We start from the raw sequence: 72,089 nt of genomic DNA on the forward strand, positions 1-72,089 counted from the left end.
TGTTACTGTCAAAAATTGGCACAAAATACGAAGGAGACCAATGGAAGTACTACTAGCAACCCATGATTTGACTACTCGCATGCGAGTAGTAATGTCTTTCTTCCGCCCTCACGTCCACTCAATTTGCATGCGCTGTATTAATTGACCATCAATGAAGTGAAGGACTTTACACGCGTCAAATTATCACATGGGGTGGATCTTGGTCCGCCCGTGTACCCGCGTGTGCGTGCGAGGGAATGAGTGCATGCGTGGCGTGCGTACACATCTTCGCTTCGTGCATGTACCGCCAGTGCGGCTCAGGGAGGACGAGTACATTCTTCTGGAACCAGCAACACGTCACTGTGATCAATCCACACAAGGATGTCGCGACAACGCCTCCACATGTGCCACGTGGCTTCATGAACTGTAAGAGAGACATTGTGTAGCGTGCCATTGTGTTTTGGACATACTCGAAGTACTAGTAAGATACACGTGCATTGCACGCGTCAGATTTTGCAACCAAATTATGAATAAATACCACACTGTAGCATGTAAGCTCTGAGTCATATATGCCTGATGTAGACCTTCGTTTAATTCTTATAGTTCATCTCATTCAAAATCAATTAGTTTTTCTAAAAAACCGAGGGCCTCTTTGATTCCTAGGATTTCCAAAACGCGGGAATAGGAAGAACATGGGATTAGAGTGGAATGTCGTTTTGAATCCTACAGGATGGTACAAGTGTTTGATTGTGCATAGAAAAAAGCAGAATTCTTTCAAAGAGGTTTGAGTGGATGGGATGTTTCCTATGAAATCTAGTGCAAATGAATCATATGGAAAAATTTCTATGGTTTACAATCCTACGAATCAAACAACCAAGATAGGAAAAATTCCTAAGGATTAGAATCCTCCAAAATTCCTTCGAGAATCCTTTGAATCAAAGAAGCCCTTAATCTATTTTATGATTCATGGAATTATGCGTTGTAAAGCATAAAGTAAAAAACAAATAATGGCAATTCAACTAGAAAAAAGTTTGGGCAGTTATGATACGGAAGATTCTAGAACAAAGGAGAACCACTGTTGTTTTGAGATTTGTGCATTATGCTTAAGTTCAACCATGGAGTCTGCTAGATTGTACATGTGGCAAACTCCGGTGGGGGGCTAGAAGATGGTGCGAGGGGCCGAGTGGAGGGAGACTATGAAGGAGTGCACAACTGCAAGATCGATATTTAGAGAGAGGGGCGAGAACGTGCGCTGTTGCGCGTAGTGGCGGAGCCATGAAAAATGTCCCATGAGCTAGGGGACCAAGCAGTGCTAATCCTTTACGAGGAGGCCCAATTCATCAACTTAAACCATTTTTACCAGCAATTGTCTAATGATCACATTCATATTAGCCTCGATATATAGTGATGTTAGGGGGGCAGGGCCCTTGCTGCCCCCTGTCTTTGCCATTGTGCGCGCGTCTGAGAGATGAAGCGGAAGGCATGGATGATGAGAGGGGGGCGTTGGATATATAATTAATGTGGGTGTATTAGCTATATATGTAATCCTATATAGAGTGGTATAGATTGATCGATGTGGACGTGGGAAAGAGGGTGAGACCTCACTAGATATATAGATTGATTGGTTTATGTGGAAAACTATGAAAGACCTAGCTATATACACACACACATACAGGAACATTGATCGTTGCGCATGCACGTGAGAGATGAAGAATGCCCGATATGATGGAGAGGGGGGGTGTGTGTGTGTGCCTTCATGGGAGACCGACCTAAAGAAAAAGATTGCATGTGTGCGATGGATAATGCCGACTGGTAGTGTGTGTGCATGCATGCACGAGAGAAAGTTAGTGGTACAATTATAAAGAGAAGACCAATGTGTGGGTGTAAAAGACTAGGTGAGGTCATAATCAATGTAAATTTGAATTCAAATATTTGAATAAGAGATCATGATGTTTGAAACCCATGCATGCATGAATATAACGGAGATCTGCGTGGTGTGGTTTGGAAACGAGCGTGTTGTAATGTATACACATTGAACAAGGTCAGACTGGTTTGAATTTGAGATACAGATGGCAGACATTGTTTGGCCACATTGCATCCGTGCATGGACACACTATTCTAATTGGAGATGATGCGTGGCTTTCGCATCACATATCTATATATATACCCCTATATATACTATATTTTATATTTTTTATATAGTGTGCGGACAACTTTAACTTTGAAAGATGGTCGTTGGATGAGGCCAATCCGATGGTGCAGAGCTGGCAAATTTGAGCACTATTGGCCGTTGGATATCATCTAGATGCCACCAGATTTCTCCACATGTACAATCTAGAAGACTCTATGGTTGAACTTAAGCATAATGCACAAACCTCAGAACACAAGGACTTCTTCTTTGTTCTAGAATCTTCTCTATCAGAATTGCCCAAATGTTTTTCTACATGATTTGTTTTTACTTTATGCCTTACAACGCACAATTCCATGAATCTTAAAATAGATTAGCTTTCTTATAAAAACTAGCTGATTTTGAATGAAATGAACTATAAGAATTAAACGAACATCTACATCATGCATATATGACTCAAAGCTTACATGCTATAATGTGGTATTTATTCATATTTTGGTTGCCAAATCTCATGCGTGCAATGCACGTGTACCTTACTAGTCTAAATGGTGTCTGTGTGTGTGTTGTGCGTGTTAAACACATTGTACGTAGTATATCATACTAGTCTAAATTGTCTTTTTTTCTTTTGGGTACACATTAAGCTTGTTCTCCTGAAATTTCAACTGGCGCCTTGTTATGCCGAAATTTCAAGCTAGCGTCTTTGTCTATCGTGCTGCGAAACTCCCGCCTCTTCAACCCGCGCCTTGTTACCCCAAAATATTTAAGATAAATCTTTGTCTCGTTGTGCTCCGACAACTCCCTCCATCTCAACCCACGCCTTGCTATTCCAAAATTACAACGCGCGCGAAAACTCCCACCTCTTGTGAAATCCCGACACGTGAAATGCCCGTGATACCCCTGAACCGAAAGAACCGCCTCAAATAGGTGGGGGTACTTTCGTAACTTACCCCACATTTTTGACAAGCGCATCCCTAAGCCATGGTTCCCCACTCCCATCCCATCCGCCCACCCATTCGTACACCGAGGCCGGGAAAACCGGCGAAGCCCCACACCCTCCTCCGCCCGCCACCCAGCCGGAGCCTCTTCCCCGACGACGTCGTCCACAGCAATACCTCGACGTCCCTCATCCACGTACCAGATGAGATCGGTCATCGATCTGGTCGTTTGCCGGTTCAGCCACCCCGTCCTCCACCTCAAAGGAGCTGCCCCAACGTTCCCCTCGTCTTTCGCGCCACCTCCATTCCCACACCGCCGTCTTCACCTGCACCACAGGAAGAGCATCATCATCACCGTTTCCTCGGATGAAGTTGCGGCCTAATCAGCGCCACCAAAGAGGTTGTACACTAATCGCCGCATTTTCTTCTTGATTCGATCTCACGGTGCTGCCGGCGCTCGGTCCCGAGCCGACACGGCGCGGCTCCATCCACGGCGGCGTCGTCGGCCAATTGCTCCACGGCTTCGCTCCCTCGGCGGCGATGTCCACATCAGTAGGAGATGATGCTGCTTTAGCTCTCGCTCGCGCTGCTGCTCTGCTCTTGCTCTCAGTCCCTTGCCTGGTCTGCTCTTGCTCGCGCTGCTGCTCTTGCTCTTGCTTGCGATGCTGCTCCGATCTAGCTACACTTCAGTCGACTTAATCGACTTTTGGGTCAGTCGATTTTCAGGGGGTGGGGGGGCTCGCCGGAGTTAAGGAAGAACCAGCCGTAGCGGGGAGGGGGGCTCCCCGGAGAGGTACCCCACTATCTATCTTAAGGTTCAGGGTGGGGGCGGTGGTCGCCGGTGGTGGTGGGGCGGTGCCGTGGGGATCGCCGGAGAAAAAGCTCGGCACGGGGGGCCTAGAGGGATGGCCGGGGCGGCGGCTGTCGGTGTCAAAACCGGTGGATCTCGGGTAGGGGGGCCCGAACTGTGCATCTAGGATCGATGGTAACAGGAGACGGGGGACACGATGTTTACCCAGGTTTGGGCCCTCTCTATGGAGGTAATACCCTCCTTCCTGCTTGATTGATCTTGATGAATATGAGTATTACAAGAGTTGATCTACCACGAGATCGTAATGGCTAAACCCTAGAAGTCTAGCCTGTATGACTACGGTAATGAATGTATCCTTTCCGGACTACCCCCTCTAGTTTATATAGGCACCGGGGGGTCTAGGGTTTACATAGGGTCGGTTACGTAAGAAGGAATCTTCATAATCGGTCGCCAAGCTTGCCTTCCACGCCAAGGAGAGTCCAATCCGGACAAGGGTAGAGTCTTCGGCCTTCATGTCTTCACAGCCCATCAGTCCGACCATGGATAACAGGACGGACGCCCAAGGACCCCTTAGTCCAGGACTCCCTCAGTAGCCCCTGAACCATGCTTCAATGACAAGGAGTCCGGCGCACAGATTGTCTTCGGCATTGCAAGGCGGGTTCCCCTTTTTCCGAACTCCAAGATAGTCTTCGGATGCGATGATAGTATCCGGACCTATTACACACACCATACACAACCGCAGAGAGAACATATGTTTACATGAGTTCTATCCACTGACAACTTTTTACAACATGACATTACGTCTGCCCGGTCATAATTCCGAACCGTTTTTGTGTTTGACGCCCCACGTCCCGAGACGCGGTTGCCATTGGCATGTCTTGTCAAGGCAGAGATTGTGTCCCCTTATTGCGGGATTCTCATCAATGCGGGCATGGGTAACCCAACCGTGCCGTCTATACAGCCCTTGGGAATAGGCAAATGTTAAGGCGAGTGAGGAGGCGTTTAATATTCGATGCCTTTATAAGGGGATAAGGATTCCCTCTTCCTCTCTCACGCCCTCTCTCTGTCTCCATCTTTCCAATCTCGGGCTCCAGCGCCCAAGTTCTTATCTCCTTTTGACTCAAGCAACCATGTCCGGAACTGGAGGTCAGGGCAAGTGGATGGTCTCCTCCATCAAAGAGGAGGACATTACTGAGCTTCGGGCGGCCAGATATATGGCGAAGGAGATCGCCCACCGTCTGCCGGCCGAGGGATAGGTCGTCCCCACGCCGAAGCCCACCAAGAGGATAGTGTTCATCCCCCATTTCTTCCGCAGGCTAGGGTTTCCACTCCACCCTTTCGTCCGCGGGCTGATGTATTATTACGGGATAGATTTCCATGATCTGTCTCCGAATTCCTTCCTCAACATCTTGGCATTTATCGTCGTGCATGAGGCCTTCCTCCGCATCCAACCCCATTTTGGGCTGTGGCCCAAAGTCTTCAACGTGAAGCCAAAGGTGGTGGATGGCCAGCACACGGAGTGCGGAGGAGCCATGGTGAGCAAGCTACCCAACGTCTCCTGGCCAAAAGGTACTTTCCTGGAGACAGTAAAGGATTGGCAGAGACAATGGTTCTACATCACTGAACCCCGCGGCACTACCTGGGCCGCGGCTGCCGAATTCCGCTCCGGTGCTCCCATACAACTCACCTCCTGGGTCGAGAAGAGTCCGGACTGGTGTTCACCTGATGAGCTGATAGCGTTGCAGACGTGCATCCAGAGCATGATAGCCAAGGACATCAAGCTCGTCGATGTAATCCAGGTGATGCTAGTTCGTCGGATTCTCCCATGCCAGCACAGAAGTCGCCCTCTGTGGGATTTTAATCCGAAGAAGCATCAAACCTTGGTGAGGCTCTTCGAGACCACCCACGAAGATGCCTGGAAGTTGCTCTTTAAGAGCAACGAGAAACCGCCGGCCACAGATTCAGACCGTGGTCACGATTGTAAACACCCCGCCAGTGAGGTATGTCATTTTTTATGTATCCCCAACTTAATTGTTTCGAGGATGATGTCTGAGCTTTCATTATTGCTTTTTCAGGACTGGATGGAGAGGGCCAAGCGGATCCAGTGTCCGGCTCCACTGCCTGAAGAACCAGTCATCCCGCGTCTAGCGAAGATGTTGGTGCCGGCGCCGTATAAGGCGCCGGAGAAGAAGGCCAAGGGAGCCAAAAGTGGGCCCCATCGCAAGGGCACTTCGGACGTGACGTCCGAAGACAACGAGGCCCATTCCTCTGTCCCCGAGGACAATGAAGAGGAAGAGGAGGAGGAGGAGGAGGAGAACAACCCTCCCCCCGAGGAGAGAAATAAGAAGAGGGCGGCTTCCTCGCATCCAGAGGCGGAAACGCCCAAGAAGGGGAAGGGCGTCCCAGCGGTCAACACCGCGTGGGACGTTGACAGTAGTCCGGAACAACGCCTCCGCACTAAGACCCAGGCCGCATCGTAAGTGAGATAGCTCGCTCATGCGCACATCCGTCCCTTTCTGTTCATTATCTCGACATAGTTAACTGTACTATTGCAGTCCGGCCCGCGACGTCATCCAGCGATCCTCATCTAGAGGTTCGTTGGCTCCATCGGAGATGGCGAGCATGTCGCCACCGCCTGCTTATTCCCCCGGTGCCAGGGATGACACCGAAGTGTTGTCCCGGAGGACCGCTCTGAACCGAGGAGGAGCACAGGACGCTGTCCGGGAGGCGCCACAAGGCAATACCTCCACTGCCGGACACATGGGGGAGCCGATCCCCATGGAGACTGGCAAAGAGGGCCGCATCCAGTTCGGCCCTCAGCCGAATACGATTCCGGAGACTCATCTGGCTCCGGAGTCGAGCGAGCAACCCTCTTTGAAGGAGGGGGGTGCGCCGCTTCCACCGGTGGCCCCTGTCCATCCAGGGGCGTCGAATAACCTGATGGAGGCGCTACAAGGCGCCTCCGTCGTGGACGAGCACCGTGTCCTTATGAGTGCGGTGATCGAGAAGGTTCAGTCTGCCAAGAGTGGACTGAACGAAGCCTGCAGCAGCCTGTTGATAGGTTTCGAGGTACGTGACATAGAAAGAGAAAAACCCCAAGTAGACAGTAGCCCCTGAGACACTGTCCGGTGTTTGGTGAGAAAAATCGGACAGAGGATCAATCCTTTGTTATAGGTGACTAACTTAATATGCATCAATGGGCAGGCGTCACTGTTGGCCGCAACCTCGCATGCTACCGAAGTCTCTGAACTAAAGTAGAGACTAGAGCGGACCGAGAACGAGCTCGGCGAGGTTAATATTTGGCTTTAGGAGAAGCAAGGTGAGTAACGACTTGCTATGTGTTCAGAAAGAATAAGCGTTGTATATTGACCGCAGCGTCATAATGTGTCCAGGAGCCGCGACCGAGGTCGAGGCTCTGAGGAAGGCCCTAGGCGAGGCCGAGGAGAAGGCTGTCCAGCAGCAAGCCGCCCATAAGAAGCTCAAGGCCCGGGTCAAAGAAGTCTAGCAGGAGCTCCAGGATGCGATTAAGAAATGCGAGACCTGGGAGCATAATGCGTCGGTCCAAGGGACCGAACTTGCCAAGGCTCGTCAAAGCGTGGAGACCGCACGGAATGAGGCCTAGGGCACCCTCCAGGAGATCCAGGAGGCCAAGAAGATCACGGCGGGTAAGGCATTTAAGATGCAAAGCAAGTATGCGGAGAAGCAGTACCTTTTACTAACCCGGGTTCAGAGTTCCCTAGGGGCTTTTGCGGATTTACCACGCAGTGTAGCGGACGCCGTGGAGTTCTACCAAGCCGAAGGAGGGGGTTCTACGGAGAAGCTATTCTGGTCGCAATATGCGGCGCCAGAGCTTCCCGTGTCCTTCACCGATCAGCTGAAACAGCTGGTGGAGCTGCATAGGGTGGCCGAACTAGCCATGAAGGATTTGATGATCCGGCTATGGCCAGCCGAAGCTATGCCTATCAGCTACTTCGGACTCGTGAGGCATATGGTGAACGCCTGTCCTTGGCTGGACATCGTCAAGCGCTCGGCATGTATTGAAGGTGCCCACATGGCCTCCGCCCGTTGCAAGATGTGGTGGGCGAAGATGAACGCCGTTGAAGTGGCCAGAGGGCCGCCGGAGGGCAAGGAGCACCGCACACCCGAGCGATATTTCGCGGATGTCATAGAAGGGTCTCGACTTGCCGCAGCGTAGTGCGGGCAGGACATTATTTTCGAATGAAAACATTCGTGTTGTCTTTGCCTTGTATTATGAAAACAAAGCCTGTTTTGTAATGTAATTTTGTTTATGCTTTAATTGTTTCCTCCTGTGTGACCGTGTTGTGTGTAATCTGAGGGTTGGCCAGTCGTCGGCTTCTGCCCTCACGAAGGTAGTACGGAGGTGTTCGGGATGGAATCTAAACAATCTTGATCCAATTATACGGTCCTTGAAGGAGTTATTTAGCGCAACGAACAAGGCAATCAGACTATATGGCTTAAACGCCCTCACTTAGCCATAGGAGTTTTATAATAAAGCATGGGCGCAGCCCCTGGTTCAACCCAGAGTGCTGTCAATATCTGATCGGGAAATTCCGATCCTTCGCATAATGCAGGAAAAATCTCCAACGATTTGTAACCCTCGAACAGCTGACCGGCTCTCGCTGCATCATGACAATCAGTTTTCGGCTTTCTCTACTGAGGTGCTCATCTGGTCAAGGCCAGGGCACAATCGCAATAGTTCTCCCTTTACTACCCTAGCCGATTTAGTGGAACGTAGGGTAGCTAGCACAGGAGCCGGGCAACCCAACTATTGACCAAAGACATGATTCGGAGCCAATGCATATAATGCTAAATTCGGGGTGCCGAACTTATCTTTAAGGATTTTTCGGACTTTGTTGCCGTGTTATGGGGCGACGAGGAGCCCCTGGCAAATATGAAACGCACCAGAGTGTACAGTTGCTAGGAAATAAGTAATTGAAAGGAAAACGGAAGGAGAACAGAGATGGTATCTGGGGCCCTTGAACTTGGGCCATGAACTGTTTCCATTATAGTTGGATTAATGCGTCAAAGCGCATTGGTACAAAATAATGCCATAAGCAACCGGCTATTTGACATGCCCCAACTAAAGGCGAGCTGCGTGTGGGTCCTAAAAACAGATAGAGTAATCGTTGGATTGGCCTCTAGGGCTGCCCCTGTACGGCTGTGCTCCATGTCGATCCGGTGTATTTGTCCTTTGACAGGATCATAAATCAGGCCGTCAGAAGAGGCCCGCATAAGAGAAACCTGAAAAAAAGGAAAAAGGAAATAGTAAAGTTATATGTGTGTCCGGGATCGGTCTAACCGAACTGTAGATCCCGGGTTGGCTTGTGCCTCCGTCGATGTCCATGGTATTTTGAGTGCGTAATTATGTATGCGTGGTACGAATGCCACTACTTTAGCGGGACTGGGACGGAGGCCGGATTGCTAATCAAGCTCTTGACGAGACGCGCTTTCCTGTTGCAGTGTAGTCCAGAACCTCTTAATGATGTCCAGGGGCTCGGCAGCCGTACTATGGTGCTACTTGAGAAGGCCGCTCTGTACCTCTGCTGCTAGGGCGGCGGTGTGCTCCTCTGTTCGGAGGGAGCATTCAGTATTGCCATTGACTGTTATGACGCCGCGTGGACCAGGCATCTTGAGCTTGAGATAAGCATAGTGCGGCACTACGTTGAATCTAGCAAACGCGGTTCGTCCGAGCAGTGCGTGATAGCCGCTGCGGAAGGGGACGATGTCGAAGATTAACTCTTCGCTCCGGAAGTTGTCCGGAGAGCCGAAGACCACCTCCAGCGTGATTGAGCCCGTACAGCGGGCCTCTACACCTGGTTTGACTCCTTTAAAGGTAGTCTTTGTTGGTTTGATTTGTGAGGGGTTAATGCCCATCTTCCGCATTGTGTCCTGATAAAGCAGGTTGAGGCTGCTCCCACCGTCCATCAGGACTCGTGTTAGGTGAAACACGTCGATAATTGGGTCGAGGACTAGTGCGGCCGAACCGCCATGGCGGATACTAGTTGGGTGATCTCGACGATTGAAGGTGATCGGGAATGACGACCACGGATTGAATTTTGGGGCGACTGGCTCTACCGCGTGGGCGTCCCGAAGTGCTCGCTTGCACTCCCTTTTGGGGATGTGTGTAGCGTATATCATGTTCACCGTTTTGACTTGAGGGGGAAATTTCTTCTGTCCCCCAGTGTTCGGCTGCCGGGGCTCTTCGTCCTCGTCCTCACTTTGTGATCCCTTTCCTTTGTTTTTGGCATTTAATTTGCCAGCCTATTTGAAAACCCAACAGTCTCTGTTGGTGTGATTTGCTTGTTTGTCTGGGGTGCCGTGTATCTGGCATGGACGGTTGAGTATGCGGTCCAGGCTAGAAGGTCCTTCATTGTTTCTTTTGTAGGGCTTCTTCCGTTGGCCGGACTTGGAGCCACTGAATCCAGCGTTAACTATGGTGTCATCGGTGTTGTCGCCATTGCTTCGGCATTTGTGTCTATTGCGCCGGAGCTTGCCGGTGCTGGTCTTGGCCTCAGTGGGGCCTACCTCACCGGCTGTATTTTTACTAGGAGCCAGCCAGCTGTCCTCACCCGCGCAAAAGCGGGTCATGAGTGCCGTAAGGGCTGCCATGGACTTCGGCTTTTCTTGGCCAAGGTGGCGTGCTAGCCATTCGTCACGGATGCTATGCTTAAAGGCAGCTAGGGCTTCGGCATCCGGACAGGCAACGATCTGGTTCTTTTTGGTTAGGAACCTAGTCCACAATTTTCTGGCTGATTCTCCAGGTTGTTGAATTATGTGGCTTAAGTCATCGGCGTCGGGTGGCCGGACATATGTACCTTGGAAGTTGTCAAGGAAGGCTTCTTCGAAGTCCTCCCAGCTGCCGATGGAGTTTTCAAGTAGGCTATTTAGCCAGTGTCGAGCTGGCCCTTTGAGCTTTAGTGGGAGGTATTTGATGGCGTGGAGGTCATCTCCACGGGCCATGTGGATGTGGAGAATAAAGTCCTCAATCCATACTGCGGGATCGGTTGTTCCGTCGTATGATTCAATGTTGACGGGCTTGAACCCCTCAGGGAATTCGTGATTCAGTACCTCATCTGTGAAACAGAGAGGGTGTGTGGCGCCTCTATATCGGGCCGCATCACGGCGCACTTCTGATGAAGTCCGTCTGCGGTCCTCGGCCCGGGCGTGACTAGGTTTGTCGCGTCCGAATAGGTAGCCGTCGTCTCGAGTAGGGAAGCGTTCTCGCAATCCGTAGATCGATCTGGTGTGTCCTGCTCTGTTGTCCAATTCTTGCCGAAGATCGTATGTATGGTGCCGAGCTGGTCTGTCCATGTGTTTATGAGGCGGTGGGGCGGGCTGTTGTTCGGCATGAGTTATCGTTTTATCCCGACCGCGGGGTGGTCGGCCCGCCGCACTGTCCCGACCTCGTGGTGGTCGTTCCGCATTACGCGGGGGATCTGGTGCCTCTTCGTTGAACTGAGGTAGTAGTCTGCGCTTTGGGTAACTCTTGGTTGGGCGCTTGAGGTCGTATTCTTTGGCTACCAGGACATCAGTCCACCTGTCAATGAGCAGGTCTTGATCAGCTTGGAGCTGCTGCTGCTTCTTCTTCAGGCTTCTTGCAGTGGCTGTTAGCTGGCGCTTGAAGCGCTCCTCCTCGAGGGGTGCCTCAGGAACGATGAAGTCCTCATTGCCGAGGCTTTCATCATCCTCAGAGACTGGACGATAACTATCATCATCCGGGTCATTGGGCATGGCCTGTTTATCAGGGTCATCTTGCCCGTTGTCTTGTTCCTCCTGTTCGGATGCGGCTCCAACAGGGTCTTCATTGTTTTCGCTGTGGCTCGGAATACTATTTTCTCCGGTGCCAATGTTGCCGTCTTTTGAGCGACGTGGCTTAGAGCGGCGTTTAGGGCGCCGGCGCCTGGACTGCGTCTCAGACGGTTTATTCGCGTCTGGCTCTTCTTTGTCGTCGCCAGATCCTTTAGGTGTATCAACCATGTACACGTCGTACGAAGATGTGGCCATCCAACGTCCAGTGAATGGTGGGTCTTGGCCTTGCTCCTTGTCGGCATCGTCGTCCATACCGTCGATGTCTTCGGAGCCATAATCAAGCTCGTCGGTTAAGTCCTCGACGGTAGCTATGAAGTGGGTGGCAGGTGGGAAGCAAAATTCCCCATCATCAGCCTCCAACTCGAACCGAACATAGTTCGGCTGCGAGTCCGTCTCCAAGGACAAATTCTTTAAAGAGTTCAGCACATCGCCCAAAGGTGAGTGCTGGAAGACGTTTGCAACGCCGAATTCGAAGATCGATAACCGATCTAGCTCGGTGTCCGCAGGCGTACACGGTCCGGAACTTATAGCCGGAGACGAGTCCGAAGTTCCGTTGACGCAAATATTGCAGGGTGTTGAGTCCTTGTGCGGCTCCAACGCCGCGGACTCTATAGCTTTCGATGGCACGATCTGCTCTGGTTCTAAGGCCGTTGCAGCAACAGGAACCATTTCCCGTTCACATAGTCATCATATTTTGAATTATGTCATTCTATCCGTGAATTATATCATGCCATCATGTTTCCATCTACGGCATGTTTGTGATTTATGGCATGCCAACCACTTTAATAGACACATCGTACAGTTATATCATGTCATCCTGTTTACATAGTCATCATATTTTGAAGTATGTCGTTCTATCCTGTTAAGTTAGCCATCATACATGTGAAATTGTGTCATGCTATCCTGTTTAATTAGCCATCATAGATGTGAAATTATGTCCTTGTAGGATCGAAAGTATGTCTAGAGGGGGGTGATTAGACTACTTGACCAAATAAAAATCTAGCCTTTTCCCAATTTTAGTTCTTGGCAGATTTTAGCAACTTTGCACAAGTCAAGCAATCAACCTACACATGCAATTCTAAGAGTATAGCAGCGGAATGTAAGACAATTGCATATGAAGGTAAAGGGAGGAGTTTAAGGGAGCAAACACAATGTTGACACGGAGATTTTTTATCCGTGGTTCCGATAGGTGGTGCTATCGTACATCCACGTTGATGGACACTTCAACCCACGAAGGGTAACGGTTGCACGAGTCCATGGAGGTCTCCACCCACGAAGGGTCCACGAAGAAGCAACCTTGTCTATCCCACCATGGCCGTCGCCCACGAAGGACTTGCCTCACTCGGGTTGATCTTCACGAAGTAGGCGATCTCCTTGCCCTTACAAACTCCTTGGTTCAACTCCACAATCTTGACGGAGGCTCCCAAGTGACACCTAGCCAATCTAGGAGACACCACTCTCCAAGAAGTAGCAAATGGTTTGTTGATGATGAACTCCTTGCTCTTGTGCTTCAAATGATAGTCTCCCCAACACTCAACTCTCTCTCATAGGATAGGATTTGGTGGAAAGATGATTTGAGTGGAAAGCAACTTGGGGAAGGCTAGAGATCAAGATTTATGTGGTTGAAATGGGATATCTTGACCTCAACACGAGTGTAGGTGGTTCTCTCTCAGAAAATATGTGTTGGAAGTGTAGGCATGTTCTGATGGCTCTCTCCATGAATGAAGAGTGGGTGGAGGGGTATATATAGCCTCCACACAAAATCTAACCGTTACACACAAATCACCAAACTTGGTGGGACCGATTCAGAGAACTCGGTCAGACCGATTTGGTTCATAATGAGACCGTTAGGCATTTTGGTGGGACCGACATGTCAACTCGGTGGGACCGATTTCATTAGGGTTAGGGCATAACGTAATCTCGGTGAGACCGATTACACAAACTCGGTGAGACCGATTTTGGTAATAGACAAACAGAGAGTTGGTCAGGCAAACTCGGACCGGTTCGCTCGTCTCGGTTGGACCGAAACGTTACGAAAAGGAAACAGAGAGTTTGCATTGCAATCTCGGTGGGACCGATCGCTCATCTCGGTTTGACCGAAACGTTATGCAGGGAAACAAAGAGATTACAATCCCATCTCGGTGAGACCGAGATCCCTATCGGTGAGACCGAAAAGACTAGGGTTTCTGGCAGTGGCTATGTCAATTGAACTCGGTGGCTCCGGATATGAAATTTCAGTGGGGCCGAGTTGGACTTTTTGGTTTGGGACATATGTGGATATGAGAAAGTAGTGGAGGGTTTATGGAGCATATCACTAAGCATTTTGAGCAAGAACCTCATTAAGCAACACCTCATCCCTTCTTAATAGTATCGGCTTTTCCTATAGACTCAATGTGATCTTGGATCACTAAAATAGAAAATGTAGAGTCTTGTGCTTTGAGCTTGAGCCACTCTTTTGTCCTTAGCATTTTGAAGGGTCCACTTTCTGATCCATGCCATGCCAATCATTGAGCTTTCCTGAAATATGTATCTTGAAATAGAATTAGCTCAATGAGTTATATGTTGTTAGGAGTTACCAAAACCACCCAGGGATAGTTGCACTTTCAATCCTGCTATTCTGTTTGGTTAGACAACATAAATGTGAATTATTTCATGCCATGCTTTCTTCCCTACTATCCATTGCACCTATCTATCTTACAATGTCTGTACATTCAATTACTTTTCTTGTTTATCAGCCATTTCAATTGGAGGGGTGATGGCAGTATCTGTGGGAGTAAAAACACGGTCTTCAGAAAAGATCGTGCACCCTGTCGACGGAGATAGAACCACGGTTGTACTTGCCCAAGAACCAGCCCCACCACACATAACCCAAACTCACGCAGATTGTACCCCTACCCACTTGGACAGAGAACCAGCTACACCCCTTCTAATCCCAACCCCAGCAGACAGTAACCCAGTTCCCATTGACACAGCACCGTCTCCACCACAGATCACCCAAACACGAGCAGTTAGTAAGGCAACTGGAGTGCCCAAAGCACGAGGACCACCACCCCGAACCCCAAGTCAACGCCTAAAGCAGAAGAAGAATTGTTCTCAGGTCAGGTTTCGTAGCTATGGTTCATACTACTTTGCTCTTGCATCACTGTATTTACTCATACCAACTAATTTCAAATTTGAAGGATGCAATTGAAACTCCAATGGCGCAACAAGTATGTTTTAGGGATAATTAGATTTATGCCCCTAGTTGTGTCCCACTCGTCTATTTTACCCCTAATTCCCAAAAGTCACTGGTTCTGTCCAAGTCACTTTGCTCCTATTATGCTTTTGCCCTTTGACCGTTTGACCATCAGTTTGAAAACTTCGTAACTAATTCATACGAAGTCAGAAAAATGCAAATAAGATACCAAAATGTTCACCAAAACATCACCTATACGTCAGTGTCATTTGCATTCATGAAAAAAGTGTTGGAAAGCGCCCATCTGAGTTTTAGCTCTTATGCTACCACCATGAATAGTAAAATAAAAAAAGTTCAAAAAAATTAAAAAAAATTGGTGGCAAAGAATGACAAATGTTTTAAGTGCCCGCCAAGTTTCATCAGGGAATAACATTCGTGGGTGCCGCGGCAAAAAAAACAATCAACACTCCAAAATAGATTATTTTTTTGCCACGACTTCCATGAATGTCGTTCCCTAATGAAACATGGCAAGCACTTAGAACATTTGTTGTTCTTCGCCACCATATTTTTTTTTGAATTTTTTTTGAATTTTTTTAGAGTTCACTATTCATGGTGGTATCAAAAGAGCTATAACTCGGATGTGCACTTCCAACACTTTTTTCATGAATGCAAGTGACACTAACATATAGGTGATGTTTTTCTGAACATTTTGGTATCTTATTTGCATTTTTTCTGATTCAGTATGAATTAGTTATGAAGTTTTCAAACTGACGGTCAAACGGTCAAAGGGCAAAAGCATAAGAGGAGCAAAGTGACTTGGACAAAACTGGTGACTTTTGGGAATTAGGGGTAAAACAGACGAGTGGGACACAACTAGGGGCATAAATCTAATTATCCCTATGTTTTAAACCTGTTTCTTTAACGTGTTTGCTGTTGTAACTTGCTCTATGTTGATTTCAGTTTCAATTGAATAAACAGTTATATTCTCATGCCATGCACCTTACAAGTGTTGTTATTGTTGTGTAGTTTACCACACTTATATTCTGTCTAAGCTGCTTTGTCTTAAATAGATATGATTCGAACTGTATCTATCTTGATTTGGCAACATAAACTAGAATGATATAGACCATACAGTGACCATACTACATATATATATGTTTGTTTCAAGTTGTTATCCTGTCCACCTTACTACTGAACTGGTTTACCAAAATGAGTTTCATATACTACATTATAAACCTGTGATGTGTTTGTTTGTTTGTTTCTCTTTTAGAATGCGGATAAAATATTGGAGAAGAGTACCCCGTTATGCAATGGTACAGGAAGTAATGCAGATAAGGTTCAAGATAGTGAGACATCCCTGTTGGTCTCCAAGAAAGCTCATAAAAACTATATTGAAGACACTGAGACAACCCCAAAGTCATGTCTTGATGTAGTGTTCGAGTTACTGGCTACTACTGCTGGCACCAGCTCTTCGAACTCACTGCCTGAATCAGTTCGGCTTCTTGAGTCTCAACTTCAAGTTGAAAGACATCGATCAGATGTTATGCGACAGGAAGCCGAAGGACTGAGGAAGTCCTTGCAGAATTCAGATGCATACTTTCTGGTGCAATAGCAAGTGGTGGAGGATTTAAGCGCCAAACAAGAGAAAGTTAATAAGCTTGCTAAGCATCTTGCCAGCATTATGGGTACCCAGGATATTGTTTCTTGAGCTCTTTTGAAGTGGTTTCAGTTCTGGACTTGTTTTGCCGCAGCGTTTATATGTTGCTTTGTTCCCTATATTTGCACTGGTGGCGAACTTTGATGCCCAGTGGATGTAATATGTGTAATAGCCGTGATAGCCTAGCGTAAGTTGCTTGCCTATTTATTTCCTTATTGTCTTGTTTATTTATTTTCTTGTAGTCAGTGCAGTTCTTTTTTCGTGATTTGCTAGTGGCCGTAATAACCTATTTTTTAAAACTAGGCCACATTAACCATGGGCTACATATTTACTGTAGTTAACATGGGCCTCCTACGGGCCGTAGAAACAATGGGCCTTCTAAGGGCCGTAGAAACAATGGGCCTTCTACGAGACGTAGAAACCATGGGCCTTATATGGGCCGTTGACACAATGGGCCTTCTACGGGCCGTATCATCAATGGGCCTTCTACGGGCCGTATGATCGGTTGGCCAAACATGGGCCCATAACAGACCACATTATGGCCGTAAATGGGCTAGAGTTGAAATCGTCCGTTCATGGGCCGACCATAACGGGCCATCGTTAATCGGCCGTATTTGATGATGTTATGAAAACGGCCCAACGTATTAACGGGCCACAAACGGGCCGACTGTAACCACGGGCTGAATTTGGCCCACAAGCAGAAAATGATAGTAACGGGCCGAAAGTAAACGAATGCTGGAAATGAGCCCAAGAATAAATGGGCCCTGAGAAGGCCGAAAGATAACATGGGCTGGAAACGGCCCAACGGAATAATGGGCCGTTAATGGGTATAAAGTGATACACTGTTCATTACGGGCCAGTTTTACCACGGGCCGTTAATGGGCCGAGGGTTACTAAGGGCCTCATATGGGCCGAAAGACGTCATGGTCCATACATGGGCCAGAAGTTAAAACGGGCTGGAATTATATTGGACGGCCCAGATGACGCTACTAGGCCTAATTCGGATAGGCCGTAAACGGGCCCTGGGTTAGCGGGCTGTAAATGGGCTATATGCGAACAGGCCGTTAACAGACTTCCCTAGGCCGGCCCGCCACCTTTTGACCAAGTCAAACGGGCCGGCCTTTTCACAGGAATGGGCCTCTGTTGGGTCGTGCCACGTGTCGACGTACCATAGGCGCTTTGGGTCCAATGAGTGGATGACATCTGTCCCAACGGCGAGCCGACACGTGTTCCCTCCAGCCAATGATGATTTTACACGTGGAAAATCCCCATTGGTCGGGGCTGTTAACGGGTTATCGGATCCAAAGCCGGACCCGATAGCTTAACGGTTTTCCGTTACGGTGGATGCCACGTGTCGGTCACCCTTGACGAAAGCACTTCTGTGGCGCGCGATCTATCGTCATGGAAGTGGACACTTCCGTGATGATAATTTTGGTAATGTCATGGAACACTTCTACGACAGCACAGGTATGACTATCTTGATTCTGTCATAAACTTGTCATGGATGTACATGCATGACAGAAAACGTGACCTACTGTGACGAACATGTATCATCACGGAAGTGTATTTTTTTTGTAGTGAAGGGCCTGTGGAAAAGAAACCTGAAAAGGATGAAAAAGAAAATGTGAAAGTATGTGTGTCCAGGGGAGGTCGAGTCGTATTATGGACCACAATCTAGTTATGCCTCCGTCTATGCCCATGGTATTTTGAGTGCGTAGTTATGTACGCGCGGTATGAACACCGTCGTTTGGTCGGAACTGGGACGGAGGCAAAATTGCTAGTCGAGCTCTTGACGAGCTGGACTGTCCTGCTGCGGAGTAGTCCAGACTCGTTTGACAGTGTCCGGGAGCTTGGTCGCCGAATTAAGGTTCTGCTTGAAAAGGCCGCTCTATACTTCTGCTGCTCGGGCAGCGGTGTGCTCCTCGATACGGAGGGAGTGCTCCGTGTTTCCATTAACTGTTATGACACCGCGTGGTCCGGGCATCTTGAGCTTGAGATAAGCATAGTGTGGCACCGCATTGAATCGAGCAAATGCGGTTCGTCCGAGCAGTGCATGATAGCCGCTGTGGAAGGGGGCGATATCGAAGATCAAGTCTTTGCTTCGGAAGTTGTCCAGGGATCCGAAGACAACCTCCAGTGTGATTGAGCCTGTACAGCGGGCCTCTACACCTGGTATGACTCCTTTAAAGGTAGTTTTTGTGGGCTTGATCCTGGAGGGGTCGATGCCCATTTTGTGTACTGTATCCTGATAGACCAGGTTCAGGCTGCTGCCACCATCCATGAGGACTCGTGTGAGGTGGAATCCATCGATGATTGGGTCGAGGACCAGTGCAGCTGAACCGCCATGACGGATACTGGTCGGATGGTCCCTGCGATCGAAGGTGATCGGGCAGGATGACCATGGGTTGAACTTTGGGGCGACTGGCTCCATGGCGTAGACGTCCCTGAGCGCGCGTTTGCGCTCCCTCTTGGGGGTATGGGTAGCGTATATCATGTTCACCGTTTTGACTTGGGGGGGGGGGGGACTTCTTCTGTCCTCCCGTGTTTGGCGGATGGGACTCCTCGTCATCATCCTCGCTTTGCGACCCCTTCTCGTTGTTCTCGGCATTTAACTTGCCAGCCTATTTAAAAACCCAACAATCTCTGTTGGTATGATTGGCTGGTTTATCAGGGGTGCCGTGGATCTGACATGGACGATCGAGTATGCGGTCCAAGCTGGATGAGCCCGGATTGTTTCTTTTATATGGCTTCTTCCGCTGGCCGGACTTGGAGCCGCTAAATCCGGCGTTGATCGTCGTGTCATCGGTATTGTCACCGTTGCCTCGACGCTTGTGCGTGTTGCATTGGGGCTTGCCGTTGCTATTTTTGGCTTGAAAGGTGCCAGCATCGCTTGTAGTGTTGTTGTTATGGGCTAGCCAGCTATCTTCGCCCGCGCAAAAGCGGGTCATAAGCGTCGTGAGGGCTGCCATGGACTTCGGCTTTTCTTGGCCGAGGTGTCGGGCGAGCCATTCGTCGCGGATGCTATGTTTAAAGGCTGCTAGGGCTTCGGCATCCGGGCAGTCGACAATTTGGTTCTTTTTAGTTAGGAACCTACTCTAGAATTTCCTGGCTGACTCTCCGGGCTATTGAACTATGTGACTTAAGTCATCGGCATCCGGAGGTCGTACGTATGTACCTTGGAAGTTGTCGAGGAAAGCGTCTTCCAAGTTCTCCCAGCTGCAAATGGAGTTTTGGGGCAGACTGTTCAACCAGTGCTGAGCTGGTCCCTTGAGTTTTAGTGGGAGGTATTTGATGGCATGAAGATCATCACCGCCGGCCATATGAATATGGAGAAGAAAATCCTTGATCCATACCGCAAGGTCTGTTGTCCCATCATATGATTCGATGTTCACGGGTTTAAACCCTTCTGGGAATTCGTGTTCCATTACTTCATCGCTGAAGCAAAGGGGGTGTGCGGCGCCTCTATATCGGGCCAAGTCGCGACATAGCTCGGATGGGGTCCATCTGCGGTTTTCGGCCCGGGCGTGATTATGCTTGTCGCGTCCGGCTAAGTAGTCGTCGTCGCGTGTCGGGGCATGCCCCCGTGATCCATAGATCGATCTGGTCTGTCCTGCTCTACTGGCCAGGTCCTGCCGCAGGTCATATGTATATCCCCGAGCTGTTTTATCTCTACCATTACGGCGAGGTAGTACGGGCTGGTGTTCGGCTTGAGTTGCCGCTTTGCCCCGGCCACGTGGTGGTCGATCAGCCGCATTACGCGCTGATGGTATGAGCTCAAGTGCCTCATCATCGAATTGAGATAGCAATTTGCGCTTCGGGTAACTTTTGGTTGGGCGCTCTAGGCCGTATTCCTCGGCCGCCAGGACATTAGTCCATCTATTGTTGAGCAGATCTTGATTAGCTTGAAGCTGCTGCTGCTGCTTCTTTTACAGGCTCCTTGCAGTGGCTATTAGCCGGCGTTTAAAGCGCTCCTGCTCGACGGGGTCCTCAGGCATGATAAAGTCTTCGTCGCCGAGGCTCACCTCATCCTCGGAGAGTGGAAGATAGTTACTATCCTCTGAGTCTTCATTTATGGCCTTTTCATCAGGGCTGACTTGCCCCTCTTCCCTATTGTCCTGTTCGGAAGTTGGCTCGACGGGGTCTTATTTGTCTTCGGCATCGTCCAGAGTATTGTTTTCTCCTGTGCCGGTATCACTATCTTTTCCACGGCGTGATTTAGAGTGGCACCGCTGACGTCGGCGCTTTGGCTTTCTTAGGAGGTTTATCCTCGACTGGGTCTTCTTTGTCATCGTCGTTACCCACTTTGGGTGTATCCACCATGTATACGTCATACGAAGAGGTGGCCGTCCAACGTCCGGTGAACGGCGGATTTTCGGCCCGCTCCTCTCCGGCATCGTCGTCCATACCGTCGATGTCTTCGGAGCCGTAATCGAGCATGTCGGTTAAGTCTTCGACAGTGGCTATTAGGTGGGAGGTGGGTGGGAAGCGAAATTCCCCGTCATCAGCCCCTAGTTCAAACCAGACATAATTCGGCTGTGAGTCCCCTGCTAAGGAGAGGGTGTTTAATGAGTTTAGCACATCGCCTAAAGGTGAGTGCCGGAAGATGTCCGCGGCGCTGAATTCGGCGACCGGAGCCTGATCTGGCTCGACGGACGCGGATGCATGTGGTTCGGAACCTGTGGCCGGAGACGAATCCGAGGTTCCGGAGACGCAGATCCCGCTCGAGGTTGGGTCTGTGTGCGGCTCCGACACCGCTGAGTCTGCGGCTTCCGTGGTGGGGTTGAGCTTCTCGTCCTCGGATGGAGAACTTATAGGTGCTATCTCCTGGGTATGGTCCGATGACAGATTTAGGTCATGTTCATCGCGGTGGCAGGGAGCGGCTGTCGTGGGCTCGAATCCGTCGAAGATCAAGTCTCCGCGGATATCAGCAACGAAGTTCAAGCTTCCAAACCTGACTTGATGGCCAGGGGCGTAGCTGTCAATCTGCTCTAGATGGCCAAGCGAGTTGGCCTGCAGTGCGAAGCCACCGAATACGAAGATCTGGCCGGGGAGAAAGACCTCCCTCAGGGCAGCACCGTTGTAGATGATTGACGGGGCCATCGAGCCTTTAGTGACGACACAGCAAAACTCTCAATGAAAGCACCAATGTCGGTGTCAAAACCGGCGGATCTCGGGTAGGGGGTCCCGAACTATGCGTCTAAGGTCGATGGTAACAGGAGACAGGGGACACGATGTTTATCCAGGTTCGGGCCCTCTCTATGGAGGTAATACCCTACTTCCTGCTTGATTGATCTTGATGAATATGAGTATTACAAGAGTTGATCTACCACGAGATCGTAATGGCTAAAACGCTAGAAGTCTAGCCTAGATGATTATGATCACCTCTACGGACTAAACCCTCCAATTTATATAGACATCGGAGGGGATTAGGGTTGTACAAAGTCGATTACAGAGAAAGGAATCTTCATATCCGAGCGCGAAGCTTGCCATCCACGCCAAGGAGAGTCCCATCCGGACACGGGAGAGAGTCTTCTGACTTGTACCTTCACGGCCCATCAGTCCGGCCCACGTTACATAGTCCGGACGCCCGTGGACCCCTTAATCCAGGACTCCCTCAAATAGGGTAGTACAAAGTCGGTTAAAGAGAAAGGAATCTTCATATCCGAACGCCAAGCTTGTCATCCACGCCAAGGAGAGTCCCATCCAGACACGGGTGAGAGTTTTCGGTCTTGTATCTTCATAGCCCATCAGTCCGGCCCACGTCACATGGGCCGAACGCCTGAGGACCCCCTAATCCAGGACTCCCTCAGTGGAACCCATGCTGCTTTTTGGCATAGATGGGACGGTGCTATCCAATGCTGGATCTGCTTGCTGCTGCCACTGCAAAGATGCCCTTTCGTGGCTAAGTGAGTCGATCTGCTACTACTGCCTTATGAAAGCGTGTTTCAACTCTGCATGCTTTGATTCCATCAGTTGAAAGTGGTCTGCTTCCTGCTTCCTCTTCTCCTCCTCCAGCTTCCTCTTCTCCTCCTCCTGCTGCTTCTTTCTCGCGCGGGTTCTGTAAGTGGCATTCTAATATGCAAACCCCTCAAACCATGGAACAACGCCTTTGCCTCGTGTTCGTCCCAGGTGTTCAGGATTCTTCAGGGCGTGCGTAAGCTCGTCGTTCTCTCTGTCAGCCTTGAACGCCCCCGTTCGAGCCTCTTGTATTGCAACAAGTAAAGCGTCAGGCTTCTTTAAGACTTGTCCGCTCCATAACCAGCCCTGTCTCTGGGGCAACTTCCCCCATGCGCATAAAACCAAGTCATGCACCTGTCGGGACAACTCAATGTAACTAGAGTGACCCCTGCAACAATCATCTGTTCCTTAGCGAGATCCCACTTAGGCCGGCCGACCTGGTAGCCACCTGGCCCCAGTGTATGGTGCCACTTTTTTTGCAGCATTAATCTTGTTTATTCTCGTACGTTCCTGAGCTGCTTCTGATTCCTTGAACTGCACGAAAGCGTCCCAGTGATCTCTTGCCTTCTCCAGTCTTCCCTTGAACACTACAAAAAAAAGACACATCCGTGACATTTTGGGCCGAACAAAAAAAAATTCTGTCATACTTATGACACTTCTATGACGATAATTGTGACAAAACACGGTATCATCATAGATGTGGTGGGGTCCTACTTCTATGACAAAAAATCATGACAGAAAATGGGCTTTTCGTCCTGGGCGGGCCGGAGACGCAGCTGCATGACATTCTTTGGGCCGTCCATGACGGAAAAAACCGTGGTAGAAGCGAGGGCGCGGAAAATATCGGGGAGTCCCCGGTTACGGTGGGTGGTCGGGGGCCGAGCGATGCGCGTTTCTCTCGTACGTACGCGCGTGTGTGCGAGGCGTTGGGCTCTAACTGAACCCGAGCGAGGCGTTGGGCTCTAACTGAACCCGAGCGATTGCACTGCAGGCTACGCGTTACTGAACCCGAGCGATCGATCGATGGCTGTTAACTGAACCCGATCGAGCGATTCCTTCGCTACTGCTGCTAACTGAAGCCGATCGATGCTGCCTCTGGATGAACAGTGAGCGTTGCTGGGGGGGTTTGGATGAACAGTTCCCGGTGGGGGTGGATGAACAGGACCCCGTGGCGTTGCCTCTGGATGAACAGTGAGCTGGATGAACAGGACCCCGATCGTTCGAGCCGGTTGGGGCTGGATGAACAGGACCCCGTGGAGGGCAGGATGAACAGGACACCCGTGGAGGGCAGGATGAACAGTAGACGGTGGAGGGCTGGATGAACAGTAGCCCGTGGAGGGGTGGTTGAACAGGAGCCCGTGGAGAGGGCTGGTTGAACAGTAGCCGGTGGAGTAGCGCGCGGTGGAGGCTGGATGAACAGGAGCCCGTGGATGAACAGTCGCAGGTGGAGGCTGGAGGAGGTCGACGGTGGATGAACAGTAGCCCGTGGAGGCTGGAGGGGGTCGACGGTGGAGATGAACAGTATCCCGTGGAGTCCCGTTTTGCGGTACGCCACACCCCTCCCGATGAACAGGACCCCCGCTTCGACCGTAGCGCTCCAACACAAGTCCGTTTCCTCCGTTTTGCGGTACGCCACACCCTCCCGATCAACAGGACCCCCGTTTCGACCGTAGGAGGTCCGTTTCCTCCGTTTTGCGGTACGCCAGACCCCTCCCGATGAACAGGATCCCGTTTCGAACGTGGCCGGTCGAACACAAGGCCGTTTCCTCCGTTCTGCGGTACGCCAGGCCTCGTTTCCATCGGCTGTTCCGTCCAAGCCCTCCCGATGAACACAACGACGCATTCCGTTCTGACCCAGCCGGTTGGCTCCCCATGAACACGACGACAATGCTGTTTCTCCGTTCCGACCCAGCCATGTACACGAGCCCTGGCCGTACGTATGCGCGAGTAGGCGTTCGAGACCCCGCCCGTATGTACGTACGTGGCCGTATTTACTTTCTTGCACCCTGGCCGCTGTACGTACGTGTACATGCTACGTGCGCGCCTCTACTACGACACGTGCGCGCCTCTACATCGACCAGTATGTACGTACACGTTCGCGACCAGAATGACAACGCTACGTACGCTTCGACCAGGTGGGTCCCGACTGTCAGGCACTTCCTTGCCTGCGAAGATGTAGCTGGTGGGTCCCAGCAGTCAGGGGGGCGAATCGTTTTTTTTTGCCCGGACGCACTTCCTTGCGTGCGAAGATGTAGCTGGTGGGTCCCAGCAGTCAGGGGGAAACGTTTTTTTCGCGAAATACGGTGGCCCGTCCGGTGGGTCCCCGCTGTCAGGTGGAGGAATAATTATTTTGCGCGTAATAAGGAGGCACTTCCTTGCTGCGGCCGTGGACCCAGCTGTCAGCCTCTCCACGTACAGTCCACGTCCGATGGAAGCCGTTCCTTGACCACGTTGACCACGCCGCGCCGAGAGCACCAGGGCGGTGGACGACGGCGAGGCCTAGGAAGGGGACGACGCGGAGCCGGGGAAGACGCGGCAGTGGAAGCCCGCGCGGAGAGGAGTACGAGGGTTCACTGGTTCGGCTGCGGTGTGAGGCTGCCGTCGCCGCAGGGCCTGGCCAGCGGTGGGAATAGTAGGGGGCGGTGAGGCCTCCGCGGCAGCACAGCCGGCCACGGGAGGCAGGAGCATGCGGCACGACCGGCGCTGCTTTGGGCGGCTGGAGCAACAAGACCAGAGGTTGAAGAAGCACTACGGCCGTTGGATGGACATCGTACGGTCACTGGAGCTAGAATCGTGCATATTGACTAAGTTGACAAAGCCCTCCGTCCCCGTCAACTTAGTAGGCCCACAAGTCAGCCTGCCACTATACTGGGTCCCAGCTAGCAGGGGGAGTATTCATTTTTTTGTGCGTAATAAGGACGCACTTCCTTGCGTGCGAAGATATAGCTGGTGGGTCCGAGCTGTCAGCGGCGGTAACGTTTTTTTCGCGAAATACAGAGGCCCTTTCGGTGGGTCCCAGATGTCAGGTGGAGGAATCATTATTTTGCGCGTAATAAGGAGGCATTTCCTTGCGTGCGGCCGTGGACCCAGCTGTCAGCCTCTCCACGTACAGTCCACTTCAGATGCATGTCGGTCGTTGACCACGTTGACCAGGCCGCGCCGAGAGCACCAGGGCGGTGGACGACGGCGAGGCCTAGGAAGGGAACGACACGGAGGCAGGGAAGACTCGGCAGTTGTTTCCCACGCGTAGGGGAGTACGACTGTACGAGGGTTTACTGGTTCGTCTGCCGTCGCCGGAGAATAACAGCAGGTGTGGGTGAGTAGAGGGATGGCTAGGCCAGCGATGGGAGTACAGTGGGGCGGTGAGGCCTGCGCGGCAGCACAGCCGGCCGCGGGGAGGAGGGAGCAGGCAGTCCCGCCGGCGCTTGTTTGAGCGGCTGGAGCAGGAAGAGCAGAGATTGAAGAAGCACGACGGCCGTTGGATGGACATCCAACAGTCACTGCTTGTGCGTCAACCTTTTTTTAGGAAAGCCTCAAATCTGTGGAAAACAGCATACAACCCATCTGCCATTATTTCTAATAATTTACAGCCCATTTGCTAATTCTTAAGGTTTTTTTGGAGCCCATATTCTTTTTGTTAGCATTACAGCCCATATTGTGGCCACGGTTAAAAGATTATACGAAATTTTGCATATTTCGGTGCGGTCCGAACTGTTTTTAATCCCGAAATTTCGAGTCACATTCAAACTGATTTTAAAAATAAATGTATATCAATATAAAATCCAACAAATTGTCCACGCATAAAAATTAATGCAATTTAAAATCTCGAAATGAAAAAAAGAAATTTGAAACTAATTGTCGGTTTGATGTGTTTTAAAAATGTACAGCCCATTTCTCATTACTGATAGGTCATTTTCTCGTCCAGCCGAATGAAGCTCTCCTCGTCTTGAAAGATTTGCAGCCCAACAGGCCTGACAAAGCGACTTACTTGGCAAATCACAAAAAAAACTGGGCTAGCCATTTTCAGAAAGAAAAAAACTACTGGGCTGGTCTGTGGTAAACATAAAAGAGAAGGCTGTCTAGACAGGCCAGAGTGCCCCGCACAGCCCAGTTGACACCCTGCTTCCGTCTCAAAAACAAATTAGATAAATGCCACTCCAATTATGGCGATTCATAAAAATGCCACTGCAATTTCCAAACTTTGAAAAATGCCACTGCAATTTTTGCAAACTTTGGAAAACGCCACTGCAATTTGCAAACTTTGAAAAACGCCACTCCAGACTTCGAAAAATGCCACTGGAAATGGCATGAAATGGCATTTTTCAAAGTTTGGAAATTGCAGTGGCATTTCTCGGAAACACCAGATTTGGAGTGGCATTTATCAAATTAACCCAAAACAAAAATAACTGGGCGAGCTGCTGGGTCCCTGGTGTCAGCCGCTCGTTGTGCAATTCTCTCGTTTATTGACTACGTTGACAATGGCATGGGACCCAGATGTCAGAAATCCATTAGGAGGAGCCATTTTTTATTGGCTTGAAATAAGGAGGCACTTGCTTGCGTACTGCCATGACCTTGGCGGGTCCCTGCTGTCATCCTCTCCACGTACAATCATCTCCTGATTGTGTACGCGTCAACTTGGTAGGCCCACAAGTCAGCCTCTAAACCCGTGGAGGACAAATACAACCCATTTAAAAAAATAACAGCCCATTCCATACGTTCAAACGGAAAGTTCAACATTCAGAGCAAAGTAACAGGTCTGATCCACATATAGAGTACTGAACTTCCACGTTGACAACCATCATAGCCAAGTTAACTATCTACTCCCACTAATACTCTAGTAGCGTACAAGTACTAACTAGACGATGCCGGCCGCCATCTGCGGTACACGCTAAACGCCGGCACCGGCGTCCTCCGCCTCGCCTCGGACTTGCCAGAGGTGCGATAGGGCGCGTTGCTCGCGCGCGTTGGCCCTTTCCATGCCGGCGTGGTCCACCGAAGCTTCGGCTTCTAAGCGGGAAACCCACTTGACGAGCTGGTAGTAAAAATCGGCGTCGCGAACGCGTGCGTGCCCGACAGCCTCCAGGGCTATTTGCCGGGCGCCGGCCTCCACGTAGTCGGCCCAGTTGCGGGCGCTCTGCTCGCGACTCAGAGCGTCGGTGCGCTGCTGCTCCATGTCCCGCTGGCGGCGCAAATCGGCGATACGCTGCTCCTCCGCCAAGCGGTCGCGCTCCAACAACTCCTGCTCCTCCGCCAGGCGGTCGCGCTCCAACAACTCCTCGATCTCCGCATTGCCATCTAAAGACCGATAGAATGCCTCCTCCCTCCGTCTGCCTTCCGGTGAAAAACCGAACACTAGTTCCGGCGGTGACCGCCTCCGGTGTCGCCTATCGCGGACGGGCGGGGGCATGGCGGACGTGGCGAGAGCGAGGATAAGTGGCGAGCGACGTCGGGCCGGTGGGGGCTTATGAGGATAGGGCGAGTTGGGTGATGGTGCCACCGGAGAAGCCCGGGAAACAGTAATTATAGGCGGAAGGTAGGCGAACTAGCGTGTCGCGGGAAACGCGACGGTCATCGCGGTCATCGGAATTCAATGCATAAGCAGGCATGGCTTAGCGCGCCAGCTTGCCGTGGAAAACTAGAAAAACTGAAATTATGACTGTGTCGTCCCGTCCCTTCAGTGGTGCGTCCCGTCCGTGCTGGGTCGCACGCCGGCATGACGGTCAAACGAGTGCACTCGAATCATCCAGATGAGGTACTCCCTCCTTGTCAAAAATGATTCCACCACTCATCATCTACCTTGGTTGGTTAGATTTTTGAATTAAGCCCTGCAAACCGGAAAGGAGGTAGTACGTGCGTGATCCGCTATTTATTCGTGTAGGATCGAGTAGGTCGTTTTTTGAATTGAGCCCTGCAAACCGGAAAGGAGGTAGTACGTGCGTGATCCGCTATTTATCCGTGTAGGATCGAGTAGGTCGGATAGTGTACGTGTAGGATCGAGTAGGTCGGATGGTGTACGTGTACGATCGCATTAGCTGATGAACGTTCGCTGGGAGATAAGGCATTTGCGAACGTTTTTGCTGGCAGTTTCTTCAGATTCGCATGGCATTTTCTTCAGAGCAGCTTGTCAGTTTCTTCAGAGGTAGGCATTTTTATTCAAAAAACTACCACTTCGGATCTTGCGTCGGAACTAAAACTGCCAGGAGCGCATTAGTAGGCTAGCTAGTGATCGATCAGTAACTTGTAAACACTGAGCGAACAGAAATAAGGAACTGTTAGTAACTTGTAAACACTGAGAACACAGAAATAAGGATCATGCTGTGCACAGCAGTAAGAGCCGATCCGTTCAAAATGTTCACACGAGACTCACAGGCCTGGCATTGTAATATGTTCACATTAGTAGCCCAAATTCAAAACCAACTAGTACGATTCCCATACATAAGATCAACATGTTACTGCATCTCAATGATTCACAGATCATATATAAATATGTAGCTCCAAAAGCAAAGATCTAGAAAAAACATCTGTTCTTCCTACTAACATGGATGCTTCTCTTGGCCAACATTCAGTACAGACTGAAAGACAAATTTGTTTGTGAAGTCTACAATTCCTCTTGCAAACGTAAGTGGTTTCACCAACAGCTGGAACCATGAGAATGAACCACACATGATGGAGGAACATCCGCTGCAATATGATTTGGTCTTCTCTCGATCACACGGCGAGACTATTTTCGGAATACAAACTTTAACTTAGGCAAAATGATGCCCATTGTATAATAACACCAAAGCAATGAAGCACCTAGTGTTGGCCAATAAATAGTACAGTACTACTTTTCTGCAGTCCATGAAGTGACTATCCAATCTTTCTGTGTCTATTTTCAAATGGCACTGCATGCAGTGACTATACTATTCTCTTGTGCAGTTCAACCAAAATTGCGGTCACTTTGTGTGTTTGCCAAATAGCAACGGGCAGACATCTTTGTCTGCACAAATATCAAGCAGCTAGTAAACATATACCCCACCTTGTATTTTCGGTTTAAACATGTCTCTTCCGCTTAGCATCTGTCATGTTTTGCACTGGACAATTTGATACAGTCATGTTTTGCCCTGGACAATTTCATACTGAATTGATTTGCTGGTTCAGAGCAGAAATATAGCGCCTATTCTTCATCAGACCAAGGATATCCATGTTCGCAGTGATGGAAGAGGTGAAATCGATACAACCGAAATTGAGCATCCAATCATTGAATCCTGTCCTGCACCTCCAATGTAGGTCCACCCTGCCAATAAATTCACATGCAAACCACTAGTATTACTATCTAATGACAGTACAAAAAGAGTAGCAAGATAGTAGCAAACCATGTACCTTCGTAATGAACAGCTCATAGTGCCACCAATTGGATATAAAGGTTTGGAAGAAAACATGCTCCTAATGTTGAACCAGTTGGACTTTTTGTGCAGTTCCACTAAAATCGAGCATCCCTGTTTGCATAGATATTGAAAGTGTGATTACTATAAAAGTGGCACTAGTTGAAGCATAGACTCACAAATATAAGCATTCCAATTTCTTAATGGGAAAAGGTAGCAAGACTGTTTCTAACCACCTGTTTGAAGGAATAAATAAGGCAACAGCGGCTGATGTCAGAAAGGCATATATAGTTCTTTCTGAAAGAATGATCGATTCCTGACCTTTCCTCTTCTTTTAAGCATATTTTGTGCAGTTCAACTAAAATAAAATGCCATCACCGCCTTGACAATTCAGTGACACTGTACAAAAGGAAATGACTTAACATTACATCATGATGTCAGGTATGTAGTCGACAGGCATTAGAGACAAACATACAGACCTCCTCCGATAACATAATGAACATTAATTTTAACAAAGGTGTGACTAGCTTTACCGGGATAATTTGAGTGAACTCTACACCCTCTGTTCCTTAATATAAGACGTTTTCGCAGTTCAATTTAAAGTACCCAAACGTTCAGTATTTAGAAAAACAGGTAGTAGTTTTCTTGAGCACATATCTGGGAAAGCTTGCCACACTTTATATATGTCCATACGCTAATGCAACACCATTCGAATAGTACAAATATACACTAATCCAGTGGCTAGTGCAACAGTAGAGTAGTTATTTTATTACAGGGTACAGTACAATGGTTTTACTGAACAGATTTCCATAAGCTCTAGCACTGGAAGATTTCTATAAGAATTAACAATACAAAATGTAAAGGTAACAAGTTTCAGCATTGGTATACTAGCTGTGCAAGAGCATTAAACCAAATACAAAAGTCTGAAGGTAACTAGCATTATTAACTAATGACAGTATTAAAAAATTGCAAACCATGTACCTTCAAGGTAAATATCATTTCGAACTCGAGTGGACATGAAAAATTGCTATCCCAATCTTGATAATCGATCAAACATAAAAACTTGATCGAACGAATCAATACAATAGCCAAAGGAGGAGGTGCCCACTCTTGACCTTTCCTCTTGTCTTCATAATTTTTTGTGCAGTTTAACCAAAATAAAATGACATCAGCGCCTTGGCATTTTGGTGACACTGTACAAAAAATTGACTTATCTCATGAAAGTGAGGTATGTAATCTATAAGCATTAACAGTGCAAAAATCTGAAGGTAGTAACAAGTTTCATCGTTGGTATACTGGCTGTGCAACAACATTAGAATGCCTTAGCTGAAAAATCTTTAATACGTCCACAATCAACAGCTAACCCTGAAATAATCCAGAGACATTAAATGGCATTGCTTAAATTTATCGGTGGCATTAGACTGAATGCGGCATTAGTTAAATGTGGCATCACTTTAGCAGTAGCATTGGTTGACTTTACCGCTGGCGTTATACTAACAGCAAAAAAGTGGCAATAAGAGCATGGGAGACCCATTCGGACAGTGGGCGCACCAGTACGATGTACCTCCACGGACGCATAGAGTGGTGAGGGAGGTATGGTTGCCCAGAGCAACAAATATCCAGGCAGCATATGTGGATTACGTCCCATTTTTGTTCTCTTTAGCCACCTTTTTCCTATGTGAGGACAACAAACCGATCGACCTGGTCATTCTCTATTGCGTTGTCATGCCTTTCTACCCTTCTTCAACCAAGAGACACGAGACTCGTTCCTTAGCTACTGATTTTCCCCTTTTTAACCTAGATGCGGGTTCGATGCCTACTCTCTTGGACAGTACAGTCTCCCTTCCTTTCCTTATTCAACCCAGACATGGATTAGTCTGCATGAAGTAGGGTTTCCTTTAATAGTGCAAATTAAGGTTTTCGTCTGCATGACCAGCAGAGCAGAGGACAGGAAATTGGGAAGATGGTGGAGTGGAAAAAGATCCACATGCAGCGACAGTGGCGGAGCCAGCTCAAGTTTAGAGCCTGGGCAAGATCTAAGTGCTGCCAAATTAATTTGTTTTTGCCCAAACAAAATTCTACGCTCGTGGCAGATGGGGCAATAGAACAAGGGTATGGTTCGAAAAGAGGTAGCATACCTGAGGGTCGGCGGGAAGTGGCTTCGCTCGTGGTCGTCGTCCTCCGCACGCACTACGGCAGCGAGCTTGGGGACGGAGGCCATCCCGCGCGGGCGCTAGGTCTGAGAGGACGGCCTTGTCGTCAGTGCGTGACCTCGCTCGCCGACGACGAGTGCGTCAACGCTGCACGTCCTTTTCTTCCCCGGCGGATCTGTGACCACCGGTGAGGAGGGAGAGAGAGGCCGTCTTTTTTAGATCTGGAGAGAGGGTGATAGTGTGAGAAGCAAGTGGGCAGCCCTTAGCAAGAAAGCTCTGAAGCTCCAGCCTATATATCTTTTTTATACTACTAGTACTAGAGGTGGAGTAGTGGTAGAGTAGTTTATATTTTCTCTGCAAACAGTACCAGTTAGTCGTGCTTCAAAACTGAACGGCACGCCATTAAAAAAATAAAGTCGAGAAATAATGCGGCACCTCGGGCCAACGCGGCCAGATCGCATTTTGCACGAGAAATTACACACCATGTTTCGTTGACATGTGGTCCCGTTCCAACATGTCAGTGAGACGACGGCGAGTCCTTTTGTACAATTTCCGAAAGGACGTGTAGGCCGGGGCGCCTCTTCGTGTACCGTGGCAAACTGGCAACCGTCCACCGACTCTTCGCCTTTCCCTCTCGATTTGGAACTGCTGTCGCACGCTCTTCCTCCCTCCTCCATTTGCCTTCACCCTTCCTTCTGCCATTGTTCGATCGTCTTCTCCATGGAGGGAACAAGCCGGAAACGACCCCGTTATTCTTGCCCCGATCTGAAAGATGACGTGGTGGGGGAACTCATTGATCGGTGCGACGTCATCACCTCGGCTAGCATGGCAGGTTCGTTCAAGCCCATTCTCGACTCAACTAATAACATCATTACAAGGAACCCAAGGGTCCAGGAGCGGTTTGATCTCCCCTATCTTCTTCGCCATAAGCCTGTTCGCATGGGCGCGGACGACGGAGGCCTCGCCTTGTGCAAGTTGATGCCGCTTGATAATGATACGTGTGATGTCAAGATGCCATCGCTTAAGGGTAAGTCCTGGGCTGGCGCAAATGGAGATTGGGTTGTTTATATTGGGTACAATTGCGAGTGGGAACTTGTGAATGTGTACACTCGTCAGCGGATTCCACTTCCAAAAATCTCCGAGTGCCCTGAGGTTGAGCACACAGATGATCTACGTACGTTCAAATACGATCATGGTGACTGTCGTCTACTGAAGATAGCAATTTGTCGAGTTCCCAACCGCTCTTGGAATTACAAGAACTATCAAGTTGTTGCTATCTTCGACAAGCTTGTTGCCGTCCTTCGTGGTTCGACTGGATGGATATTGCTCAAAAATCAGTTTCTATACACGGATGTGTACTGTGATGCAATTGAATACGAGGATCTTGTGTTTGCTGCCACCACTCGTGGCACTGTTTTTGCATGGGATCCTCGTAGTTTCGGTACGTTTGTCTTCCACCGTAATTATAATTGTTTCATCCACATGCATGCGGGTTAGCAAGTTTCCCTTTACTAATTAACCTTCTTCTTGTGTTTCCAAGGTCCTGTGAACATTCCACCACCTATACTTGAAAAATTTATAAGCAAGGGGGAGATGACGATGGTGATGATCACGAGCATGAGGAGGAGCAGAACTTATATACTCAGTGGCGCCTGGCAACTAATTCCGATGGATCACCTCTTCTTGTCTGTATACAGTGCACTCAGACTGTTACTACTGAGGAAGCAGGTGTTGTCTCCCATGGTCGCCCTCTCCTGACCTATTCCAACACCCGTTGCATGGTATTCAGGACGGATACTAGTGTGCTAGCGCCAACACCTTCTCCCTGGTTCAGTATTGATAGTCTTGGAGCAAACTCGCTCTTCCTTGGACCAAACTATCCAATGATGGTGAAAGGCGATCCAGCTGCTGTTGACACAACGTTACTACCATTTATGAGAAGCAACTGTATCTATACCTCGGACATTTCGGTGGTTCCCTACCCTGGTCCTGATATATGCCGCTTCAGCCTGGATGATCAGTCCTGCGTTGCTCTCGATATTGACAATAGCTGGCCCTTCCCAGAGCACCTATGGTTCAAAGCAAGCGTTTCCAACGCCGAGGATTGGTTGAGTTGAAGTTCATTTCATTGCTTGTTATTTGTTGTGTGATGAAAACTTTAGTATTTGCTAGAATGTTTTGTTGGAAATAATCTATAATCCAACATGTATCCTCGTTGTCGTTGTGTGTTGATGACTTGTTGTATTTAATGAATGGTACATTTCAGTTGCAAATGCATGTCATAGACTCAATTTATGAATGGTTTTCGAGTCACTTCTTGGAGTGTGAGTACCGTAGTAGTATAGCCAGCATCCGGTTAGTATATGAAGTTGCCACATCACATAGAGCCAACCTAATATTGGAGTATGCTAGCCCTCCACCGGCGCGCCGCTTCAAATGGCGGAGGAAGTGAGAGGTCGCGTCACCTTGTGTCCAGATCTGAGATGCCACGTGTACCAGATGAATGACTCCAAGTTCGACCACCGTGATGCTAGGTGCGAGCCCAGGAACACTGTTGGAGAGACCCCCCTCATAATTTTCCTACATTGGTCGTTTGATTCATAGGATAGAATGCTATAGGATTTTTTCCCTATGTAATCATGTTTTAATTGGCAATCTAGCATCCACTCCAACTTTTGTTTCACTTCCTTTGTTCCTACGAAGAGAGTACTTGCTCTAAATGATGTGCCGCTGCAAGAGCCGCCTATATTTATTAACCATGCTCTAAAAAGGTGGACCAGCTTTGGCTATAGTAGTACTGTACTAGGTTAGTAGGTGACCTTGCGCTTGGCTCTTCTCCTCTTCCGGAAGTCGAACAATAATGATGGTACTACAGTAGTACTTCTGGCAATCTGACACCAAATGAACTGCTGCACGTCCACCGCTTGTAAGCAAAAGTTTCTCCTCGTGCTGCGAGCCACCGCGCACGCGTTGGCGAGGGAGAAGGCGTAGTAAGCAAGCTTCTCGTCGTTCTGCGAGTTGACGGGACACATCAAAGTTATTTATTAGTACTCTCTTCAAAAAGGGCCGACCATGTCCATGGCTACCATCCCGTGCTCTGTCATTGAGTACGTGCACTATTCACGTGCCATCGAGGAGAAAAAATATTGCGTAGTACTAGGTGCCATCGAAGTGCACGACTCACTTACGCACTGCATATCTCCATTTTCTTGCATGACACGCCACCTTGATGCTAGATTTCCCGCGTGTCATGGAGGCATATAGTATGATTTTGTAAAATGGAGGCATATAGATGTCCCGCGTGTCGGCAAAAGGATGAACAAAGCTCATGTCTTAAACGAAAGAGTGGAAGAACATAGATTCCCGACGACCGAGAAGGAGCAACAAACCTCGGGGTGGAGCGTCTGCACTCATAATATTTTATATTATTCAGCGATATAAAATCAACCAAATCTCTCCACGTTCGTATACCATTCTATAGTATGAGAATAACTTTGAACGTAAGCCATTGATTCACTCTATCCAATGTTCATAGTTGGAAAATCCAAACAAAACCAAGCATTGGATCAACTCTTTTTTCGAGATCAACTCTTTTAGCACTTACCGCCTGCCCACCTAGCCCACCTATATATCCGCTCACGTGTGATGACCACAGGAGCTATCCACTCAGATTGTATGTTAAAAAAATAAAGGTCGATAACTAATGCGGCACCTCGGGCCAACGCGGCCAGATCGCATTTTGCACGAGAAATTACACACCATGTTTCGTTGACATGTGGTCCCGTTCCAACATGTCAGTGAGACGACGGCGAGTCCTTTTGTACAATTTCCGAAAGGACGTGTAGGCCGGGGCGCCTCTTCGTGTACCGTGGCAAACTGGCAACCGTCCACCGACTCTTCGCCTTTCCCTCTCGATTTGGAACTGCTGTCGCACGCTCTTCCTCCCTCCTCCATTTGCCTTCACCCTTCCTTCTGCCATTGTTCGATCGTCTTCTCCATGGAGGGAACAAGCCGGAAACGACCCCGTTATTCTTGCCCCGATCTGAAAGATGACGTGGTGGGGGAACTCATTGATCGGTGCGACGTCATCACCTCGGCTAGCATGGCAGGTTCGTTCAAGCCCATTCTCGACTCAACTAATAACATCATTACAAGGAACCCAAGGGTCCAGGAGCGGTTTGATCTCCCCTATCTTCTTCGCCATGACCCTGCTCGCTGGCGAGCGGACGACGGAGACCTCGCCTTGTGCAAGTTGATGCCGCTTGATAATGATACGTGTGATGTCAAGATGCCATCGCTTAAGGGTAAGTCCTGGGCTGGCGCAAATGGAGATTGGGTTGTTTATATTGGGTACAATTGCGAGTGGGAACTTGTGAATGTGTACACTCGTCAGCGGATTCCACTTCCAAAAATCTCCGAGTGCCCTGAGGTTGAGCACACAGATGATCTACGTACGTTCAAATACGATCATGGTGACTGTCGTCTACTGAAGATAGCAATTTGTCGAGTTCCCAACCGCTCTTGGAATTACAAGAACTATCAAGTTGTTGCTATCTTCGACAAGCTTGTTGCCGTCCTTCGTGGTTCGACTGGATGGATATTGCTCAAAAATCAGTTTCTATACACGGATGTGTACTGTGATGCAATTGAATACGAGGATCTTGTGTTTGCTGCCACCACTCGTGGCACTGTTTTTGCATGGGATCCTCGTAGTTTCGGTACGTTTGTCTTCCACCGTAATTATAATTGTTTCATCCACATGCATGCGAGTTAGCAAGTTTCCCTTCTCTACTAATTAACCTTCTTCTTGTGTTTCCAAGGTCCTGTGAACATTCCACCACCTATACTTGAAAATTTTATAACCAAGGGGGAGATGACGATGGTGATGATCACGAGCATGAGGACGAGGAGGGCCCATATACTCAGTGGCGCCTGGCAACTTCCGATGGATCACCCCTTCTTGTCTGTATACAGCCCACTGCTGATGTTACTACTAAGGAAGCAGGTGTTGTCTCCCATGGTTGCACTCTCCGGACCTATTCCAACACCCGTTGCATGGTATTCGGGATGGATACTACTGTGCTAGCGCCAACACCTTCTCCCTGGTACAGTATTGATAGTCTTGGAGAAAACTCGCTCTTCCTTGGACAAAACTATCCAATGATGGTGAAAGCCGATCCAGCTGCTGTTGACACAACGTTACTACCATTTATGAGAAGCAACTGTATCTATACGTCGGACATTTCGGTGGTTACCTACCCTGGTCGTGATATAGTAGGCCGCTTCAGCCTGGATGATCAGTCCTGCGTTGGCCTCGAGATTTACAATAGCTGGCCCTTCCCAGAGAATCACTTGTGGTTCAAAGCAAGCGTTTCCAACGCCGAGGATTGGTTGAGTTGAAGTTCATTTCATTGCTTGTTATTTGTTGTGTGATGAAAACTTTAGTATTTATAATGTATCCTCGTTGTCGTTGTGGGTTGATGACCTGTTGTATGTAATAAAATGATATGCCTGTGATAAACTTACTAAATTTATGAATGGCTATCGAGTCGCTTCTCTGAGTGGGTGCTGCGACGAGGCAAAAAAATATTTTCCGAATACATAATTGTACGTGCATTGCAACAGGTTATCGGATGAGGCCAATCAACAATAGTACACTATTTGTACTAGCTTCACATGCTGCACTATCTCTACGTCTACGTACGTAATACAACAAGTTTTAAACTTGAGACCAGCCACCCATCCTCACAAAGAACACTTTTTAACCTAGCACAGACTCCAGGAAATTTGGCCACAGTGTGAGGTGGGCCATATGTTAATGTGTTCGCTGTACGTAACCAGCACCTCGAATCCTCGATACTACTACTATAAGTAGTACTAGGAGTAGTAGGGTGGCATGGGCCAGAACAAGCATTCACGTCCAGGAGTACGGCACACGCCACCAGCACGACTTCCATCTGACACCATATTTCTTGGAGTCCGTGCTACAGCAATCTCTTCAACCTAGTCGTTTCTCTAACTCAGCCATCGCGCGGCGGGCGAGGTGGGGGTTTGCCGATAGTCGGTTTCCTCAACTGCGGTCCTTGTAAGGCCAACTCCAACGCACGACCCCAAACGGACCTCCGTTTTGCCCGGATTCTGTCCGTTTGGGTAGGGCAATGGGGTCGTGTCCGGGCCATTTCTCGGATGCGGTGGTCGTGCGCCGAACGCGCGACCGCATCCCGGCCGCGTACATTTTTCTTTGCAAACACATATCTTTTTTCATCATTGATTTTTTGGTACACGGAAATACATCACCAAAATTTTGACTAGAAAAGCAAGACCAAAGAAAACAAGAACCACAAGAATACATTTTAGAAGATATCCAACTTCCATAACTGCTCCTGTAAGTTGGATTAGTGCCTTCTCGATGCATTCATTGTTGATCTGCGGAGGCTCGATCTTGCGTGCTTCTTTCTTCTTCGAGTGTAAAGAAGTAGACGTGTCTAGCCTCTATTCTATCAACAAGTGCACTAGTCTCATCTCTAGCCTCTATGCTAGCTAAAAGTGCTAGAACATCTACTAAATTGCGCTCTATCAATATATCGTTGTACTCTTCTTCCCAATACCAAAACTTGCATCCATTCTACACAATAAAATTTTAAGTTAGCACAACTAGTCTAATCCGAGAGCACAACCGAAGATTTGGTCGAGTTCTTCCTCCTTTTGCCGACACGTGGGACATCCAGCATCCAGGTCGTGTCATGCAAGAAAATAGAGTGGTAGGTGAAGCCACGTGATGTGCATCTTGGGTTAAACTGTAAATAGAATCTTACTACTCTTGAGTAACTCCAAAAGCGGCCACCGAAGATCTTTATTGGATTTGTTTTTCATCACCAGCACGTCGAGGTGAAAGATGTGCAGGTTCAGTGGGTCCTCTTGCGTTTTCACTGACATGTGGGACCGCATATGAGCAAACAGACGATGGGCTCCGCGCGTCTGCTGGCTGGCTGAGAAGAGAGATAGAGGAGGGCTGAGCACGGACTCCAGGAAATTTGTTCTACGTACTCGATATAGTGGAGTAACCAGCACCTCGATATAGTGGGGTGGCATGGGCCATAACTAGCATTCATGTCTAGCAGTACGGCACACGCCACCCACACGAGTCCCATCCGACACCAATTTTCTTGGAGTCCGTGCTAGCTACAGCCATCTCTTCTCCCTCCTGTTTTCTCAGCCATCGCGCGGTGGGCGGGGTGGGGGTTTGCCGATAGTCGGTTTGCTCAACTGCGGTCCCACTTGTAAGTGAAAATGCAACACAGCACGCATTCCCCCTTGAGCGGCGTGCCGGACAAACCGTGTGGGGGTGCGACGCGAACACGGCAGGCTTTTCCTTTTGAACTTGTAACTTGTAAAATTTGGTTCTGCTCCATGGGGCGACCGATAGATAGAAATAACGATTTTCCCTAGAGTAATGAGAAGTTTGGTTCTGGCGCGGTTCATGCATGGAGTACGTAGGAAAATTATGAAGTTGATGCGAAAGGTAAGATAATTACTAGTAGTACCATATACTACTACATGGATTTGACGGAAAGATAAAGATACATACGGATCCATCAACGACATCCTCACGCCCTAGTGCACCGGGTCACCAACCGACGTGTGAGGAGCAGCGGCGTTGGCGGCAAGCTCAACGTGCTTCTGAACAATGCCGTCCAAGGTTGCCCTGCGGTCCAAGAAGGCCAGCGTCCTATCGTCCTCCTCTTGCATGTAGTAGTCCTTGTGGACGATTTGCGCGTAGACGTGGGTGATTATGTCGATGGTGTCTTGCTGCGCCAGGCGCTGCGCGGCGAGCGCGACCTCGAGGTGGACATTCTCCGGCGCGACGGCGGGCAGTCGCAGGGCCACCAGTGCGTCGAAGAGGTTGTCACCATAGAGGCCGTTGAGGGTGGCAGGCATCGCAGAGCCTGGGCGCGTGGGCTGGAGGCGTACGTCAAGGTCGTCCGCGAGCTTCTTGACGACGGTGAACTTGTCGAGGAAGCCGACGAGGACCTCGTCGAACAAGGAGACGAAGCTGTCGTCCAAGCGGCCCCTCGCCCTGGCGGCCTCAAGCACTACCTGGAGACGTTCCTCGGTGCCGGGCCGCAGGCCGGCGTCGTGGACCATCTGGCACAGCCGGCTGATGCTCGCGCTCATCGCCTCCATGGGTCTAGCTTCTAGTCAACTGATCTTGCGATTGGAGTGATCACTCTTGCCCTTGGGTGCGTAGGTGCGTAGGATTTCGTAGATTGGACTGGCGGGAGCCTTTATATGAGAAGTGCAGACTGCGTTGAATTCACGTGCGTGTTGGCCATCTACTCCTCGCCCCTCTACTGCACCTGCCTTTGGCTGTATGACAGGTTGGCCAGCCACCCGTTGGACCCACGTGTCATACACCCAAAGGCAGGTGCAGTAAGTCAATGAAGCTGCGTCCCCCTCCGTGCCCGTGCATGCTTTCAATGACTTGAGACTACCAAACATCACATGCGGTGGTTAGTTCATTGCATGTAATCCTATTAAGTAGCAAAAAGACATTAAGTTACCTCGCCGATAGGAATAAAACAATACACCATGTATTTATTTACAGAGGGAGTAGTACATTTTTTGTGACATGCATTACTAGATATTGCTAGTCAAATACTAAATCCAGATGGACGTGGTAGTACTACTAAATCCAGACGGTGGTGCTAGTACTAGTAGTAGTAGTACTACCAATGTAGTAGCACTGTACTACCCGTTGGTCAAATTATTACGTGCTGCTCCTCACAGTGAAGTGACAAGACCCTACGCCGGAGATGACACCTGAGTATAGGCGCCGTGTTCGGCATACCATAGTCAGCCTCACCGTCTGCAGTCACTATCATCATGGCTGTAGACCTAGCCTGCTTACAACTAGCCGTGTTCGACATAATTTCCCGTGCGTAGATGCCCGTGCATTGCACGGAACACCAAGATTGGGGGGTGGACGGCGCCGGCAGCGGCCATCGCGCCAGATTTTTCCATGGCCTTCTAGATGTGGTGGGGAGGAGATAAGGCTGATTGTGAGAGACAAGGAGTTGTTTGTAAATAGGGAACAAGTGCGGGCATCTTTTTGCAAAACTGGAGAAGTTTGGTTTGTATGCGTCAGATCTAGATCCGACGGCTATTGGTGAAAGATGGCAGGCACAACATCATCACCAACTCAGGACCTGTTTGATTCGCAGGATTTTGAAAACGCAGGAATAGGACACGGCAATATTACAAGTTTCAAACTGATATTACAAATGTTAGGAGTAATGCTGCACCTACGAAGAGGGAATTACTAGGAAGTTTACGTAAGAACTTTCGTTACTTTAGGTGGATGCAGCATTATCGTACAAACTAAAATCCACCGCCCTGACAAGTCACTAATGGGCAAATAAGTTTTCGAGTCTCTGGCCACTTGATGTTTCAAAAACAAATTCAGCTTCTGCGGAGACTTTGTCATTTAGGCTTAGACGCTTGCGGTGATCAGCACGCCATTCATTGTTGCGCCAGAGAACGCCAAACCTCATTACCTTGAGCACACTTGCCTCCAGAACAAAGAACCTGGCCAATTTAATCTCAGATGTGCTGCCTCGGTAGTCGATCAAATCAATTTCTGTAAGATGGAGATCAAGGCATTCGATGAGATTGTTATAGTGCAGCACATTTTTCACTTTCGGGTCTTTTTTTATCTGCAAAAGAAGAGAACATATTAGAGCAGCTGGCTGTATAAGATTGCCGTGTCATCAAGAGGTACCAATATCATTCGCTCATACGATAGGGTTGGCTGGCTAGTGATATTTTTTCACTCTCTCTCTCTCTTCTCTTTCCTCTCATTTACCTAGGAGTACGTGAAGAGCTTGGGCATTTGTTGCCTTCCACTATGTGGCCGATGCCATATTTCGCAAAAGTATGCCACATAATACGCATCGATGTCAAATCAAAAGATTTTGGCACCGCTCTCGCGATGTGAGAGAGTTGGCACCGCTGTGCACACAGACCCACATGTATAAACAAATCAATCAAACCAACAACACCAGCCTCTCACTCTCCCAAACAAGTGTTTTTTATTGCCTCAGTCCTCTCTCTCTCCCACGCAAGTGTTTTTTCATTGCGTGAGTTAATTTGGCACCGGAGCAAAGTAGGTGATCCAGATTGGGGCACCAGGTGAGCAATGGAGGGGCATCGATGCCAAATGCATCACAAGTGAATTTGGCACGTGTTTTGGCCTACATAGTGGAGGGCCGTTATAGCCCACTTTTGTACTACCTCTTATTTAGTATAAAATTTTGACCATATATTTATGTAAGAAAATGCCAATGCATGTCACTAAAAATTACACCATTTGAAATTATGTTCAAATACGAATCCAACGATATAGTTCTTAGTGACATGCATTAACATTTTGTCAGTTAAATCTATGGTCAAATTTTCATACTACAAAATAGGAAGAGTAAACCAGGACGGAGGTAGTACTTGCTCTTAGGGTAACCATAGAGTTACTGGAGTAGTCTAAGTTACTTTCCACTATGACTAGCCTAGGCTACTATAGTAGTACAACAACAAAACGATGCAGGTGATCACGTGAGAAAAAATACTAAAAACATTTCTTTCGGTGCAGTGCGTAGATGCAGTTTTGAACACTACACTTGTCATCGTAATTTGGGAAAATTACGAAAAATTTGAGCTACGTTGTGATTACCGTTTACTAATAGGAAAGAAGTTTCACCTCGATGAGTAGCTTCTCCGTGCACGGAAAGCATGTAAGGAATCCAACAACTTGATCCAGATTGGGGCCGATAGATTTTATTGCCAAGATCTTCACTGTGCGCATAGACTGGGTCAAGCTTGTGGGAATCATTTTCTGGAAGACGGTCGTAAATACATCAAGAAGAAATTTAAAAATGTGAATTTCAAGAAGACGGAGAAGAAGATGAGTGTTGTACCTGAACGATTACGGATCCAATAAAGAGTTCGGAGAATTTGGCAGACGAGTGCACCAACGCTGTCAATTTCGGCGCGTCAATGACCCTGATTTTTGTTGGACCTTCTAGATCCGATACAAGCAATCTCTCAAGGAAAGGCGCATTCTCAATGACCATAACGTGGAACAGCTGGAGTGATCTCTTCCCAATTGATGTCTTGTTGCGGGGCCAGCAAGACACATAAATCCATCGGAGATTCGTCGAGGCGATGTGGAGGCTAATGAACCCGTGGATCTGCTCAAGACGAAGGTACTCGAGCGCAGTACAGCTGCGGAGCAGGTGCTCCATAGCCTTCTTCGAGATGACAACGTCGAAGAGGTCGAGCTGCTTGAGTTGAGGGAGAAGAAGGGCGGGCGCGGCATTAATCTGGGGAAGATAGCAGGAGCTGAAGCTGGCGCGGCGCAGCGTTGGCGCGAGGCGGAGCGCGGACGGCGGCAGAGAGCGACATCGTCCAGCTTCAAAGCTGAGCTCCTCGAGCTGATCTAGGGCGGGGGATAAGAACCACTCGTCGAACTTGGGTTGGACCTTGCAGTTGGTACTGAACATGCGGATGTCAAGGCGTCTGGCTGGCCCAGGGTGCGATGAAAGGATCTTGGAGACTGCGGCCATGCGTTTGCAATCCCCGTCGCAGAGGCAGCTGTCGACGGTGAGGTTGAGGGGGACGCGGCGCCAGAGGGGGCGCCACCGCCGGGAGAGCAGGGCGGTCCGCACGGCAGATTTGGTGGGGAGGAGGCCGATGATGACGAGCAGCATGTCGTCGGGGAGGCTGCTGATGAAGTCCAGGCTCGCCGGATGCGGTTTTGGCTCGAGCCGCCTCCGCTTGTTGGCTGCCTCGCCGTCCATCTCAACCGGCGGCGACGCCGGTGTACACGTGTGCTGGTGTGTGTTGTGTGCTGGGTGTGCGCGAGTGCGTCCTTCTGTGCATGCCGCCGCGCAGTGGTGAATTGTGCGCGAGTGCGTCCTCCACGCGGAAGAAGTGTGTCCTCAATGCGCCCTCAGTTTACTAGCGTGCGGGGTGCTACCCCGAGTGGTTTCAACTTTGTTTACTTCACCGCGTGTCAGATGGGCCTCTAGTTTACTTATTTTCACCCACTGCCACATGGGCCAGCACACGAAGATACAGAACACGAGCTGACAAGGCAGCATGTGGACTGGTTGACCGGTCAACTAAACAATATACGGAGCTATACGCTGACACAGTGAGCGTATAATCCGTCGGTATAGAGTGTTCGTGTGAGAGGGGAGGCCCATGAGAGATAGCAGAGAGAGAGAAAGAGCTACTCCCTCCGTTCGATAATGTAGTTCCAACATTTTTTTAAAAGTCAAACTTTTGAAACTTTGACCAAGTTTATAAAGAAATTACTTATATCTACAATACCAAAGATAAATGATAGTATGAAGTAAGTACATGTTGTGATGAATCTAATGATCTTTCCAGATGTAAATGTTTTTCTCCACATATACCTGGTCAAACTTTTCTGAGGTTTGACTTTTCAAAACATCCATATGCTTATGGACGTGAGAGAGTCCCTAACTAGAGAGAGGCAGAGAGAGAAATAGAAAGAGTGAGTGAAAAAAGTGTGTGTGCGTGTGTGAAAGAGACATGGACAACACTCGATAAAAGTCAAGAAAAAACGTGTGTGTCTTATGCAAACATATCACAGATGCATCTTCGACAACGGAAGCAAGGTGAGGAGATAGTGTGTGGTTGTTTGCAACCGAGAGAGCAAGACCCTAGCACGTGGCCAAGAGGGGTCTGACAAACAAGGGAGAGAGGTCGAGAGAGACGTACGGAGAAAATGCAGACATGGGGAGGAGAGAGTGTATGTTTGTCATAGAGAGATCCCCTGGAGATCGTGATGGGACTACATGGGTGGGAGATCGAGTGACAAGGTGTGTGCGCGATAGAAGATACCCCGAGAGATATCGAGATAGATGTATGGATGGAAGGAGACAATACGTGTGTTCCTGATGGCTAGTGAGAGATAATCATACTTAGGGGGGAGTGCTTGCGCCTATGATGGAGTGAGGGATTATGGTACTTATTAGGGGGGTGCGTGTCACATAGAGAGAGAACAAGGGCGGAGAGTGTTGGATGGATCTATATGTATAGCGCGAGCGAGACATGTGTATGTGTGAACCAGGGAGATATAAAGTTTGAGAGAGATTGAGGAGTCCCGATAAGGCTGAGTGGTGCGTCAGATAGCTGAGAGGGGGAAAGAGATATTCCATCCGCTCGATAATGCAGTGCATGTAACTTTTTTAGAAGTCCAACTTTGGAAACTTTGATCAGGTTTACACAAATGTTATTTATATCTTCAATACCAAAGATACATCATACAAAACTACATCTAAGTGCATGGTCAAACTTTGTGATGTTTGACTTCTCAATAAATCAATATGCTATGGACCGAGGAGAGTGCCTAAGTCGAGAGGGATCAAGTGCGTGTGAAGGAGAATGAGTAAGTGTGCAAAAAGAGTATGTGTGTGAAAGAGAAAGTGACAACAAACGATAAATTAGAGAGAGAGAGTGTTTTTTTGTTTCTTAGGCGAACATATCATGCATGCATCTCCGATATAGAAAAGCGAGCCGAGGAGATTCACGAAGATAGCTAGTGTGTGATTGTTTGCAACGGAGAGAGACACCCCTATAGCACATGTCCAATAGAGGTCTGGTCAACAAGGAACAAAGGTCGAGAGGGACACATGGAGAACATGGACGCATGGGGAGGGCGAGAGGGTGTGTTTGTGATAGAGAGACCCCCTCGAGATCGTGAGGGGACTATATGGGTGGGAGATCGAGGGAGGTGCGTGCGTGATAGAAAGATGCCCCGAGAGAAATCGAGATAGACCATGCACATGTTTGTGATGGAGACTAAGATTAGCTAGTCATATACATATAGGGGGGACTGCATGTGATTGTGTGTGTGTGCGTGTGAGATGGAGAGAGAATAAGGGAGAGAGATAGAGTTTTAGATGGGCCTATCGAGTGCGAGTGAGATATGCATGTGTATGTGTGACCCAGGTAGATGGAGAGTTTGAGAGAGAGGGGGAAGATCTCTGAGACGACAGAGTGGTGCGTGAGAGAGTTACGGGCAATGAGCCAAGGAATTTGTGTGCGTACGATGAGTGCACCCAAGATATCTAGCTTGGACTAGAGAATCATACATAGTGTGCGAGAGAGACCTATAGATGGAGTATATATGCATGCGAACTAGAAAGACCCCCCACCCACCCACGCACACACACAAAGAGAGAGAGAGATGGATAGAAAGAGAGAGGACCAGCAAGGTTTGTGTGTTGGATGTGTGCGACAGAATTGAAGATTGTCGGCGAGAGAGAGAGAGAGAGACAACAGGAGTCCGGGAGAGGGGGAGGTCGCGTTTTATGCATTAAAGACTGATATAAACCATGTTTTGATATAAACTTGTATTCAAATATTAAAATTGGAGAACATGTTGTCTGCAATCCACACATGAACGGATATATGCGTATATCAAACAAGTTCATTAATTTGACTTTCAACATGTTCATGGAGTACTATAATACTGTACAACATGCTATTCGATTGAGGTGTTCAATTTTGGATTTAGTTCACTATTTTGACCTGGTGAACGAGCTATTTCATTGAATCGAGATATTTCATTTTGGGTTTGATTCCCGTTTTTGAGTGGGTCAACTATTTGTCATATAGTAAATCGCTAGCAACGAGCATGTAAAAACACATTACTCCCGAGCATCATCTCTCCATCTAAAAAAGAAGTGGCAAGCTAATATTTCTAAATTTGATTCGAATCGACTTTTTTTAGCTTGATTCGAATCGACTTGGTAAGGTAGACGTGGATGCTCGTTCTCCCAAATTTTGAACGAACCGTTAAACATCCTCTGCTCGGTGGAATTCGCCCGAGCAAATAAATGGGAGACGCGAAATTACCGTCCTATGTGGGAGACGCATTAATTGGCCCGTTGTGCATCGAGGGTAGGTTCGTAACTTCATCCAAGCGCGCCTTCTCCTCGGCCGAAATGACATGTGCCGAATAATTCATAAACCATGGTCGGCAAAACACGCTCTCCTCGCCCGAAATAGCTCGCGCCCACTATTTCAAAACACGCTCTCCTCGCCCGAAATCGCTCGCGCCCACTATATTTCAAAACACGCCCTCCTCGCCCGAAATCGCTCCCGCCCACTATTTTGGGAGAAGCAAAGTTATTCTACTATCCCCGTCCCTCAGTACCCAGACCCAAGCCGAGAAGCCTAAAGGCAGGGGTAGAACTGTAACTCCCCCTCACATTTCAGACAAATGCGTCCGTAAAACATGGTTCCACTCCCCTCCCAATCCCCCCCCCCATTCATACCTCGTGGGCGCCAAATCACCTTCTCCCCGGAAGCTCCCTTCTCCCGAGCTGCGAAACCTCAGCCCCTCCTCCATGGCGCCCCCACCGCACCAATTTCACAACCGCCCTCCTCCCTAACGCCGGAGATGTTGTCCATTTGTCGCCGTGCACTAGGCCGTGTGCCTCTTACTCCGTGCTGCTGGAGCTGCCTCGATGACGGCCGCGTGAACCGTACCGGAGCCGATTCACTCCCGCCGTTGTTCACGGCACCGGAGCGGCTCCAACTTTGGATCTGTCGAGAGTCCCGGCGCTGCTTCCCCGTAGCCGTCGACCGTTGCGACATCGATGTTTCCCTGCCGCCGGTGGCCACCGCAACCGCGCCGGCCTCACCGACTTGGCAGCTGGACCTGCCTACTTCACCATGCCGCCAGATAGGTCGCACCCTCATCTCAAATCACTTTATTTAGGAGTCAGTTGTCTAAATTTTTATTCTGGGCCAATCGATTCCCAATGGGAAGCAGCACCCCTCGAGGCGGCGGAGCTCCTAGGCTGCCGGTTGGCTGGTGTCTGACGTAAGGGTGCGGGGCTGCAAGTTTGCCGCGGAAGCAGCACTTAGATGGCTATCTTAGAGTTGTGTGGGTTCAAGGTACTGCCGCCGCCAGATCTGGATGATGGGGAGTCTTTATGGATTGGCCCGGGGGCGGCGCAACCACGGCAGTGCGGTGGGGCGGGGAGCGGGGTTTTGGCCGAGGCCACGGACGGCGGAGGCAAGCTGCTCTGCCGTTGGTCGCTGGCTCTTCGGGGAAGATTCCTAACAGTGTCAGCCGGGAGGCACAAGACGGCCATCAAGCCATCTGGCGTAGATCGGACAGTACCAAAATAAAATAAAATCGTGTGACCCCAATTTAGTCTCAGTCAACAGACGTGTGACCACTCTCGTACCTTGCTGTTGATCTCTTAGTGTATTTCTTCAGATCAAAGAGATGTGTCGTTCTTAACATTATGCGTTATCTGCATCTTCAGCCACACCGTCTTCCGACTCACCGCAGCTGCTCCAACAAGGGAAGCATACACCAGAAGGGAGCTATAGTCCCCACTCAACAGTTCCCTGCATCGAATGCGCGTGCCCGACATGGACAGCCACAACAACTGCAGGGCCATCGACAAGTCAGCACATGATGCTCACTCCTATGGATGGCGGCCAGATAGGTTGTACCCTCATCTTACTTGTGTGCAACATTTATGGCTTTGTTATTCATCTAAGCATGGAAAATAGATTATCACATTTCACTGTATATTCATGCTGATCTCTTACGGGTCTTGTTCAGGAGTTAACGTTGTTCCATAGTTCAGCTAAGATACTTGTTCTTTAGGTAACGCTGTTCCATAGTTATCATCCATCAGCCAATGCTATCCCACAGGCTGGTGATTATAGTATTATACCACTTCTAGTATTACCTATGTTGTTCTTTAATACTTTTGTGTGCCATCTAGTTAATCTCGAGTACAAACGATACATATTCTGTAGCTTTCATCTCTGTTCTCCCTTTAGTTTTTGAGACCTGTTGCTGCTAGTTAACCCCAGTCCTACTATTTATGTCGTCTCCTACAGGCACTCATTACATAAATCTAACTACTAGTTGTCTTCCATGCATGTCAGATATAATTGCACACACTGATATATCCACAAGAACCTCACGGAGCAATGTAAAGGCCAATAAACTTGATGTCAATGATACCCAATATGATGGAACATGTAAAGGCAGTTCTTCAGAAGACTTGCAGAAAGATGTTGAATCCTCTTCACCCCACGAGGTCCTTGCTCTATCACAATGCCATCTGCTTAATTTGGACATCATGCTTCTGAATATCTTATGCATTGTTATTCATCAGTATGTACTTCATCTATCTACCATACCATGTTTTTTTACATTGAAGTGCTGTTCTAGTGCTCTGTTGCAATGCCATCTTAGTTTCCCAATCATACACGTGTATGTTGCCTTAGTTTTTTCTGTCTGTATTCCGCTAGCATACAGTTTTACATTCAACTAGTGCTTTTTTACTGTGTTTTCCTGTCGTATCCCTAGCTCTTACACCATACTCCCTCCGTCCGGATTACATGTTGCTGAAATGGATAAAAAGGATGTACCTAGAACTGAAATATGCCTAGACCCATCCATTTTTTTCCGGATGGAGGGAATACATGTCAATATGTCATGCCTTTCTATTCTTCAGTACCTATTCCATCTCTCTGCTGTAGCATGTTTTATAATTGAAGCACCATTCTTCTATACAAGGCATGCAAGGGGAAGACGACTATGTTAGAATCTGAAGGGTTACAAACCAGGTCTTTGCAAAAGATCCAAACGCCAGGAGATAATAAACCAACTCCAGTTTTTATAGATACTGCTCCAGCACAGAGAAACCCAACTCCTACTGATAATAAGCAGATTCCAGTGGCCAAAGAACTAGTCCGCTCCAGTCCAGCAAAAATATGTCAACTCCATTCTAAGAAGCGTGTGCGTATCCTTGCATCATGAATTTTTATAGCATGCTGATCATATTTTCTACATGTTTCTTACCCATCTCTCTTTTAGAAAATAAGCTTAACAGATAGAAGAATTTCTGCACTGGTATCGTCTGTGAGGAAAGATTCTTGCAGGAATTCTCTGTACTCCAATGCAGATGTAAGTACCTGTTGTATATCACTATATTTTTACATCAGCATGTATTTTGTTAATCGGCGTGAATCCAACCTTTATCTGATCTAAATTTAGTTGTAGCAAAATGTATGATTAAAGGCCACAATGTTGATTTTTGTAAGGAAAACTGCCTGGTAGTTTTGCATCCTGAGCTGCATGAGTGTACTATCTCATATCAGTGGGTTTGATTACTTTGGTTCTGCAGTGGGTTTTCAGTGTTTTTTTACTGTGTTGTCCTGTCGTATCCCTAGCTCTTACATCATACTCCCTCCGTCCGGATTACATGTCGCAGAAATGGATAAAATTGGATGTATCTAGAACTGAAATACGCCTAGACCCATCCATTTATTTCCGGATGGAGGGAATACATGTCAATATGTCATGCCTTTCTATTCTTCAGTACCTATTCCATCTCTGCTGTAGCATGTTTTATAATTGAAGCACCATTTTTTCTATATAAGGCATGCAAGGGGAAGACGGCTATGTTAGAATCTGAAGGGTTACAAACCAGGTCTTTGCAAAAGATCCAAACGCCAGGAGATAATAAACCAACTCCATTTTTCATAGATACTGCTCCAGCACAGAGAAACCAAACTCCCACTGATAATAAGCAGATTCCAGTGGCCAAAGAACTAGTCCGCTCCAGTCCAGCAAAAGAATGTCAACTCCATTCTAAGAAGCGTGTGCGTATCCTCGCATCATGAAATTTTATAGCATTCTGATCATATTTTCTACATGTTTCTTACCCATCTCTCTTTTAGAAAATAAGGTTAAATGATAGAAGATTTCCTTCATTGGCATTGTATTCGAGGAAAATATCTTGCGGGAATTCTCTGTGCTCCAATGCTGATGTAAGTACCTGTTGTATATCACTATATTTTTACATCAGCATGTATTTTGTTAATCGGCGTGAATCCAACCTTTGTCTGATCTAAAATTTGTTGTAGCAAAATGTTAAAGGCGCCAATGTTGATTTTTGTAAAGAAAACTGCCTGGTAGTTTTGCATACTGAGCTGCATGAGTGTACTATCTCATATCATGCACATTACTGAATTGTAGTGCTGCTCTGGTTGCCCATTCATTCATTGTGTCAATGTTGCTTTCGTATTACCTTACCTGGCTGATGATAGCTGTGCCATATTGTGTTAATTTGGTGTTGGCTAGTTGCCCAAACGTTCGTTGTGCCAATGTTGCTTTCCTATTATCTGACTTGGCCAATGATAGCAATGCTAGTGTCTTAATTTGGTGCAGGCTGCTGAAGATAAGAAGACAAACTCTGAAAACAGCAAGGCAACCCCATTGTTTCTTTCCAATAAATCTAGGCCAGGTAATATGCCAATAACTCATGATTAATCTGTTTGGTTCCCCTCCTAATTTATGTTATGATGCAGTGGTCGAGACACTCTCCACTATCAATAATACAAGCCTACCAAAATCACCATCTGAATATGTTCAGTATCCTCTGTCTCGAATGCAACGGAAAAAATGTATGTTTGTGAACCAATTAATGGCTGAAGGAATGATGGAAATGTTGGAGGAATCAGAGGTGCAGAGTCGTGCGACACAACAACTGATCAATGTTTTCAGAGAGAGTGTAGCAAAGCAGCAAGAACTTGCCCACATGCTTATGGGCGTCATCCGTGCTGAGGTTGCAGATTGTGACATTGTAGATCGTTAGGTTCTGTTCATTTATTTGCACTGGCATCAATCTTTGATTGCCTAGTGGATGTAATTTCCTGTAATATATGCTGGATGTGCAACATTTTTCCCTGTATGATGTACCTTTGCTTGATCGGTTTTGGTCCTGTGCATAATTGCTCGTCGTAATGGGCTCAAATTATCTAATTTGGCCTAAAGACATGTACGAACTTTAGTGGGCCCATTAAGTTAATGGGCCATTACCAGGCCGAAAGTTAATGGTCGACCCTCTTAACTCCTGGGTCATTAACAGGCTGACATCGAAGCGGGCAACAGGTGGGCCCAATTGATTTCACGGGCCGTTAACAGGTCGTTACAAAGTTCGGGCTACATATGGCCCAACTATACTATGGGCCTTTAGCAGGCCGAAAGAGACAGCGGGCTTGTACTGGACCATGTAGAGCATGTGGCGCTAAGAGGCCGAAAGTCAGGCCGTATTGTAAATGGCCCAACTGTGTTGTGGGCCTTTAGCAGGCCGAAAGAGAAACCGGGCTGGTATTGGACCATGAAGGGCATGGGCCGTTAAAAGGCCAAAACTCAGGTCCGACTACAAATGGCCCAACTCATTTATGGTCCGTTAACAGGCTGAAAGGCACACAGGGCCGGGAATTGGCCCAACACTTAAATGGGTCGCTAAAAGGCCAAAACTCAGGTCCGACTACAAATGGCCCAACAGATATATGGGCCGTCACCAGGCTGAAAGACACACCGGGCCGGAAATTGGCCCAACACTTAAATGGGTCGCTAAAAGGCCGAAACTCAGGTCCGACTACAAATGGCCCAACTGCTTTATGGGCCGTCAACAGGCTGAAAGACACACCGGGCCGGAAATTAGCCCAATATTTAAATGGGTCGCTAAAAGGCCGAAAGATGTACATCGTGAAAATTGGCCCATCCACTGAATGGGCCGTTAACAGGCCGAAATCTCATCGGGCCGATATTGAGCCCAAATATATAGCGGGCTGTTAACGGGCTCGAACTGACGATGGGCTGCAATGGTGTCAAATCTTTAACGGGCCGTTGACGGGCCGAATTGGCACATCTCGTATGGGCCGTGGGCTTAAATGGACCTGACACAAGTAGGCCTTATATGGGCCGGCCTGCTATTTTTTACTGGGCCGGCCTTTTTCACCGGAATGGGCCACTGTTGGGCCGTGCCACGTGTCGATCTATCATAGGCGCCTCCTGTCCAATGAGTGGATGACATCTGTCCCAACGGTGAGGCAACACGTGTTTCCTCCGGCCAATGATGATTTTACACGTGGAAAATCCCCATTGGTCCGGGCTGTTAACGGGTTATCGGATTCAAACCAGACCCGATAGCTTAACGGCGTTCCGTTACGGTGGATGCCACGTGTCGGTCACCCTTGACGAAAGCACTTCTATGACGCGTGATTTATCATCATGGAAGTGGACACTTCCGTGATGATAATTTTGGTAATGTCATGGAACACTTCTACGACAGCACAGGTATGACTATCTTGATTCTGTCATAAATTTGTCATGGATGTACATGCATGACAGAAAACGTGACCTACTGTGACAAACACGTATCATCACGGAAGTGTCTTTTTTGTAGTGTAATTTATGCCAGCCTGCAACCTTTTGGTAGGGCCACGTACTGCCCTGCTTGTAGAAGATTTGCTCGATCCGGAGGGCTAAAAGAAGAAAGATTGATTCGTTAATATATATATATATATACCTTGCCGGTCTTTGTTATTTGAAGAACATTTTCTTCATCATCATTTTTGTAGCCTTCGTCTCTTTTTTAGTCTTCATCAAATATCATACCCTCACCGGAATTGTTCAGATATTGCGAGGTATCATCTTCAGGTTCATTGTCTGGGCTCGGGGAGCGATGATGTCGAACAGGGTCTCTTCTCCGTCTCTGCCGGTATTGTCCATAGCTTATATTAACTAATCTAGAAGAAAGATAAAACAATTTAGTATTCAAATTAGAAATCAATCAATAAGGAAAAACTGAATCATAGTAAATAATATACATCTCGAATAATACATCGCGAATAATCCAGATAATATGCATCATTGAATATAATCTCAAATACATCATCTCAAATATGATTGAATAATTTAGTCTCGAATACATCTCGAGTATTATCATATAACATCACTAGCTAATACAGATCAAATATTATCGAAGAATCTAGTTCACTCACGGTTCCTGTGGCGCGGGCGGTGGACACCCAAAGAGAAGGAACCATCACAGGATCATAGCTCGGGTGAGATCCCTGAAGAACCTGACAGGTATTGGAGAACCTGACATCCAGCGCAACGATGTAGTGGCGGACGTGCTCGTCCTCCTCCCTGACACGGCGAGGTACCACCTCTGTGGGGGCAGGCTGCCTCCGCACCGAAAGTGGCCCACACGACCACCACCAAAGAAGCTCCGGGTCGACGACGGGAGCCCGGTTCCTCACCAAGCTGCGCGCCCGGAAGGTAGCACCTCCCAGTGCCAGCGCGACGGAGCCAAGTCCCAGACATGGCACCTCTGAAGTAGGTCGTCGCCAACGAGTCGACGACAAGGATGCGCGTCAGGCATCGTCCTAGCCAAAAATGTTTCTATGCAAATTTAACATTTTTTAAATGCTTGATTATGATTTTTGTAATTCTTGTTCACTTGATTTTGCAAATACATGACAAACTTTTGCAAATAGAACATTAAAATATTTTTTATACAACTTTTTTCTATGCAAATTTTTTCTATACTATACATATATGGTCAACTTTTTCCTATGCAACTTTTTTCAATCCAAATTTTTTCTATACTATGATGATACAACATTAAAAGTATAAAAAAACTAAAAAACCAGAAGAAAAAAAACTAGCTAGTGAAAAAGAAACAATCTATGCAAATTCAACCATTCATCTACAAATACATACATACATTGTATACGTACATACATACATACATACATATATACATACATACATATACATATATATACATATGAAAATTAAACAATAATCTATGCAAAAAAAGCCGGAGAACGAGGGGGCGGCGAGCTCATAGCGGGCGAGGTAGAGGCCGGCGATGGCGGGGTCGAGGCCGACGTGGGCCAGCGTCGACGGGGCTTGGCTGGTGAGGAGGCGCGCGGCGTCGAGGGAAGGAGGCGCGGGCGGCTGACGTCGATCGGGGCTCGGGGAAGGAGGTGGCGCATGCGGCCGTCGTTGGGGACGGCGATGACGAGGGCGGGCGCCGCGGCGTCGGGCTCGGGGATAGGGCGCGGGCGGCCGGTGCGTCGGGGGCGGCGACAACGACGTCGAGGGTGCGGGCTCGACGGCGTCGGGCTCGGTGAGGAGGCGCGGCCGGCCTGCGTCGGGGGCGGCGACGACGAGGCGCGGGGTGGCGGCGAGCTCCGATCCGGCAGCCTGGCGGCGTCGAGGTCTTCGGCGGTGTTGGGGGCAAACTGATGGTGTGTTTGCAAATTTCCAAAGTGCGCATTTATATACAGAGACCTTTAGTCCCGGTTGCTGGCTCCATCTGGGACTAAAGGTACCCTTTAGTCACGGTTGGAGCCACCAACCGAGACTAAAGGTCAATTTACACCAGGCCAAGCGGCGGGAAGGCCATACCTTTAGTCCCGGTTGGAGCCACAAACCGGGACTAAAGGCCTGTGCTTCCCATGTCGAATGTTTAGTCCCACCTCGCTAGTTGAGAGGAGCTCACAGCGGTTTATAAGCCCCGCCCCGGCTACCGTGCCGAGCTCCTCTCTAAGCATGCCTTTGTGGGCCAACATAACCTGTCCTGCCCTGTGGGGCCTTGTGGGCCTGCATCCTGGCCCAACTAGGATTTGGGTTTCTAGTCATATGCAGGCCGTGGCGGCCGAGTAGGCGGGCATTTTATTTATTTATTTTCTAGTTTTTTTTGTTTTTTTCTTTACTTATTTTCTTTTGTTTCTACTTACAGCCAAATATTTAGAGTTTCTAAGTGAAACTTTTTTCTTTAGGTCACCAAGTTTATGAACTTTCTGTTAGTGCCAGTAGTTTTCAAATTTTAATAGTTAAATTTGAATTATTTAAAATTTGTGTGAATCACTAGTTTGTGAATAACTTTACTTTAAAAATAGATTTTTGACCGATTCATTTTTGTTGTTGTTTATTATTAGTGTGTTTTATCATTATATTCAATTTGGTAATTCTTAGGTTATTTTAAATGGGTGTTTTAATCAAAAACAGATTCTATTTAGCTCTTTTAGTTTTATAGCTCAAAAAAAATCATTAAATGCATGAAAAATAGCGAATGAAGTTGGAAAGGGTTGAAAATTGATGACGTGGCTTTGAATGGTGCATGTTGAACACACAAAAAGTTTGAGCTCAAATAAGTTTAAAAAATGAAATGCCTTTGTAATAGATGATTTTTCGTCCGAAACCCTGATACTTCGAAAGAGACTGTCCATTTTGTACACGAAGTGCATCCAGTTTTTGCCGTAACCCTCTCAACTTTTTAGCACATGCTATGTGGGTGAAATAGTGATACCATGCCAACTTTCAAACTTTTCAGAGTTCATTTGTAGTGCTTTTCAATTTCAGGGTCTTTTAGGTCAAAAAATCAGTAAATGCATGAAAAATACCAAATGAAGTCAGAAAGGGTCGAAAATTGATGACGTGGCTTTGAATGGTGCATACTGAACGCACAAAAAGTCTGGAGTTGAAATAAGTTTAAAAAATGAAATGCCTTTGTAACAGATGAGTTTTCATCCGAAACACTGATACATCAAAAGAGATTGTCCATTTTGTACACGAAGTGCATCCAGTTTTTTATGTAACCTTCTCAAGTTTTTAGCACATGCTATGTGGGTGAAATGATGATACCATGCCAACTTTCAACCTTTTCACAGTTCATTTGTAGTGTTTTTCAATTTCAGGGTCATTTAGCTCAAAACAATTCAGTAAATGCATGAAAAATAGCAAATGAAGTCCTACATGATGCATGAAATAATTTGTTTGGAGATAATATTTCTTCGCATTTCAAATGCCAAAACACATAAGTACCCTAACTATTACAAAGATTCCCTCCGGTTTGTCCAAAGTGTGACTTTCCAGATATATAAGTCCGGAAACTCACTAGAGAAGAAAGTGATGATGGTGAAGCCGGTCATATCCCAGAGTGGGATCTTGGGGTATAAAACTTTTTCTTCGCATGTGTCCCTTTGCGTCGTAGCCAGGGACAATCTTCATCATTTAACAGGATACTCGGGTCATTATTCACTGTGAAGGGAGCAATTTCATGAAACTTTTCATAATCTTCTGACATGTCTGTTGATACGTCTCCAACGTATCTATAATTTATGAAGTATTCATGCTGTTTTATTATCATTCTTGGATGTTTTACAATCATTTTATATTAAATTTATATCATTTTTTGGACTAACTAATTGACCTAGTGCCCAGTGCCAGTTGTTGTTTTTGCTTGTTTTTTACATCACAGGAAATCAATATCAAATGGAGTCCAAACACCGCGAAACTTCTTGGAGATTTTTTATGGACCAGAACACCCAAGGTGGGCCAGAGCAGCACCTAGGGGTGCCCCGAGGGGGGCACAACCCACCTGGGCGCCCCTGCCCAGTGGTTCCCAGGTGGGTTGTGCCCACCTCGGTGGCCTCCCGCACCCCCACTTTACCCTATAAATTCACAAATATTCCAAAACCCTTCGGGGTTAACCTAGATCAGAAGTTCCGTCGCTGCAAGGCTCTGTAGCCAACGAAAACTAATCTATACCCCGTTCCAGCACCCTGCCGGAGGGGGGAATCATCACCGGTAGCCATCTTCATCATCCCGGCGGCCACCACGATGCGGAGGGAGTAGGCCAACCTCGGGGCTGAGGGTTTGTGAAGGAAATATTCCCTAGGGGCAATAATAAGTTATTAATTATTTTACTTATTTCATGATAAATGTTTATTATTCATGCTAGAATTGTATTAACCGGAAACTTAGTACATGTGTGAATACATAGACAAACAGAGTGTCACTAGTATGCCTCTACTTGACTAGCTCGTTGAATCAAAGATGGTTAAGTTTCCTAGCCATAGACATGAGTTGTCATTTGATTAACGAGATCACATCATTAGAGAATGATGTGATTGACTTGACCCATTCCGTTAGCTTAGCACTTGATCGTTTAGTATGTTGCTATTGCTTTCTTCATGACTTATACATGTTCCTATGACTATGAGATTATGCAACTCCCGAATACCGGAGGAACACTTTGTGTGCTATCAAATGGCACAACATAACTGGGTGATTATAACATTGCTCTACAGATGTCTCCGATGGTGTTTGTTGAGTTGGCATAGATCGAGATTAGGATTTGTCACTCCCTGTATCGGAGAGGTATCTCTGGGCCCTCTCGGTAATGCACATCACTATAAGCCTTACAAGCAATGTGACTAATGAGTTAGTTGAGGGATGATGCATTACGAAACAAGTAAAGAGACTTGCCGGTAATGAGATTGAACTAGGTATTGAGATACCGACGATCGAATCTTGGGCAAGTAACATACCGATGACAAAGGGAACAATGTATGTTGTTATGCGGTTTGACCGATAAAGATCTTCATAGAATATGTAGGAACCAATATGAGCATCTAGGTTTCGCTATTGGTTATTGACCGGAGATCAGTCCCGGTCATGTCTACATAGTTCTCGACCCGTAGGGTCCGCACGCTTAACGTTCTCTGACGATTTGTATTACGAGTTATGTGATTTGATTACCGAAGTGTGTTCGGAGTCCCGGATGAGATGGGGAGATAACGAGGAGTCTCGAAATGGTTGAGACGTAAAGATCGATATATTGGAAGGCTATATTCGGACATCGGAAAGGTTCCGAGTGATTCGGGTATTTTTCGGAGTACCGGGGAGTTACGAGAATTCGTATTGGGCCTTAATGAGCCATACGGGAAAGGAGAGAAAGGCCTCAAGGGTGGCCGCGCCCTTCCCCATGGACTGGTCCGAATTGGACTAGGGAAAGGGGGCGCCCCCTTCCTTCCTTCTCCTTCTCCCTTCCCTTTTTCCTATTCCACGTGGGAGGTGGAATCCTACTAGGACTAGGGAGTCCTAGTAGGACTCCACACTTTGGGCGCACCCTATGAGGGCCGGCCTTCTCCTCCCTCCATCCTTTATATACGTGGTCAGGGGGCACCCCATAGAAACACAAGTTAATAATTGATCTCTTAGCCGTGTGCGGTGCCCCCCTCCACCATAATCCACCTCGGTCATATCGTTGCAGTGCTTAGGCGAAGCCCTGCGCCGGTAGCTTCATCATCACCGTCATCACGCCGTCGTGCTGACGAAGCTCTCCCTCGACACTCAGCTGGATCGTGAGTTCGTGGGACGTCACCGATCCGAACATGTACAGATCGCGGAGGTGCCGTACTTTCGGTGCTAGGATCGGTCGATCGTGAAGACGTACGACTACATCAACCGCGTTGTCATAACGCTTCCGCTTATGGTCTACAAGGGTACGTGGACTACACTCTCCCCTCTCGTTGTTATGCATCACTATGATCTTGCGTGTGCGTGGGATTTTTTTTGAAATTACTATGTTCCCCAATAGTGGCATCCGAGCCAGGTTTAAGCGTAGATGTTATATGCACAAGTAGAACACAAGTGAGTTGTGGGCGATAATAGTCATACTGCTTACCAGCATGTCATACTTTGATTCGGGGGTATTGTTGGATGAAGCGGCCCCGACCGACATTACGTGTACGCTTACGCAAGACTGGTTCTACCGACGTGCTTCGCACACAGGTGGCTGGCGGGTGTCAGTTTCTCCAACTTTAGTTGAATCGAGTGTGGCTAGGCCCAGTCCTTGTTGAAGGTTAAAACAGCACATACTTGATGAAAAATTCTTGTGGTTTTTATGCGTAGGTAAGAATGGTTCTTGCTCAGCCCATAGCAGCCACGTAAAACTTGCAACAACAAAGTAGAGGACTGAGGGAGTCCTGGACTAAGGGGTACTCGGGCGTCCGGCCTGTTAGCCATGGGCCGGACTGATGGGCTGTGAAGATATGAAGACCGAAGACTCTCACCCGTGTCCGGATAGGACTCTCCTTGGCGTGGAAGGCAAGCTTGGTGATCAAATATGAAGATTCAATTCTCTGTAACCAACTTTGTACAACCCTAGTCCCCTCCGATGTCTATATAAACCAGAGGGCTACGTCCGTAGAAAGAAGACTCATAGCCATAGTCATACAGGCTAGACTTTTAGGGTTTAGTCATTACGATCTCGTGGTAGATCAACTCTTGTAATACTCATATTCATCAAGATCAATCAAGCAGGAAGTAGGGTATTACCTCCATAGAGAGGGCCCGAACCTGGGTAAACATTGTGCCCTGTCTCCTGTTACCATCGACCTTAGACGCACAGTTCGGGACCCCCTACCCGAGATCCGCCGGTTTTGACACCGGCATTGGTGCTTTCATTGAGAGTTCCACTGTGTCGTCCTCAAAAGGTTTGATGGCTCCGTCAATCATCAACGACGATGTTGTCCAAGGGGAAACCTTCCTCCCCGGACAGATCTTCGCGTTCGGCGGCTTCACACTGCGGGCCAACTCGCTTGGTCATCTGGAGCAGATCGACAGCTTCACCCCTGGCGATCAGGTCAGATTCGGGAGCTTAAACTACGTCGCGGATATCCGTGGAGACTTGATCTTTGACAGCTTTGAGACCACAGCAGCCGCTCCCTGTCCCTACGATGAACATGACCTAAATCTGTCATCGGACCATGCTCAGGAAATTGCACCTATAACTACTCCGGCCTTAGATCCGGAGCAAATCGAGCCATCCGAGGACAAGAAACTCAACCCCGCCACGAAGGCCGCAGATTCCACGGCGCTGGAGCTGCACACAGACCCAACCTCGGGTGATACCTGTGTCTCCGAAACCTCGGACTCGTTTCCGGCCATAAGTTCCGAACCATGTGCGTCCACGCATATCGAGCTGGACCGGTCGTCGATCGTCGAATTCAGCGCCGCGGACATGTTCCAACACTCGCCTTTAGGCGACGTGTTAAACACATTAAAAAATCCATCCTCAGCGGAGGGTTCACAGCCGAACTATGTCCAGTTTGAACTGGAGGCTGATGACGGGGAATTTCGCTTCCCACCCGCCACCCACTACATAGCCACTGTCGATGACTTGACTGACATGCTCGATTACGGCTCCGAAGACATCGACGGTATGGACGACGATGCCGATGAGGAGCAGGGCCAAAACCCACCATTTACCGGACGTTGGACGACCACTTCTTCGTACGACGTATACATGGTGAATACACCTAAAGAAACTAACAACGATGACAAAGAGGATTTAGTTGAGGATAAACCTCCCGAGACACAGCTCAGACGCCGGCGTCAACGGCGCCGCTCTAAGTCACGTCATGCAAAAGAAAGCAATACCGGCACCAGAGAAAACAACACTTCACGATGCCAAAGACAATGAAGACCCTGCTGGGGCAATCTCTGAACAGGATGAACGGGAAGACGGGCACGCTAGCCTTGATGAACAGGCCATACACGAAGACTCGGAGGATAGTAATTATCTTCCGCTCTCCGAGGATGAGGAAAGCCTCGGCAACAAGGATTTCATCGTGCCTGAGGAACCTCTCGAGCAGGAGCACTTTAAACACCGGCGAATAGCCACTGCAAGGAGCCTGAAAAAGAAGCAGCAGCAGCTTCAACCTGACCAAGATCTGCTCAATGATAGATGGACCGAAGTCCTGGCCACCGAGGAATACGGCCTTAGTGGCCCAGCCAAAAATTACCCGAAGCGCAAATTGCTACCTCGGTTCGGTGATGAGGCGCCGGAGCCCATTCCATCATCCCATAATGCGGCTAATCGACCACAACGTGGTCAGGACAGAGCGGCAACTCAAGCCGAACACCAGCCCGCCCCACCTCACCGTAAAAGTAGAGATAAAGCAGCTCAGCGTTACACATATGACCTTCGGCAGGGCCTGGACAGCAGAGCAAGACATACTAGATCGATCTACGGATCACGAGGACATGCCCCGACGCGCGGCGACGACTATCTACTCGGACGCGACAAGCCTAGTCACGCCCGGACCGAAAACTGCAGATGGACTCCACCGAAGCTACGTCGCAGTGTGGCCCAATACAGAGGCGCCGCACACCCTCTTTGCTTCACAGACGAAGTAATGGAGCACGAATTCCCAGATGGGTTTAAGCCCATGAATATCGAATCATACGACGGAACAACTGATCCCGCGGTATGGATCGAGGACTTCCTCCTCCATATCCACATGGCCCGCGGCGACGACCTCCATGCCATCAAATACCTGCCACTAAAACTCAAAGGACCAGCTCGATACTGGTTAAACAGTCTGCCGGAAAAGTCTATTGGCGGCTGGGAGGACTTGGAAGACGCCTTCCGCGACAACTTCCAAGGAACATATGTCTGGCCACCAGATGCCGGTTACTTAAGTCACATTGTCCAGCAGCCCGGAGAGTCAGCCAGGAAGCTCTGGACTAGGTTCTTAGTTAAAAAGAACCAAACCGTCGACTGTCCGGACATGGAAGCCCTAGCGGCCTTCAAACACAGCGTCCGGGACGAGTGGCTCGCCCACCACCTCGGTCAAGAAAAAACAAAATCCATGTCCGCCCTTACCGCTCTGATGACCCGCTTTTGCGCAGGAGAAGACAGCTGGCTCGCTCGTAGAAGCAACAACACCAGCGATCTGGGCACTTCCGAGGTCTGAGACGGCAATGGCAAGCCACGACACAGCGAGCACAAACGTCACAATGATAATGAAACAACGCGCGACATAGCAGTTAACGCCGGATTCAGCGGTCCCAAACCCGATCAACAGAAAAAGCCATTCAAGGCGAACAGAGACGGACCATCCAATTTAGACAGGATATAGGATCGACCCTGCCAGATTCACGGCCACCCCGACAAACCAGCTAATCATACCAACAGAAGCTGTTGGGTCTTCAAGCAGGTCGGCAAGCTCAACGCCGAACACAAGGGGAGGAGGCCGCCCGGTGATAGCGACAACGAAGAGACTCACCAAACAAATACCGGGGGTCAGAAGCAATTTCCCCCCCCCCCAAAGTAAAAACAGTGAACATGGTATATGCGACACACAACTCTACAAGGGAGCAGGAGAAGCACTCCCTCCGGACTGAAGATCGTATTGCGGCAACTTCAGTACAAAACGGTCTTATTAAACCCCATACCTTGTCGGCCATTAAGCCACTGGTCTCCATTCAACAGGATCGACCAATTCTGGAGTGGAAATAGCAGTTCGGCTTCCGCCGCCCACCTCATATACCTGCGAAATTTGTATCGCGCATACATAACTATGCACTTAAGATACCCTGGGCATCGGCGGAAGCACAATATTCCCGTAACTCTTTTTTATCTAATTACTCTTTCTTTCTTCATTATCCTTTACTACAGGTGACACAAAGGCTAAACATCTAACGGACTCTAGCGGAGTTCGGATCCTTACACTCACCTAGGGGGCTATTTCCATCAAGGAATCCCCTCGCCGAGGACAGGCGGCGCAGACGTGCGACATGAGGTCCAAAATAACTCTTTGTAGACCACACTCTTTATTTCGAGCCTGTAATATGCCTTTTTCCTCCGCCTTCGACCCCGGGCATGTCAAATAGCCGGGGTTGCGGCCCTTTTTCCTATAAAATAACCATTGGCATATCACTCAGGTCCTAGTAAACATAATCCGCATTCAGCATTCGCTTTTTCCAAAAAAAATGAATTTGGCTCCTATGGTTGTTTCACACACATACCTCGGCATAACTTGCCAGGGGCTCGGTATGGGAACAAATGAGTTGCCGACAAGTCCGAACAGCTTTATAGCGTAATTCGGTGTCGCGAGTTTGGCCTTATATGCATCAGCTCTGAATCATGTCTTGGGTCAATAGTTGGGTTGCCCGGCTCCTGTGCTTGCTACCTTCCGTTCCGCTCTATCGGCTAGGGTAGTAAAGGGAGAACTACTGCGATTGTGCTTCCGGTTCATCTGGTCAAGCACCTCAGTAGAGAAAGCCGAAAACTAACTGTCATCATGCAGCGAGAGCTAGTCAACCACTCGATGACTTATCGGAATCTTTCGCGATTCCCTCCGTATTATACGAAGGACCTTTTTCTTCAGGTCATATATGTAACGCACCATATTGGAATAAGCCGTACACATACTAGGGGCTATATCGTAGCCCCCCCCTATAAAACTCCTATGGCTAAGTGAAAGTGTTAACGCCCAATAGTCCGATTGCCTAGTTCACCGCATTAACACCCCCTTAATGGACCAAGACGTTGGGTTAAGAGTGATCACATGCTTTTCCGAACACCCCCGTATTTTATACGTGGGGGCTGAAGCCGACGAATGGAAAACTTTCAGATTAATACAAAAATGGCCGCACAGGAGGAACAAAAATTTTAGGCGAAACTAACATATATAGCCTTATCATAATATTGTCTTTTACAACTACCCATACATTTCACTCGAATACCATGTTTTTCGAGCATTGACCCTCTATCAAGCGGGCACCCTCCAGGACATCCTCGAAATAATGCTCTGGTGCGTAATGCTCCTTGCCTTTGGGTGGACCCTTCGCGGCAACATCTGTGGCCTTCATCTTCGCCCAGTATGTCTTGACACGGGCAAAGGCCATCCGTGCACCTTCAATGCATGCCGACCGCTTCACGATGTTGATACGCGGCACTGCATCAGCAAGTCGCCGCACCAAACCCAAATAACTATCCGGAATTGGCTCGTTCGGCCACAGCCCGGCCACAGCGTCCTTCATGGCAGCACCGGATAGTCTATGGAGCTCGGCCCATTGGGTCATCTGTTCGTTCAGCAACAGTGGGCGTTTTGACACACCGAACTGCGACCAGAAAAGCTTCTCCATTGCACACCCTTCTTGCGCTTGGTAAAACTGTGCCGCATCGGAAGCACTCTTCGGTAGGTCCAATAACGCGTCTGGAGAACTCCACACTTGATTAAGCAGAGCATAATTCGGATCGCCGAACTTAGTTTGCAATAAAAAGGGCTTACCAGCCGCGATCTCCCCAGCTTGTCAGATCTCCTCCCGGGCCGCTCTAGATTCAGACCGTGCTTCTTTCGCATCTTGTAAGGCCTTGTTAAGATCAGCCATTTTGGCTTTATTATCCTTTTCAAGGATTGCACAGCGGCCAGCGGCATCCTTTAGCTCACGCGTCATTGTGGATATTTTCTCCTCGCATTGGCGTCGAGTAGCCTGTTCGGCCTTTAACTCTGAAGATGCCTTCTCGGCAGCCGCATTGCTACTCCGGGCCTGTTCTTTAGCCTGGGCCATCTCAGTCCGAAGGATCTCGACCGCGGTGGCACCATCTGCATTAATGCATATCTCAGTATACAATATCTCGCGTGATGCTTACATACAAAGCACGCGCTTGTCAAGACTGCCCCAAAAACATACCTTGTGACTCATCAAGACGCTTGTTGATAATCATAAGGTCATCTCCTGCCATATCAAGCTTCTGATCTAGATCAGCAAATTCTGTAGTCCGGGCGGACACGAGGGAAGCAACAGCCTGCATTTTAGTTAATCATATTATTTCCTGGACATATGTTTTTTGATCCTCTGATCGCCTCCCTCGGGAAGCCAATCCGAGTCTCAGGGGCTACTACCTATACACAGGTGCAGTGTGTGAGTCAAGCACAATAAAAAATATTACATTACAAAACTCGAAGCCTTTTAGCAGGCTCACGAAGGCTTCATTCAATCCACTTTTCGCGGATAGAACCCTTTCAACCACCGTACCCATCAAGGTACGATGTTCCTCTGAGACGAACGCCTTTTGCAGCATGTTCGTCAATACATCCGGCGCTTCGGGATCTCCGGAAGCTGTCGTAGGAGTACGGCCTCCCTTTGAAGGGATCCGTTTATTCGTCTTTGTGATTGTCTCCTGCCGTAGGCCGGACAGCTCGGGGCCTTTGTTGTCAGCCCCCGGACTCTAGGCTACCGAAGTATTACCTTCGGGTTGTGTCTTCACCATCCCTCGCACCACTTTTTGATCAGGAGAGACCCTCCGCGACGACACCTCAAGGTCGTCCGCCCTATTGGGCGAGGAGACTGGTGGAGGCGTCTCGCTTTCCATCATCTCTGGGAGAAGGTCCCCCGAGGAAGAGGATTGCTGAAGACTGTTCGCCGAGCTGCAAAAAACATATATTTTAGATGTTACCTTGGTCACAAGAAAGGGACGGGATATGTTTAAAAACACCCTTGTTCACTTACGGTTTGCCTGAAGGCTTGTCCTCTCCATGGGACCACGCGATGACGTCGCCCTCCAAGCCCGGGCCACCTAGTGGGAGCGTCTTGCCTCGCTTTGGAGCCGTTTCCTCCCAACCTTCGAAGGCGGCCCTTTTCTTACCATGGGGAGAGGGAATGTTGGCTTCTCCTTCACTTTGGCCTCCGGGCGGGGGAATCTTGATCTCCCCGGGCACGGTGTCTGATGTACCCTCAGAAGGGAGGCCACCTTTGGCCTTCCCGCTCTCCGTCTTGTCTCCCTTCGCAGGCACCTGGTACGACACCGGGGCCAGCATCCTCGTTAGTACGGGATCCGCTGAGTCTTCGGGAAGGGGGGCCGAACACTAATACACTTCACTTTCTTTATCCAGCCCTGGAGGAAGATAGTTTGTTCAGTAACGTATTACGGCATACTTAATTAAGTGTTTGGAAGTTGAGCGCTTACCGAGGTATCCGAATGGTTGCAGTCGAGGCCAAGGTCCTCGGTGGTGTCCAGCCACTGTTTTTGTTTCCCGAAAAACAACTTCCACATTCCTTTGTGCGTAGTGCCAAAGAAATGTTGGAGGGTTCGTGCTCCTTCCGGATTAAACTTCCACATGCGGAGAGGCCTACGCTGACATGGTAGGGTTCGGCGGATTAGCATTACTTGAATCACGTTGACAAGATCGATGTCCCTCTCGAGGAGAGTTCGGATGCAGCTCTATAGAGTCTGCACTTCATCAACTGATCCCCAGTCCAGCCCCTTATTAATCCATGATGCAAGCTGTAACGGAGGGCCAGAACGGAACGCAGGTATAGCGGCCCACTTGGTACCGCGGGGTTTTGTGATGTAAAACCACTCCCGCTGCCATTGGTTGGAAGTTTCGATGAAAGAGCCTTTTGGCCAGTGAGTATTGGTAAGCTTGCTCACTACAACACCGCCGCACTCCGTTTGTTTCCCGTCGACCACCTTCGGCATCACACTAAAGGTCTTGAGCCATAAGGCGAAGTGTGGGGGAATTTGGAGGAAGGCCTCACACGTAATGATAAACGCCGAGACGTGGAGGAAAGAATCTGGGGCTAGATCGTGAAAATACAGTCCGTAATAAAACATGAACCCCCGGACGAAGGGGTGAAGAGCGAACCCTAGCCCTCGGAGGAAGTGGGAGATGAATACGACCCTCTCGCCGGATCTGGGGGTCGGAATAACCTGTCCTTGAGCAGGAAGCCTGTGGGGGATCTCCGCGGTCAGGTATCTGGCTGCCCGAAGCTTCACAATGTCCTCCTCTGTAATGGAGGAAGCCACCCATCGGCCATGAGGGCTGGGTTCGGACATGATTGGGAAGCTTGGGACAATGAAGTCGAACCTTGGACACTAGAACTTGAAGTTGGAAAGGCTAAGGAGAGGTTTGGCGTAAAAAGGGACGGCCCTTGGCTCCTTTATAAAGGCAACGGGTATCGAACGCCTCCTCCTAAGCCTGAAAGCCCGCCTACTCCTAAGGAATCTTTCCAATGGAGCGGTTGGGTTACCCACGCTTGTATTGATGAGAATCCCGCAATAAGGGGACACGATCTCTGCCTCGACAAGACGTGCCAGTAAAAACCGCGCCTCAAAACGTGGAATGGCATGACAGGAAACGGTTCAAAATAAATGACCGGGCAAGCGTGATGTCACGTTACAAAAAGTTGTCGGCAGATTGGACTCGTGAAATATAATACGCTCTACGGCTGTGTGTGTGGTACTTGTGTTGCAGATCCCGACACGTTCGTTGCGTCCGAAGACTATCTTGGAGTATTCGGGAAGGAGAACCCGCCTTGCAATGCCGAAGACAATATGCACGCCGGACACCTCATCATTGAAGCCTGGTTCAGGGGCTACTGAGGGAGTCCTGACTAAGGGGTCCTCGGGCGTCCGGCCTGTTAGCCATGGGCCGGACTGATGGGCTGTGAAGATATGAAGACCAAAGACTCACTCGTGTCTGGATAGGACTCTCCTTGGCATGGAAGGCAAGCTTGGCGATCAAATATGAAGATTCCCTTCTCTGTAACCAACTTTGTACAACCCTAGTCCCCTCCGGTGTTTATATAAACCGGAGGGCTAGGTCCGTAGAAAGAAGACTCATAGCCATAGTCATAGAAGCTAGACTTTTAGGGTTTAGTCATTACGATATCATGGTAGATCAACTCTTGTAATACTCATATTCATCAAGATCAATCAAGCAGGAAGTAGGGTATTACCTCCATCGAGAGGGCCCGAACCTGGGTAAACATTGTGTCCCCTGTCTCCTGTTACCATCGACCTTAGACGCACAGTTCGGGACCCCCTACCCGAGATTCGCCAGTTTTGACACCGACAAGGACGTCTAACTTGTTTTTGCAGGGCATGTTGTGATGTGATATGGTCAAGACATGATGCTAAATTTTATTGTATGAGATGATCATGTTTTGTAACGGAGTTATCGGCAACTGGCAGGAGCCATATGGTTGTCGCTTTATTGTATGAAATACAATCGCCATGTAATTGCTATACTTTATCACTAAGCGGTAGCGATAGTCATAGAAGCAATAGTTGGCGAGACGACAACGATGATTCGATGGAGATCAAGGTGTCAAGCCGATGACGATGGTGATCATGACGGTGCTTTGGAGATGGAGATCAAAGGCACAAGATGATGACGGCCATATCATATCACTTATCTTGATTGCATGTGATGTTTATCCTTTATGCATCTTATTTTGCTTAGTACGACGGTAGCATTATGAGATGATCCCTTACTAAAATTTCAAGGTATAAGTGTTCTCCCTGAGTATGCACCATTGCGACAGTTCTTTGTGCTGAGACACCACGTGATGATCGGGTGTGATAAGCTCTACGTTCACATACAACGGGTGCAAGCCAGTTTTGCACACGCAGAATACTCGGGTTAAACTTGACAAGCCTAGCATATGCAGATATGGCCTCAGAACACTGTAGACCGAAAGGTCGAGTGTGAATCATATAGTAGATATGATCAACATAGTGATGTTCACCATTGAAAACTACTCCGTCTCACGTGATGATCGGACATGGTTTAGTTGATTTGGATCACGTGATCATTTAGATGACTAGAGGGATGTCTATCTAAGTGGGAGTTCTTAAGTAATATGATTAATTGAACTTTAATTATCATGAACTTAGTCCTGATAGTATTTGCATATCTATGTTGTAGATCAATAGCTCGCGTTTAGCTCCCCTGTTTTATTTTTGATATGTTCCTAGAGAAAACTAAGTTGAAAGATGTTAGTAGCAACGATGCGGATTGGATCCGTAATCTGAGGATTATCCTCATTGTTGCACAGAATAATTATGTCCTTGATGCACCGCTAGGTGACAGACCGATTGCGGGAGCAGATACAGACGTTACGAACGTTTGGAAAGCTCGATATGATGACTACTTGATAGTTTAGTGCACCATGCTTTACGGCTTAGAATCGGGGCTTCAAAGACGTTTTGAATTCCATGGAGCATATGAGATGTTCCAAGAGTTGAAATTAGTATTTCAGACTCATGCCCATGTCGAAAGGTATGAGACCTTTGACAAGTACTTTGCCTACAAGATGGAGGAGAATAGCTCAGCTAGTGAGCATGTGCTCGGAATGTCTGAGTACTACAATCACTTGAATCAAGTGGGAGTTAATCTTCCAGATAAGATAGTGATTAACAGAGTTCTCTAGTCACTATCACCAAGTTACTAGAACTTCATGATGAACTATAATATGCAAGGGATAACAGAAACGATTCCCAAGCTCTTCGTGATGCTGAAATCGACGAAGGTAGAAATCAAGAAAAGCATCAAGTGTTGATGGTTGACAAGACCACTAGTTTCAAGAAAAGGGCAAAGGGAAGAAGGGGAACTTCAAGAAGAACGGCAAGCAAGTTGCTGCTCAAGAGAAGAAGCCCAAGTCTAGACCTAAGCGTGAGACTAGGTGCTTCTACTGCAAAGGGACTGGTCACTGGAAGCAGGACTGCCCCAAGTATTTGGCGGATAAGAAGGATGGCAAAGTGAACAAAGGTATATTTGATATACATGATATTGATGTGTACTTTACTAGTGTTTATAGCAACCCCTCAGTATTTGACACTAGTTCAGTTGCTAAGATTAGTAACTCGAAACGGGAATTGCAGAATGAACAGACGCTAGTTAAGGGTGAAGTGACGATGTGTGTTGGAAGTGGTTCCAAGATTGATATGATCATCATCGCACACTCCCTATACTTTCGGGATTAGTGTTGAACCTAAATAAATGTTATTTGGTGTTTGTGTTGAGCATAAATATGATTTGATCATGTTTATTGCAATACGGTTATTCATTTAAAGTCAATGAATAATTGTTGTTCTATTTACACGAATAAAACCTTCGATGGTCATACACCCAATGAAAATAGTTTGTTGGATCTCGATCGTAGTGATACACATATTCATAATATTGAAGCCAAAAGATGCAAAGTTACTAATGATAGTGCAACTTATTTGTGGCACTGCCATTTATGTCATATTGATTTAAAGCGCATGAAGAAACTCCATGTTGATGGGCTTTTGGAATCACTTGACTATGAATCATTTGATGCCTGCGAACCATGCCTCATGGGCAAGATGAATAAAACTCCGTTCTCCGGAACAATGGGGCGAGCTACTGACTTATTGGAAATTATACATACCGATGTATGCGGTCCGATGAGTGTTAAAACTCGCAGCGGGTATCGTTATTTTCTGACCTTCACAGATGATTTGAGCAGATATGGGTATATCTACTTAATGAAACAAAAGTCTGAAACAGTTGAAAAGTTCAAAGATTTTCAGAGTGAAGTGGAGAATCATCGTAACAAGAAAATAAAGTTTCTACGATCTGATCGTAGAGGCAAACATTTGAGTTACGAGTTTGGCCTTCATTTAAAACAATGTGGAATAGTTTCACAACTCACGCCACCCGGACCACCACAGCGTAATGGTGTGTCCGAACGTCATAACCGTACTTTATTGGATATAGTGCAATCTATGATGTCTGTTACCGATTTACCACTATCGTTTTTTGGGTTATCCATTCGAGACAGCTACATTCATGTTAAATAGGGCACCATCTAAATCCGTTGAGATGACACCGTATGAACTATGGTTTGGCAAGAAACCTAAGCTGTCGTTTCTTAAAGTTTGGGGTTGCGATGCTTATGTGAAAAAGTTTCAACCTGATAAGCTCGGACCCAAATCGGAGAAATGCGTCTTCATAGGATACCCAAAGGAAACTGTTGGGTACACCTTCTATCACAGATACGAAGGCAAGATATTTGTTGCTAAGAATGGATCCTTTCTAGAGAAGGAGTTTCTCTCGAAAGAAGTGAGTGGGAGGAAAGTAGAACTTGACGAGGTAATTGTACCTTCTCCCGAATTGGAAAGCAGTTCATCACAGAAATCAGTTCCAGTGATGCCTACACCAATTAGTGAGGAAAATAATGATGATGATCATGAAACTTCAGATCAAGTTACTACCGAACCTCGTACATCAACCAGAGTACGTTCCGCACCAGAGTGGTACGGTAATCCGGTTCTGGAAGTCATGTTACTAGACCATGACGAACCTACGAACTATGAGGAAGTGATGATGAGCCCAGATTCCGCGAAATGGCTTGAGGCCATGAAATCTGAGATGGGATCCATATATGAGAACAAAGTATGGACTTTGGTTGACTTGCCCGGTGATCGGCAAGTCATTGAGAATAAATGGATTTTCAAGAGGAAGACGGACGCTGATAGTAGTGTTACTATCTACAAAGCTAGACTTGTCGAAAAAGGTTTTTGACAAAGTTCAAGGTGTTGATTACGATGAGATTTTCTCACTCGTAGCGATGCTTAAAGTCTATCCGAATCATGTTAGCAATTGCCACATTTTATGAAATCTGGCAAATAGATGTCAAAATTGTCTTCCTTAATGGATTTATTAAAGAAGAGTTGTATATGATGCAACCAGAAGGTTTTGTCAATCCTAAAAGTGCTAACAAAATGTGCAAGCTCCAGTGATCCATTTATGGACTGGTGCAAGCCTCTCAGAGTTG

This window comes from Triticum aestivum, chromosome 7D (genome assembly GCF_018294505.1).
Source record: "Triticum aestivum cultivar Chinese Spring chromosome 7D, IWGSC CS RefSeq v2.1, whole genome shotgun sequence".
Taxonomy (NCBI): Eukaryota; Viridiplantae; Streptophyta; class Magnoliopsida; order Poales; family Poaceae; genus Triticum; species Triticum aestivum.